Source organism: Microchirus variegatus (genome assembly GCF_963457635.1).
Source record: "Microchirus variegatus genome assembly, chromosome: 1".
Classification (NCBI taxonomy): domain Eukaryota; kingdom Metazoa; phylum Chordata; class Actinopteri; order Pleuronectiformes; family Soleidae; genus Microchirus; species Microchirus variegatus.
Window position 1 is genome coordinate 2172287 of NC_139802.1, and position 71821 is coordinate 2244107.

The window sequence follows — 71821 nt, forward strand, 5'->3', positions numbered from 1 at the left end:
ACGCACACATGCACACATACTGTGTAAGGCAGTTTGAGTCATCAAATTGACATCAGTTTTCTAACAGAGCACTTAAAGGACGGAGTCTCACTTAACAATCAGCAGACTGTCACACTTATATAAACTACGCATGAGCAGGCACCAATCTCAGGATCAGTATCAGCCAAATACTGCAAAAAAAAAATAAAAAAAAATGTATATATATATATATATGGGTGTATAAATTGATATCAGAAAAAATTAGAAAAATTTCCATGTAATCCATACATTTTATAGGGGCAATGTGTAGTATTTATGGGTTTATATAACCCAAAATCCACTTTTTTATACATATTATGTGCTCCTGCATTGTCTAGTCGCTGTATAATAGTTTTTGTTTCATTTTCGTAGCGTTTCAAAAAGTCATGTAAAATAACACGGTCGCGGGCCGCGGTTGCATAGCCACTGTTAGCAGAGAGACGCCATGTTTCTACCGGAGCTTGTAAGGACAAACGCGAGAGAACAAATCAAGCGTCACTTTACTTGTAGCTGAAGTCCCGCCTCCTCTCTCTCAGCTTCGTCTGCTACGGCCGCGGTAGCTCCGCCCTCTCCCTCGCCTCACGAACCTCATCTGCTGACACGGAGAAAGACGACGAGGACGACATTTGACCGGCTGAGGACACCGTAGCGCTCAGGGAAGGGAGGGGGTGAGCAGAGGAGCAGTTCTTTGTTGTAAATTTCAGCCTCTCCTCTAGATGGCACTAGTAACTACTTACTTCACCTTTAACAATCAGCATCTCCTCACAGACTGTCACACTTATATAAACTATGCATGAGCAGGCACCAATCTCAGGATCAGTATCAGCCAAATACTGCAAAAAATATATATATATATATATATGTGTATATATATATATGTATATATATATACATATATATATATACATATATATATATATATATATATATATATATATGGGTGTATATATTAATATCAGAAAAAATTAGAAAAATTTCCATGTAATCCATACATTTTAAAGGGACACTGTAGTATTTATGGGTTTAAATTACCCAAAATCCACTTTTTTATACATATCATGTGCTCCTGCATTGTCTAGTCGCTGTATAATAGTTTTTGTTTCATTTTCGTAGCGTTTCAAAAAGTCATGTAAAATAACATGGTCGCGGGCCGCGGTTGCATAGCCACTGTTAGCAGAGAGACGCCATGTTTCTACCGGAGCCTGTAAGGACAAACGCGAGAGAACAAATCAAGCGTCACTTTACTTGTAGTGGAAGTCCCGCCTCCTCTCTCTCCGCTTCGTCTGCTACGGCCGCGGTAGCTCCGCCCTCTCCCTCGCCTCACGAACCTCATCTGCTGACACGGAGAAAAACGACGAGGACGACATTTGACCGGCTGAGGACACCGTAGCGCTCAGGGAAGGGAGGGGGTGAGCAGAGGAGCAGGTCTTTGTTGTAAATTTCAGCCTCTCCTCTAGATGGCACTATAAACTACTTACTTCACCTTTAAAGCTCCACTGCGGAACTTCTATTGCCCCCTGTGGGCGTATAAGTAACTACCAAAACAAAGCATGACGCTGCAGTGATGACACACACACACACGCACACACGTTTGTATAGCATTCACAGTGAGGACATTATTAGGAGTGTCGGAATGTGAGGACCAGCCAAGTTTGTCGGTCCTCACAAAGATACCCACACAAGAACACACAAACACGTGCACACACACACGTATTATGTATTGCCGATCGATCTAATCACAATTGTCAATAGTTCAGACTGCATTCAAGCAGCTTGGAGCTGAGTGATTCAGGAACAGAAGCAGATGCAGTTGAAAATGCTGCCAGTTGTTCAGGCAGTTGTTAAGGGAGCGCTTCATTTGCTTAGCATTCCTTTGGTGGAGAATGCATTTTCACATTCGCGAGAAGCCAAATTGTGATCATGATTAAATTATGACAGTGAAGTCCAGGTTTATTTTTAGCAGTGGAATTCTCTCGTGAAAGTTTTTTCCGCCCGTAGTCCACCTGTACGCAGCTGTCGCGCTGTCGCGGGAGACACGGCGATAAAAACGAAGCTACACGGAGAGACAGTAGAGACTTGTGTGTTACACACTTACATCTTTAAATATATTTGCAAATGCTACACTAAATATAGGCAACAAACAAAGATAGAAGTGCGCCAAACACTGTCAAGAGACAAGGACGTGAGTGAGAGCTGCAAAATGGAGTAAATGTTATAATGATTATATACCTGGTACATGTTGAATGTCTGGTTATAGCTTGTGGTAATTGCATCTTCGGTTGTTTAAAAGAGGTATTTGACTGGTGTCTGTGTCAGTATAAATTCAAGGTTGTGGTATCAGTATAATATCAGACCAAACAAAAGGTGGTGTCTTTATCAGCACCATCACCTATAGAGTTACTAGAAGAGAAGATGAGATGCATCCATAGAAACAAATGGCCACTAATAACTCCACAGAAAGGGGGCAGTAGGGGTCTGTTAGCGGCTAAATCCATGAGATCATGAGTGACAGGAGGGCTCAGGGGGGAGGTGTCAGACCCCACAGTCAAAGAGGAAAATTATTATTCATTTGTCTCCCACCTTATTTCCATATTCTTTTATTTCAGGAGCTTGATAGGCCCCCGGCCCGGCACACGCACACCTGGCACTTCCATGCCAACAAAGTCCTGCCTAATGTGCTGCCACCGTGGCTCACAGCAGCATTTGCATGCATATTCACTCACTCACTCACTCACTCACTCATGAGTCACATGCACAGGGCTGTGTGTGAGCAGGGGAGAAAGGTGATAATAAGATTGTGACCACAGTGCCACACTTTCTCACATTGTCAAAGTAACCAGAATTCCCAGAGAAGAGACACAAGTGTCCGTCTCTCGCTGTCGAGACTCGTGATGAGAGGGATGAGCAAACTCTGATTCACAGATTTAATGTGAATACGTTCAAATAATAATAATAATAATGATAATAATAAAATAAACAAAGTTTCGTCCCTACCTTCCTCTGCTGAATCAGGCTGGAAAAACAGACACAGAGAGAGGAAGATCTTCCACATTTCCACTACAGAATAACACTGACAGAGAGAGAGAGGGAGGGAGGGAGAGGGAGAGAAAGAGAGAGATAGAGTAAGTGAGTGTGTGACAGACAGAGGCAGTGAGTGGGAGAGGGGGAGAGAGGGGGCGGAGTCTGTTTGCTCTTTATCTGGAGGAGAGAGAGAGAGAGAGAGGGGGGAAAAGGGAGGGGGTGATGAGGGGATGGATGATGTATAAACGGACGAGGGAAGGAGGCAAATATTTACAGAGCAACACACACGATAAATAGAGCGTCAGGTACAAGGAAACACAGGTGACAGAGGGTCAGAGAGACAGAACAGAGGGGAGAGAGGAGAAGAAGAAGAAGAAGAAGAACAGATTCCACCCTTTTTTTTTAATCTCTTAGGAACAATCTCAGACAAAGAGAGAGTACGAGAGAGAGAGAGGACGTGGAAAATGTGAATAGACAAGTTAGGCTGTTTCTGCAACAACTGTCTAGACACGTCGAGCGACATCCGCTCCAGCTCTTCTCTCTCTCAACAGATTTGTACAAGGCTTCCTGGCAGACTGTGGCATCCCCTCACATGTCTGGACACTGTGCTCACTTGCATTTTTATTTATTTTTTTTCTTCAAGCTGTGGCATTTGAGAAAGCATCCAAATTCTCCCTTTCACCCAACCCCACCCCCTTTCTCACTTTTACTTTTGGTGGAAAATGTACATTTTCATTTCTTGGATATCCATCCTTCATTCTTGATGCTGATGCATCCCCCCCCCCCCCCACCCCCCCCCCCCCCCAGACCCACCGACCCACCCCCACCTCCGCCCCTGTCTCTCAGACACACTCATAGCTCATCCATGTTGTGATCTAGACACTGACTCATGCACACACACTTACATGCTGGCACGCAGAGAGAGGAAGAGGAACAACCCCTTCTGGTGCGTGCACGCCACTTGCTGGTCAGACCGCAGCACTGCAGCTTGTTGATGACGGGGATTTTACGCCCCAGTTCACTGCAACGAATTTAAACGTGTAGTCCTTTGCAGGGAGATGTTGCCTTGTTGGCTCGACACAGTTCGATGGCCCCATTCCCAGGCAGCCGGGGGCCCCGTCCACCCTGTGCTCTTTTACTCCGAGTGACTGAGAGACAGAGGACAGAGGACGGAACATGAATAATGGTTCTCAAGTCATTAAGCAGAATTATCTGTGGATTGATTTTTTGTTTTTTGGAACTGAAACCATCAAAAAACATGATCCATACATTAGTCACTAAATATGATTTTTATATTAAAGAGTATCGTAATTATTATTTTTTATAAACTACTCACGTGAATACAGCACACACACATTTTAAATCCATATTGCTGCTATATTGTACATTCTGTATTTGAGCCGTATTTTATTGCATCTTATTGCTTTTTATTATATTTCTTGTGTATTTTGTAAATATTTTATATTTTATCCGGAAATTATTTTACATTTTTTGCTTCACAGATGCACAGAGGGGTTTGTTTTGCAAAGTCATTTCACTGGGGTGTACTTGTACGTCCACATGTGACAAATAAAAATCTTGAATCTTGAATCTTGAATCTATTACAAACCATTATAAAGTAAACCAGAAAATGAAGAATCATTGATGCTCTATAAAACATCTTAACAACAACCTTTGGATTTGCATTTTAACATTATTTACTGTGAGAACAGCTACACATTTGATGACAAATTGATAATCATTGTGACTTCTCGGAGGTAAATGTTTCCTTGCATCTTCACATGAACGTGCTCTGGTTTGGCCTTTGCAGCTGTGCAACATCTAACCTCAAGACTCTTCACACACTCCCTTAACTTTTCAACACAGCTGTGCATTAATCATTTCAATAACAACAGCCATGGGGTAAAAAAAAACAAGCGCTGGTTTTTAACTCATGGCTTTACTTTCAGTGATTCAGTGTGGGTTTGCTTCACAGAATCTGACCGAGCAGCAATCTGAGGCTCTGTTGTGGTGCAGTGAAGGAAATGGGAGTTGTTACAGACACGTTGCAGCAAAGGCTCCCACACTAAACACCAAATACACTCCTCACTCTTTCACTTTTAGTCATATTAAAGATTCATATCAACAGACACCGATTATGCGCACAATGCAATTCACTCGTCTCCATACGAGATAGACCATTTTATTTTTTGCTTTTAGTTACAGCAGAACAGACATTATTAAAGAAAAACAGTAAAGGGTCATCTTTTATCGGACTTACACAAATTGTCATCTGTTGTCATCACCTACTTCTGTTATCCCACAACAAAAAAAAGCAAGAAAAGAGCAAACGTATACATAATAAAGCTTGTGATGCTGTGTCGCCTCCTCTATAGAGACCTGCGAAGCAACATCATGGTAACAGTCATTCCAAACAATGCTTGTTTATGAGCGCATGCACATCCAGGAGTGCAAACACAACAGTTGTCATCAAGTATACTGTCAGAGGTGGAAAATAAAATATTGTACTCGAGTAAAAGTACCAACACTTTGAGGAATTATTACTCAAGGAGAAGTAAAAGTAGTCATCTGAAAATGTACTCAAGTAGAAGTAAAAAGTAGTTAATTTGAAATGTACTTTAAGTAAAAGTTACTTAGTTACTTTGCGTGGGGTGTGAGGGTAGTAGAAATATGACAAGGGCTCAGAAATCCAAAACTATTTTGGAGCTCACGCGCCCGACGCGACACAGGATATTACGTCACTTTTGGTGCTAATCACATCATCATTCGTCTGGTTCTGGTGTATAGTTATTATTTTAACTCAGTAACGGATAGGATTTATAAAGTAACTAAGTACAATATTTGAGTCAATACGTACTCGAGTAAAATACAAAATCCTGATTTTAAATTGTACTTAAAAAAATACAAAATACACAAAAAAAAGGTATTCAATACAGTAATTTGAGTAAATGTATTTCGTTACTTTCCGCCTCTGTATACTGCGGCATAAGGTAACAGAAAATATACACACAGTGGACACAAATCCATATGACAGGAGCATAAACTACTGAAATAAATACAATTCATTTAGTGTTTTTATTCAGTATCTTATTTAAAATGAGATATGTGTTGATATTTAATCATCAGTAGATTTGAATGTGTTCTCATACATCCCCAGAGTAACGCTATGCAATTATCAGATTATTTAATACTGCTCTATAGCTTTCAAGTAAAGTTAGATTTTTTTTTTTATGATCAACATCAGCCAATTATTATTTAATGAATCGCTGAAAAATTTTGAAAAATGTTTGCTCTAAAAGGAAAAAAAAACTCGACAAATGCTGCACTAGGTGCACGTGGAAACATATATCAGTCCATCGGCGGCCCTGATTTCTAAAGATCTGCATTAGTGCGTAAAGAAATCCAGAGTACCATAAGTACAGTGATGTTTGAACGCATCACTGTTTTTGCCTCCTGAGTGTTTGTACGCTGTGAGATGTAAAAAAAAGCTGCACTTGCAACAACGCTTCTGTCAAACTGCTTGTAAACCTGCAGTGAAACCAGAACACAGCGGCCTGTGTTACAGTTCGGCAGGTGCTGGCGACTCCGCCTCGTATTCTCGTGCGCACAGTGCGAGCGATGCAGACGCCGCTGCTTTCTCGGCGCAATGAAGCCCGAGTGCAAACGTCCCGTTCTCTCTGATGACATCGGCGTACAGTACATATCTCGGTTGAACGCGTTTAAATATATTATTAAAATCTACATTAAATCTACATGTGCAGACGGCGTTTTGTGTCCAAACAGAGAGGACGGGGACGACTGCTGGCTGCATCTCCTCCAACTGTCCCCTCAAGACAACATGGCGAGTGAGTCAGGACACAAAGTCAGTCCTTTTCGTGTACGCGTATCAAACTGCTGCTCTTCAAATCCTGCTTTTCAGGCTTGACCTTAATACATAAACCCCCCCCCCCCCCATAAACCCTGTAACCTTTTAATACTGAGGGTAGCAGAGGACCTGCACGTTGACCATGTGCTGATCCTCTTATATAGATCAATATGTATGGAGCTGGCACTGGGAATGTCAACAAAAATGTAAGTACTATTAATTCGGTTAAGTTTGACCCACGTTTCAAACGGGATTACAGGGGATTCTGTCATTTGTTTTAGCTTTTGAAACTATGAGAACTTTAAAAACGCTGCATTTAATTTTTCTTTTTTTTTTTTTTAAAAGGCCACACTTAAAACATATATTTAAAAAAGTAAATTCTCACGTCTGCATTAGTACACTCTCTTTCTGAACACACCCTCGCTGCTCTTTTATCATCAGTTATTAAATATAACTCGTTACAATATCTATGTGGAGCCTGCGTTGCATGAGCTGTGCTCTAAGGCTTCCTCGTTTTCGTCTAAAGACGCTCATGGTATCTTTGTGGCAAGATCCACCATGGGAACCTTTTCTGTGGGGGATGTGGGCAGGGCGTCCGTGTTGACCGGCACGCCGCCGGTCACCGCAGGCACAGGGGAGTGGGCAGGTTTTCCCGCACTGGCAGCGAAACCCTGAGCGATGTCATCGAAGGTTCTTCCTTTGGTTTCAGGCACTCGCAGGTAGGTGAAGATGAAGAAAAAGATGAGCAAGACCGTGAAGATGATAAAGACGTACGCGCCGCAAAGCTCCTGAGAGAAGAGAGGCGAGAAGATTTGTTACGAGGTGAGCTCACACCACCTGTTCATGAACCTTACTTTAGGTGCGGCGAATGCATCCATACCTCCAGCTTGCGGAACGTTAGTCCCACTAGGAAGTTGGCGGTCCAGTTTGAGAAACCAGAGATAGCCATGGCAGCAGGTCGCGGCCCCTGGGAGAAAAGCTCGGCCACAATGAACCAGGGAATGGGACCTGGACCCATCTCGAAACTGGCGACAAAGCCGAACACGGCCACGATAGCCATGTAGCTTAGAGATGGGTAAGTCGTCTGTTCAGAGAGATAAATATGAATATGTTTAAAAACATGTCAATTAATTAAACATTAAAGCTCACATAGAGTGGTCCTGTTGCACATATATGTTAGTTATGGAGGTCTACTTTCATACATTAACTTGTTTTTATGGTCAAAAACCTCCTAGTTGCTGTAAACGAGCCGATAGAAATCTTTCTTTTCTGACGCTGTTCCTCAGCCGCGATATTTCAGACTCAAGTCTCACACCCAGAAGACAGACTGTGTTGTGATTGGCCAGCCAGCGTAGAGCCTTCCCAACTGTCTTGTGATTGGCCAATACCCGGAAGTGACATAATTAGCACACCAGCTCTCAGAAGCTCAGCTCCCCCCTCTGGAACGGTGGATGCACTGCTACTCATTATCAAAACATTGTTTTAACAGTGTTTAAAAAATAGCTTCTTCACGACTCCCCACCTCAGTCCCTTTGACGACCTTTGACCCAGAGTCAGAAGACACCGTCGCTCGTGAAACACCTCCACAACGGACGTTATTCTTCTTCTGCGGGTTCAATGTACGCAACCGGATGTGCCCGGACTAGTGCCCGGAGCAGGAGGATCTGCTGTTCAGGAGAAATGCTGTTTACGTAACCGGACCGGGTTTTTTCAGAGATCTCGCTGAGCCCGAGATTATAATAAAACACAGCGTTCTCAGCAGTGGCTGAACTGTTTGTTTTGAACCTTCAGGGCTTCATAAATGAGGTAATGACGCAGATACACACTAAAAAACAGCGTTAATTGGAACTTCCGGTCTAGGTCCACTTTAAGGACAACTTAGATCACAGGACATCGGGAGGAATCCAGCAGCAGACACTTACCCCTAATGCCAGTGAGATCGTCATGAGCAGAGCAGAAACGGCCATTCCAGCCAATCCAACCAGGTGTAATGTCCTTCGCCCCGCCCTTTCAACCAGGAAGAGCTGGTCCATTAAAAAAAAAAGGGATTGGTTTAAAATTCACAAATATATTGATGAAAAAAAAGCCATATTTTTGAAGCACAAACCAGGAGTCAGATACGTACAGAGACGACTGTAAACACAGTATTGACGACTCCAGCTCCAATAGTAGCGTAGATGGGTTGACTCACGCCAGCACTTTCAAATATGCCTGTGGAATAGTAGAAGACCTGCGAGAAGAGGAACAGTTCTGATGTCAGAAAACAAAAGAGCAGGAAAACAAGAGTTGAAAATGCTCACAATATCCAACTGATTATTGCAACAGCCCTTAATATTGACATAAATGTGGAGGATAATGTTGTAGAAGAGGAGTGAGTGAGTCAGCAGTGTTGCAATATAATTAAGTACAAATACTACTCGTTACTACTACTAAGAGTTGGTATTATGGTCTGTATTTATATAGAGCTTTTCTAGTCTCGATGAGCTGCTTTATCCTATAGTTTTAAGTGTCTTGCTCAAGAACACGTATAGACTAACAGAACGAGGAAATGAACCCACAACCCTCCAGTCGAAAGACGACTGGCCCTACCACTAATCCACCATGGCTCAATCCTAACTCATCACAATACTTTTACTTCTCAAACTTAGTACATTTTATATCAGAAATAACTATTACTTAAAGGTGCATTATGTAATAAATCTAAAGCAACTGGCCATAAAATCCTCCTAATATGTCACAGAGACTCAGGAATAATGTTCATATAACAAACTGAACTCACCAACAACAACAGTACAGAAAAAATATTTGCATTAAAAAAAAATATTTTGCAGACTGCAAATCATGTTTTGGCATGTGGCGCCACCTACCGCCGTCTACCAATCATTGCAGTCAGTAGAGTCTCAGCTACAGAGCAACCACGGGTTGCCAGCTACGTCAGCAAAACAAAACCTAAAAGACCTCGGTATTTTGAATTTGAATGCAGTAACCGTTTTTGGCCACATTCTTACATATGGCACCTTTAAGTAAAGTAAATGTGATATACTTTTAAGACTTTTACTTAAGTGATATTATAATAAAAAAAGCGACTTCCACTTCTACCAAAGTCGTTTCTTGGTAACATACTAAGTGAGTGAGTGAGTGTCAGGGTGTGATGGATGTTGCAGCCTCTTCCGCAGGAGCTTTAGTGCGATCGTCAGGTCAGACATAACAATTGTCCACACATTTAGTCGCCCTAATTACAACAAAACACCTTTTAAAGGTGAAGTAAGTAGTTTATAGTGCCATCTAGAGGAGAGGCTGAAATTTACAACAAAGAACTGCTCCTCTGCTCACCCCCTCCCTTCCCTGAGCGCTACGGTGTCCTCAGCTGGTCAAATGTCGTCCTCGTCGTCTTTCTCAGACGTCAGCAGATGAGGTTCATGAGGTGAGGGAGAGGGCGGAGCTACCGCGGCCGTAGCAGACGAAGCGGAGAGAGTGGAGGCGGGACTTCCGCTACAAGTAAAGAGACGCTTGATTTGTTCTCTCGCGTTTGTCCTTACAGGCTCCGGTAGAAACATGGCGTCTCTCTGCTAACAGTGTCTATGCAACCGCGGCCCGCGACCATGTTATTTTACATGACTTTTTGAAACACTACGAAAATGAAACGAAAACTATTATACAGCGACTAGACAATGCAGGAGCACATAATATGTATAAAAAAGTGGATTTTGGGTTATATAAACCCATAAATACTACATATTGTCCTTTTAAATGCCACCGTCTTCCACTGACTCTCAGAGGCTCAAATTATTCTACTTCATCTAACACGATCACGATCACGACTGCTCATTAGTTGCTGTTTTTGCGGCGCGTTCTGCTGACAAAGCTCTGCCTGTAAAGCACAAACACACAGGGGAACTAAACAAGACAAGCTTCTTAATGCCACGCTGCTTCAGTAATTTCATCTCGCTCTTTCGTTATTATTTTGACTGAGAGACCCCTATTGGCAGGAATGACACGCTGTGCATTTAAACCTAATCCTCCCCTTGTTTCATGTTGATAGATCTAATAATCGCATCGTTTATCTTAACTCCAGAGTAATATTTGACGTCTACTCACAGCGTTGATTCCAGACAACTGCTGAGACAACTGGAGGACAATGGCGATAATGATGGGCTGACGGTACAATGGGGAGCGGAAGAGTTCGAGGATGGTCACTTTCTTTTCCATGGACATCTTCATCCCTTCCTCCCTCATCTCTTGCATGTCATCGTCCACGTCTTCAGTGCCACGCAGGCGCACCAGTGCTACGAGAAGAAGAAAAGTCAGTCCATCGCTATGAAAATACAAAGTGTATGTAATGAGTTGGCTTTAAAGGTCTTAAGACAACATGCTTCTTAATATTTAATAGAGCTACGGGACATGTTTCGATCCAGAGATCATTAAAAATCCATGTAACGTCATTAAATCCTGATGTTGTCACGTTGTGACTGACCTTTTCTTGCCTCCTCTTCCTGTTTGAGGACGATGAGCAGGTAGCGTGGGCTTTCAGGGCAGAAGGGCAACATGATGGTCTGCAGCACAGCAGGCAGCGTGGTCAGGGCCAACAGCAGAGGCCACAACTCAGCAGAGCCCAGCAGAGACTCCAGACCGAAGATCTGAGATAAACAGACAGCAGCGGAAATGGATGGGTATATGAAAGTGTTTTATTTTATTGCTATGGCTTAAAGTGAGCACAAACAGTGAGTCATACAATCATCATAGAGTCATAAACAAAGTTAAAAAGCTGTGTTTAAGTATGGAACATTTAAAGTTCACTTGCATTTGAGGAATGTCTATGACAGGGGTGTCAAAGTCATTTTCACTGAGGGTCACATCAGCATCATGGTTACCCTTCAAAGGGCCAGATGTAACTGTCATACAGAATAAATGTAACTAAATATAATGTAAAATAAAGGTAACTACTCTGTAACATGTTGCTAAATAACTTTCTGTATTTATTACTTATTCAAGTTACAAATATGATGCATTATAGATGTAACCTGGTCCGCGATGGTGTTTCTTGACAAACTAACAGTTTTAAAAGTCAGCATGTACTGCTTCAAAAACACACCCTCAGAAAAAGACTTTGAAGCACGGGTGATTTCTTCAGCGATCACGGTCTCAATCTCAATCTCACTCGTCGCATGATGCATATACAACGATACACTGCCATCTAGTGGAATAATACGTCACTTTGCGGGTAACGCAATCGCCATGCATTGTGGGAAAAGTAGTTTATAGTCAATGCATGCAGCATAGACCTATTTCAAGACAATTAATCACTCGCGGGCCACATAAAATGACGTGGCGGGCCACATCTGGCCCCCGGGCCTTGAGTTTGACACATGTGGTCTATGATAAAGACATGGAATATCTTTTTTGTATGTGTGGCTATGAGCAGCCTATGGACAAGTGGATGGGAATTGGGTTTGTAAATGGAGGGTCACTGGTTTAATTCCCTGTACTTACTCCTGCGTTCAGTTTGTGTGTGTTGTTCACTACTGGTGTGTAAAAAAAGGTTAAATTCACTAATTTGACTATTTATTATCTTAAATGTCCAGTGTGTATAGTTTAGGAATGTTTATTGGCAGAAATTGAATATACTACCCAATTGTATAATCGCAAATAAAATAAAAACCGTTGGTTTCCATAGTAATATAATAAGTCTTTCACATTAGGTCACTTTAGGCCATGCTTTGTGGACACAGCCATTTGCATAGCAATGTTTTTACTACAGTCCAAATGGACAAACCAGACGAGCATGTATTTTGCTTTTTAAAGTTTACTACGCAAACTGAGAAGATTGTATGTGTGGGCCACCGTAGTTCCCCGATGCACCCGGGAAATGGAGGTGTTGAATGTGTAATGTTTGTTACAATCTGCAGTCTCACCATTAAATATCACTAAGTCTTACACAGTGGGCCTTTAATTTCTCTTTCCCCCTGACCGGAGTATATCGTCATATTTAAAAAAAAAAATATATATATATATAAATCTACGGAAGCGTATTGCATTCACTTGAAAAAAAAAAAAAAAATCCTGTTTTTCTCACTAATTAATTTTCGGTTTGATTTTTTGAATATTTTTTTCCCCTGTTTTTCTGTCTAATTTTTTTCTCTTTTTCAGAGTCATTTTTTTTCTGAATTATCGAGAACTCTCGCGAGAACCTCCAACCTGCAAGTGACTCCCATACACCCATGGATATACATCCATGCATACACATATGGTGACTCCTTCCCGCACATACATGCCTCATAAATGATCTACCGTAGCGGGTCAATTAAGGTAAGGCGTGTAATTAGTTACACACAGGCTATGATACTCTAGTTAGTTATGTTTTGGACTGTATCCTTCTATCGTAAGCCTATCGCTCAATGTAGCAGGTAAGGTGTTTATGACGAACGTGTTTATGGGCATGATTTCAGTTGTCAGGTAAGCTAGAAAAAAATTTGCACGAAAAACAGAAAAAAAATTAGACAGAAAAACAGAAAAATAATTAGACAGAAAAACAGAAAAAAATTACTCCGAAAAACAGGAAAATAATTAGACAGAAAAACAGGGGAAAAAAATATTACTCAGAAAAACAGAAAAAAGATTATTCAAAAAATCAAACCTAAAATTAATTACTGAGAAAAACTGGATTTTTTATTTTTTTTTCAAGTGAATGCAATACGCTTCCGTAATAAATCACTGGATGATAATAATATTGCAAAAGTCTCTGAAAGTATCCTGATAATGTACAATTATTGGAGATCAAGATACTAAAAAATGGTCAAATTCAGCAACATTTCACGGTTCATACCTGTGCCACCAGGATGCCAATAACCACACCCAGCTGGTGCAGAGTGCCAAAAGCCCCTCGCACAGTGGTAGGAGTGATCTCGCCCACGTACATGGGCGTCAGTCCTGTGCACAAACCGCAAAACACGCCGATGACAAAGCGGCCGATAATGACCATCTCGAAAGAACGAGCCAAGCCCGACAGTCCCATGAGAACGCCGCCAATAATAGCCAGGATGTTGGACAGCAGCATGGATTTACGCCTGATGAAGAGAGAAAGACATCGTTACGGAGAATAAAAGGGAGGAAAAAAATGTGCAGATTGTGCAGATTATGTTCAAATATCGGTCTGAAACCAAATATATTACATAATAATAATAAAAGACAAACTCTTCATATTTGATGTTTGACATATTTGCCATGGTTTTCCACTTCCATTCATATATCAATATACTCCATGTGTCTTGTAAAACCCATTTGCTGCGTTTGAAACGTTTGTTCTGACCTGCCAAACCTGTCGACCATGGCTCCAACACAGAAGGACCCGATCATGCCTCCCACACTGAAGATGGCCACAGACAAACTAAACACCATGGTGTTGGTTCCCGGGCTGAACGGCTCGTCGTAACGCTCCATTGACACATTATGGAAAAAGCCGCGCAGTTTCTGTAAAACCATAGGAAAAGAATGGCAAAGTTAGAAAGACATACCATTTATCTTTCATTGTTCATGCACATAACCGTTCAGATTATTTGACATATCCACTTGGGGGAGCACAGCAATTCATTTGAATGTTTGACCAGATTCTGTGTCCCGTCAGGCGGAGGATGCTCCATAGGGATGGATCTCTTGCTGCAAACCTCTTTAGTTTGAAGATGCAGGGAAATGGTGAGTATAGTTCATATGAAGGAGTCCTAAACTATAGGATGGTGCGAGACCAGATTGCTTTGTATGTTAAGAGTAATATTCTTAAAGCGGACCTAGACCGGAAGTTCCAATTAACACTGTTTTTTTGTTGTGTATCTGCGTCATTACCTGGTTTACGAAGCCCTGAAGGTTTGAAAAACAAACAGTTCAGCCACTGCTGAGAACGCTGTGTTTTATTGTAATCTCGGGCTCAGCGAGATCTCTGAAAAAAACCCTTCTGGTTACGTAAACAGCATTTCTCCTGAACAGCAGATAGTCCTGCTCCGGGCACTAGTCCGGGCACATCCGGTTGCGTACATTGCGGCGGGGAGTCGTGAAGAAGCTATTTTTAAACATTGTTAAAGCAATGTTTTGATAATGAGTAGCAGTGCATCCACCGTTCCAGAGGGGGGAGCTGCGCTTCTGAGAGCTGGTGTGCTAATTATGTCACTTCCGGGTATTGGCCAATCACAAGAATGTTGGGAAAGCTCTACGCTGGCTGGCCAATCACAACGCACTCTGTCTTCTGGGTGTGAGATTTATGTCTGAAACAGCGTGGCTGAGGACAGCGTCAGTCAGGAGAGATTTCTATCGGCTCGTTTACAGCAACTAGGAGGTTTTTGACCATAAAAACAAGTGAATGTATGTAAGTAGACCTTCATAACTAACATATATGTGCAACAGGACCACTCTATGTGAATTCCTCTTTAAGTTTATTCTGAATTTGACAGGGAGCCAGAGGAGAGATGCAAGGATGGGAGTAATAACGTGATGTTCTTATTTCTTAAAATGTGTCTTTCACTGTAACGTTACACGATAACAACAATCTGAATAACAGAAGGTTGGGAGAAGATGTGGTGTTGCTTTTGCTGGTCAACTGGTCAAGACATCACCCCTAAGAATCAGAACTCCTGCACTGAAGCCTCCAGACATGCTATATCGCAGCATGCTTAAATTTTGGCTCGTGTATTGTCCAATACGATACAATAATAGGAGGATGTAGGATACAATGCAATAATCTAGATCTAATCTAAACTAATCTAAAACAGAAGTAGGTCAAATGTCCATCAGGAGAACTCATCCCAACCAGTTGCGTGACGAGCAGACACTCAGACTACAGTACTGTACCTGCTCTGGTGCATTGATGACTCCGGTGTTGTAGCCAAACTGCAGCGAGCCAATGACTGCCGTTGCAACACAGTAGATAAGGTACAAGGTCACCTTCTTTGGCTGCTGAGGGAGAAAAAAAAGAAAAAAGGACAAATTAACAATTGACAAGTCAAGACCGACTAAAACAATGAGTAGGTGCTGCTCGTGCACAACGCTCCCCTCAGTCACCAGTGTGTGGTGAACATGGCCTGTTCCTGGCTCTACAAAGCTCTTGTTGTTTTAATCGTAACAATCATGATACACACAATGAGCCTTTCTGCATCTTCTCTCCTACCCTATTTTCTGCACGCTGCATTGCAAACGACAGCCTCACAGCAGCAGCGCTGTGGAAGTCGAGGTGTTAGAGCAGCAGTGCACCGCTGCATTTGTCAGCTACAAAACACACACCGAGAGAATAAGACCGAATCCTATTGTGAGTGTTGTTTTCCTGCTGCTTTCAGAATTAAAGTGGGGTTTAGCTCACGAGCTAATACACCTGACATTAATCCCTTACGCGGCAGGGGTGAGAAATCTGCACTTTGGAAAAGTATCAGACCAAGCAGAAATGAAAGGAGTAAAAAAATGGACGTCCCCAATGTAAGTTTCAGACTGAGTAGGAACTAACTGAAGAGCTACATCGCACTTATTATAATGTCTTAACTTTACAGGGTCGACCACAAAGGTTATTTCATTCCAGAGTCTCACGGCATCAGGCTAGTGTGTCCAAACAGGCTCCTTAATGAGAGGAAATCCATTTTTAATCCACCTCCTCCTCACAAAATCTGCTTCAGTTTCAACATTCACAGATTCCACCAGCAAAATTACCACATAGTTTCATATCACTATAGCGCCAACGAACGCTACACAGCGAGCTCTGTGCCGAGAATTTACCGTATGTGACGTCACCATCTGCAGAGATAAAATAAATGAATGAATACAAACTGTTTTAAAAACAATTTAACAAGAATGAAACTGTCTGTTCCAAATCTGAACAACCTCCCTTTTTTTTTTTTTTTTTTTTTTTTTAATGAGGTTCAACAGAGAACGTCAGGTTCCTCGGATCGACTGTGTCAGACTAACTTACTGTGAGTTACCATAAGCCACGATCTGAGGGAAAACAATGACACAGCTCACAATAGGAAGTGATGAATTAGTAAGAACAGACTGGATTTCGCCTCAGACGGTGATGGTGTAGTTCTGAGGCAGCTACATCGTGGTGTTTCACAGAGGGATCATACTGTTGCTTAGAAAAAAAGACTAACATCTAGCATCTTGGACCGAGGAGGAAACGCTGCATACGTGATAAAGCGCTCGAGACGAGAGGAAGAAGGAAATGCAACATGTAAGATTAAGATTAAGAACCCTTTAAGTCCCGCAAGGGGAAATTTAATTCTGCAGTGAGTTAGTGAACACACACAGCACACAGTGAGGTGAAGAACATGCTAACCCAGCGCAGTGAGCTGGCATGCCAGTGAGCGGCGCTCGGGGAGCAGTGAGGGGGTTAGGTGCCTTGCTCAACAGCACTTCAGCTGCGGACTGGTCGGGGATTGGACCGGCTACCTTCCGGTCTCGAGCTCGATGCCCTAACCACTAGACCACAGCTGCCCAGACAGAAGAAACGATAGTAACGACACACAAAAGGGTGATTTTACATCCCTTCATTTTAAATACAAACTATTCTGTCCTCAGATCACCTCATAACACCTAATAAGGAAATAAAGGAAGTAGCAGTCAGAGACGGGTGTGTGTGTGTGTGTGTGTGTGTGTGTGTGTGCGTAATACTCATATCAGACGCATCTGCAGAGACATGCTGGTGTTGAGTAACATTAAAATATCTGCACAGTAAATTCATCCTTTAGTTACAACAGTGTTGTTATTAATCAGGGAGTGAAGCATTATGGATATTTAGGCATCACGCTGAGATGCACGGAGCTACATTAGCACACATTCCTCTTAGCGTTTGTCGCGTTTGTGAACGAAGCAGTCGAGCTCATGAAGTTGCAGTTCAATATTTTTTCCAAAGAAACAACGACTCTTGTTCACAAAGATAAGGTGAATTCCAATTCCTCGCTTAACCCTCAATCTCAAAAATGCTCCCTCTAGTGCAAGTGCTGTCCCGATTCTCAGAAAAATTAAGTTGAGGGCCAAGTTTAAGGGCTGTATCGCCCTCAATATTGAGATTTTCCGAGACCCTTCCTTGGGAGCAAGGGCTACCCAGAATGCATTGCGTGTTTTCACATAACAAAGATGGCGTCGAAAGCAGCGCAACGAGTACGCTACAAATGAAGTATTTTCTTTGTTAATAGAGATATAAAAATGATGAAAACCATTGTATTATCTTAGTTTAGGCCCATATATTGAATTATTTATTTTATTTTTTTTATTTTACGATCTTTTGTCAATAGTCGGCCGGTGCGGACAAGCGATGGTTTGCTATGGTTTACTTTTCAATAAGTCGTGGTGTGTGGTAACTGTCAGCTGAATATTTGTATGAGTATCATCTTATAACTAACTGACAACCTAATAACTTGACTGACAAACGGATCGTAATAAATAATCGTGACGTAAATGTGTTCTTCTTCTTCTTCTTTTTTGGAGTTGACAGACTGGACGCAGCTTTCGCGTTATTCTGCCCCCTACAGTCTGAAGATGTATCTGCATTTAAGGGGTGTCCCATTTCTAAGTGACAAAATAACCCTCAACACTTGGTTTTGAGGGCCAGTTAAGATTAAGGGTTGAGCTTGAGGGTTAAGATAGGAATTGGAATTGGCCCTATATAATGTCTTATGTTTGAAATCTCCACCACCGTGACTAAAGAGAGGGCGTGAGGTAACTTTGAAGGTCAGTTACTGCAGCATTACTCTCCTGATTTGGAAACTTCCCGTGTTATGAATGGTTTTTTTTACGAGTAGTTCACACAAGTAGACGTTGTATTTCAACAGTGTCAAGATTTCACGATTACATCATCACTCCCACTCTTTAGAAGAAGGATGCCTGACTGACGCCTGCCGCCTCTTTAACATCCGACCTCCACACTCACCGTCATATCGCGGCCTCCAGTCACTTTGTGTGCGTCTGTTGTCATAATCCCCTTTACACACGTTTCTCTTCAGTGCATATGAAACATAAGTATTAAGCTTAATATTTGGAAAAAAGCTTATTATTTAGCTTCGTCTTTCTTCATGTTTGCAGTGCATGCTCATACTAACGTGACGGTGGTGGTTTGTTACATGAACACAGTTAAATGTTAAGTAAGGAAGTCTTTTGTAAAAGCGATATGTTAACACAAAACACAAACCACATGGAAAGTTAGCAAAGACCCCACAAGGTTAAGGGGTTATTTCTTTTTTTGTTTGCTTTGTTTTTTTTTTTTTACTTAATTAGTGTAGATGCTCCCAGAGGTGGAAATACATTTACTCAAGTTACTGTATTGAACACTTTTTTTTGTGCATTTTGTATTTTTTAAGTAGAATTTAAAATCGGGTTTTGTATTTTACTTGAGTACGTATTGTACTTAGTTACTTTATAAATCCTATCCACTACTGAGTAAAAATACAAATTCAGCACAATGAAGACCTACAGCGGGAAAATATACACTGAACATAGAGGGCGTGGCCAAAAGTGACGTAATATTCTGTGTCGTGCCGGGCGCGTGAGCTCCAGAATAGTTTTGGATTTCTGAGCCCTTGTCATATTTCTACTACCCTCACACCCCACGCAAAGTAACTAAGTAACTTTTACTTAAGGTGCATTTCAAATGAACAACTCTTACTTCTACTCTTTACTTCTACTTGAGTAATATTTCATCAAAGTATTGGTACAATATTTTAGAACTTTTTCCACCTCTGGATGCTCCACAACTTTTTACACACCACATTTTTACTCAATCATGCATCAAAAGGTTTGACATCTTTGTTGGTATACAGCGTTTTTCATGCAGTTTTTCCTCTTTAAAATAAATAAAGATGTGCTGCGTTTTTTTTTTATCTGTACACAGATCGTCTCGTGGTTGGTTTGCCTTCGATCTGTGCAAGCAAGGGGGGGATTCAGGAATTGTATTTAACCCTTTGGGCTTATCCATTCTCTATCTTCTGAATCCAAACTGTCCTTCAGACTGTACCTTTTTCAGTCACTAACTCCTGTAGCTGTACAGCCACCAAATTCAGCCATTCAAGGACATCTGTGCTGGTTTACAATGTTTTGATTTTCCTCACACTTTACAAAATATTAAATTTTTGTGCAATTTTTTTTTTTTTCAAGTGCCACCATTGTATGTGGGTTTTTCGTTGCAAGGGAATTTCATCTGCGTCTGATCTGTGCAGGGTGGATCACGTGCGAGTCAAACGCGGTGGAACATTGTCTGCAGAAAATATGCACATTTTTAGACAAATTTAACAATTCTTTGTATTCAATTTGTCAACCATCACTTCTCTCTCTCTCTCTCTCCAGCTTGTGTATTACTCTTCCGCTTTATCTCCACCCAAACACAGTAAACAGGGGGGAAAAAACGAAAACACTCAAGTTCTAACTTGTCACACCACAGCCTTCACCCTTTAGTCATACCCTGACATGTTCATATCACATCATGCCCAGGTAGTGGCTCTTGCCAGAAAGGAAAAATCCATTAACCCTCAGAGAGAAAACAACACATTTCATCACTGGTATAACAGTATATATATAAGAGAAATTAAATACACAAACAGGGAGCGATGACATAAATCTACAAAAAAACAAGCTGAGGAAACAAACACCAGCACACAAAAGTCACAAAAGTAAAGTTATAGTCACCTTCTCGTCTTCTATCCGCTGCATCTTCGATGTCGGTTTGATTTTCGGAGGAAAAACTGAGAACTTTCTCCTCTTCCAGTGTAAACACACTCGTCAGTGCAGCACACAACCTGAAAACAAATCTTTATAATCAATTTTACTTCAACATTTGTGTAAAAAAAAAAAAAAATACATATACACAAATGACACTTTCCCCTGTAAGGTCTACACACCTAATGGACTTTTGTGTACTCCAGTGTCCAGAATGAGCATAAAAACCTCCCTCTGTCTCCACTCTCTCCCTCCTCCTCCTCCTCCTCCTCCTCCTCTGCTCTTTCTAATCTCTAATTGTGAAATCAATGATGAAACTCCCTCTCTTGAAATCAAATGACTGCCTACTGTCACTTGTGTCGCTTCAGAGACTACAATCATCATCATCACCAGAGTGAATGAACTGTGCATACTACTACTAATCCACATGGAGGCACAGGTGATGCTGCTGCTGCTGCTGCTGCTGCAGAGAATTAACATTAAGTATGTAAATTTAAAAAACAAATATTTATTTACCGGAATGTGACGACAGTCCAGTCCAAACGCAATGTTCACTCCTCTTCTTGCAAATGTGGTTTGTTTGTTTGTTTCTTAATGTTTTTGGGCCATTTGGCTGCGTCAGTGACAGTCTCCGTGTTCTCCGGAGGAAGAGTTGAGTCTCTGAAGAAGGAGCGACAGGTTTTTTTTACTCACTTCTACCGAATGCGTCACTCGCGTGCGTAAATGCGTGGATTTCTCATCATCATAATAGTAAAGTTAGTCACGTCGGCGTTTCTGACTCGCCCGGTGTCGTAATGACGGTAAAAGCGGCGCAGATGCGTTCCCGGGAAAAAAGAGAGGGACGGCGGGCGCGCGGAGGGGAAGGAGGCGGAGAACAAGTGAAAGGGGTCTCTGTATTCGCCGCTACTGCGTTTTGCCGCTAGAGCGTTTTGCCGCTAGAGCGTTTTGCCGCTACTGCGTTGCTGCGTTTTGCCGCTGCTGCGTTTTGCCGCTGCTGGCCCCGTCAGCTGCCCCCCGGGGGCGCGAGAACAAAAGGCTGTGTCCGTGGAGCTCAGATACAAAGCCCGGTCACGCAGAAATCATGAGACCAGCTCAGTGGGTGGCAAACAAACGGGGAGCACTCCCTCCCTCGCGCGCTCTCTCTCTCTCTCTATAATTCCTCATCAGCAGTGCCTATAATCTACAGAGTTCACATAAGTCCAAGTCTGGAATTTGACACGTTTTCCAGATAAATCCAAAGTCCAAGAACATGTTTAAATCCACTTGTTGAGCAGGGTGCGTTCCTCTAGTTCAGGGGTCTGCAACCTGTGGCTCTAGAGCCTCATGTGGCTCTAGAGCCTCATGTGGCTCTAGAGCCCCTCTGTAGTGGCTCCTTCTCGCTTTGAAGGAAAAAACGTTTCATGTTTTTTCACACTTTTTCGTCAAATTAAACGCATAAAAAGTGTTTTTGATATATTGTCCGTCAGATCCAATTGTAAAAACCTCCCCTTAAAGCAGGGGTCTGCAACCTTTATAATGTAAAGAGCCATTTTTTTTTTGTCCCCTCTCCACCCAAATAAAATTATTCTGGAGCCGCAAAAAACCTATTTGATCCTTAAAATGAAGATAAAATCACATGTAAAGTTGTCGTTTTTACACATATATACTATATTTAAAGAACTACAGTTCGTCGCATGTTGATACCAAACCTCTAAAGTGAAGAAAAATGCCTTTGAGATGAACATTTATGTACAATTATATGTAGTTTATGTCTGTGAAAATCTGCCTGGCCTAAGTATATGGATCCAAGGATGGACAGGACTCCAAATGTGAACTTCTTCATGTACGCATTACTTTAATGGCTTTAAGGCAGGGGTCTGCAACCTGTGGCTCCAGAGCCTCATGTGGCTCTTCGGCCCCTCTGTAGTGGCTCCTTCTCGCTTTGAAGGAAAAAAAATGTTTCATGTTTTTCCACACTTTTTTTGTCAAGTTAAACGCATAAAAAGTGTTTTTGCTATATTGTCCGTCAGATCCAATTGTAAAAAACTCCCCTTAAAGCCATTAAAGTAATGCGTACATGAAGAAGTTCACATTTGGAGTCCTGTCCATCCCTTGGATCCATATACTTAGGCCAGGCAGATTTTCACAGACATAAACTACATATAATTGTACATACATTTTCATCTCAAAGGCATTTTTCTACACTTTAGAGGTTTGGTATCCACATGCGACGAACTATAGTTCTTTAAATATAGTATATATGTGTAAAAACGACAACTTTACATGTGATTTTATCTTCATTTTAAGGATCAAATTATATAGGAATAATTTTATTTGGGTGGAGAGGCGACAAAAATGGCTCTTTACATTATAAAGGTTGCAGACCCCTGCTCTAGTTGTTGCATCGACAGGTTTAAATGGAAGGATACGAGTTAAAGAATTCCATATTAAATTATACATACATTTGAGTATTGTAACACGAGTGCAGAGGCGATTCTAGAGTCTGTAGGGGCCCTAAGCAGCAAAAATACCCAGGGCAGGGGGCCCTTCCTTCCATCCAGTGTTCATCACCATTATGTTACAAATAATCTGACACCAACGTAAAATGAATGAGTTAAAAAAAGTAGGTTTTTTTTTTTCAAAATGAATGAAATAACATGGAAAAAACTTGTAATTAAAAAGTATGTGAAAATATAAATGTAAAGAACAATAAAATACTGTAAATAGCTTTTAAAAAATTATATAAACTTTTTAAAAAATACCTTACACTGTAAAGAACTCACATTTTGAAACAATATAAATATATAGAACAATAAAATACTGTAAATAACTGAGAAAAAAAAAACATAAACTGAGTAAAAAAGTTATGCATTACACTGTAAATAATCCTCTTCATTTTCCAACTTGCAGAACGATAACTTCACACAGTTTAAAGTGAGGTGGGGCCCCTTTAGGGAGGTTTACTACTGACATGTCATTGTTGTTTAAGGGGGACGGGGAGGCGGCTGGTCACTGCACATTTCAGTAAAAACAGCCCTCAGGCTCAGAGTGTCGGGGGGCCCCCTATCGGCTCGGGGCCCCAAGCAGTTGCCTGCCCTGCCTGCACCTCTGTGTCTCCACCACCACAAACAAAACACCTGCTTAATTTGAACGTTTCACACTTCATCAAGGAGTTTTTTCCTCTTTTCTCTTATTGATGCTTGCTCATTATTGGGTTCCTTCCTCTCTGCATGATGTCGTCTACGTTCAGTGTCTTGAGATAACGTATATGCTACGATTAGAAACTATACAAATAAAAATGAATTGAATTGAATTAAAATGATTAACAAGCAAAGAAGAAGAAGAACCATCATACTTTCATACACAACGATTCTGTAGAAAGCATTTCTAAATGCTGGAGGTTTCCAAAAGCAAGGATTTGACATCTATGTCCCAAAGGTCCCTGGTCAGAATTAGATAACCTCAAGGGCCCCCGAGCATGTTCTCTGTTGGACATTTGATAGCGTTAACAGCAGAAAATAACCACTTTGTAAGAGATAGGTTCAGTTAATATTTACTAACAAAAAAAAGCAAATATATGAGCACAATTGACGGATTTATTGCATCTAAATCAAAACTCGCTATTAGCATTAGCATTAGCATATTCCACAAGATGCTTTCTCAAGTGTCTGGCAGTTTGAACTGAATTATTATTATAAAGCATTTGTCACGTCATTACTCCGGAATTCAGATAACACATTCACAGAACAGGAAAATGAGTAATGTTGCAAACAGGAAGAAATAAACGTGCATTTCCTAGTTAAACGTCACAGAACCACGAAAACAGAAACCTTCTTGTAGACGGGGGCCGCTCACATTATGGGACGGCACTAATGAATGCTTTCGCGGTGCATATTTGAGTAAAACCAAACTCATTTCCTGAGGCCTGACAGCAGAGCTAAGACATCGACCACAACTCGTCTTTCACTCGTTGTGACAGACATCGACATCGTGGTCCCTGTGTGAGGCTCCTCCCCTTCTTTGTGCAAGAGACTCAGCCGGAATTACAAATATTTAATTCAATCTTGAAATAACCAACCGCACAAGAAAAAAACAGGAAGTGACAAAGAAACAGGATGTGCAGATGTGCAGGTGCCTTGCGACAACATACTTTAGAAACGACACTTCTTTGTCCCCTAGTTCCATCTGCAATCCATGGGCCGTCGCCAAGGTAACTCATCCTGCAGCATCTCCACCAGTGACCTGTGCTGTGTGAGCAAATGCAATTATAAGACATCTGCAGAGGACAAATGAGGCTAAAGGGTGGAGGGTGGTGGAAGGAGAGAGACGGAGAACTTAACCTGAGCCCATCAGTGTGAAAAGTGTATGTTTTCGCTATACACTAAACGTATAACTAATTACCTTGATTTAAATTTTTTTTTAAATATATTAAAATCAATTAAATCAAGAAAAAAGGGCTAGACATCACAGGCAAAGGTAAAAAGTTCACACAGACAGCAAATATTTCCCATTTGGTTACTTAAAGGTGTGAAGTCATAAAATGACCATGGTGTATGATCAGAGGTTGAGGAAACATTAAAGGGGAATTCCAGTATGTTTATAAATGTGTGTGTGTGTGTGTGTGTGTGTGTGTGTGTGTGTGTGTGTGTGTGTGTGTGTGTGTGTGTGTGTGTATAGTACTTACAAAAAGTCTCTTATTTGGTCCGGCAGCCGCAACAGGCAGCAGTGAACTCTCGGGTCTCACAAGACTACACGAGATCACAGGAGATCTGAGAGTCGTTGCAGGAAGAAGAAGAACCTGGAAACGCGAGTGAGAGCTGAATTATTAGCAACAACAAAAAAAAAAACAAGCACGTTTTATAGATACAACTCAGAATGCCGCAAATTGCCCTGTAAGATTACACTGCAGCCAATGCCACCCGCCGCAATCTACTGGACCACCTATGTACACACATACACACATTTATTAACATAGGTTCCAGGTCAAAAAATTACCGGAATTCCCCTTTAAATTAAAACACTGCCTTCACTGATAACAATGATGCAACCACCCACTGTCAGTCACCCACTAACACTTGGGATGTCCATAAAGAGCGTCTAGCAGCTGAAGTTGCAGATGCTGAATGGTGCCCGACTTAAAAACCCTGTGTAACCCTCTCAAAAATGTCTCGACATGAGGAGAAGCAAAACACCGGTCTGCAGCGGAGATACGTTTAAATATAAACAATTGTAAAAGGAGAAGAAGTTGAAGACGGACTAGTTGCCTACCGTTCCGTATCTGAAACATTAAGTATCCAGTAATTGTTTAATCGTCTACTTCTGCCAAATGAAAATAATTTCACCTAAATGTCACACGCTGCACCTTCAACATTATGCAAAAGTCTTGTTTAATGTTTTCTTTAAAGGATCGCTGAATGTTCTTCTCGTTTATTCCATAAAACAACAGCCAGCATGTATTTAAGGCATAAACATGATGAAGTGCAAATGAAAGATGAGCAGAGTGCAGTTCAAACTACGTCAGGGTATAAACACAAAAGCTTATAAAGAAGCATAATACGGTAGTTACGGTAAAGCAGTCCCGAAAGTCTGCTTGGAAAGAACTATGTTTGCAAAAGGTATAATTGGAAACACCTTTGGCAAAGTGAACAAGCAGAGCCAGTTCTGACTATCTTTGTTTGCTCTCAGAGATTAACGAGAGGTGAACATCCTCCAAAATGAATCATGTCCCACAGAAAATTTGATCTTTTCTACAAATCAATTAAATGCAGTCCGATAAATTAACACAAGTTGAGAAAGTTTTGCATCTTGTATGGAAATTTTTTTACATATGAAGAAATGAAGAGCTTTGCAGAATTAAATGCTGTGCAACAGTGCCACCCTGTGTTTATGTATGGCACCGACTCATGTCAGCGCACACCAACTGGCCACATCTTTGCAACCCCACACTAGCCATCCAAGGTTCTCCCAAAGTCTCCCTCACTTCTGGTTTGTGAGTGTTTCTGTGTCAGCAATAAATAAAAAATGGTGATACGTTAATTTGGCCTAAAACTCAACACTGAGGAAGGACACGTACCCATTCTGGCATGTCAGGACACATCGGGCATAGCTGCGGTGAAGTGCTGCCAATGGAGGAAGAAAGATTACAGCCACACGACAAAACACCCAGTTTTAAACTGTGACACAATATATGTATATATGTATATGTATATATATATATATATATATATAGAGAGAGAGTTTACATTTTCAATATATTAACATGCACAAAGTAAATGGGGGTGCATGTATGCTGAGTTCAGAGGGCTACGTCAACACAGCCTCTTATCTTCATGTAACTCAGTCCCTGTCAAATGGTGCCACAGTGTGGTTAAATAGCTAAATAAATTGGTAAGTACAAAAACACTGCCACCTACTGGACAATCGTATAGTTGCCTTTAGATTCCACGGCTGACAAACCTGAGGAATTATTTCAAATTAGAATAACATTTTTTTTAATAAATGTATTCATTAACCATGTATAGAAATTGATTTAAAATTGCTCAGCCACAGACTGGACTGTCCGTCACTCACACACAGTATGACCACATTGTCTACAGAAAACCGGCTCAGGTCACATTGCTGTGAAGTTAAATATCCATTTCTGTGTTAAATGCAAATTATGATTTTACGATTTGTTTTATAGATTTTAAAAAGGTCCAGTATGTCGAGTTGTGAACGAAATACTTACTACACAGAGAACATCTTTTCTGGTGTCTAAAGGCCATCAAAATTCAGAGGAGAGGTGACTGCAGGAGTCTTCCATTTGTTGTAATCTGCAGTCCAACCGTTAAATGTTGGCCTTTTAACATGACACAAGTAGTAGATTACTTACTATCAGCTGCGTAGCTTTGCCACTCCTCCACACATCTGTCACAAATATGACAACTGTTCTCCGGTCCTCGTAGCAGATGGTCCAGAACCCTTGGACACGAATGCTGTCATTTCTTTCAAGAACTTCATGGTGTGACTTGGTTCACCTTTAAAACAGCTGAGATAAACAACAACTGAAGACATTTATCATTTCATCTTCCCCTCACAATTACCAGGACTGCAATAAGAAATTCAAATTCAAAGTCAGGCTAAGAAAAATGCAAGAAAGAAATGAACACAACTGTTTTAATTGTTTCTGTACTACATTTATTATACAGTGTTGAAGAGTAAAGACTGAAAACAAACTTCAGGTTTCAACAGGTAGGGTAGAAATGTGTGCGTTTTTGCAGTTTAAGTGTCATCAATAAAGATGATGTGATAATGGGATAGCTGTGTGAATTTGACATTAGCTACAGAGGTAAGGTAAGTAACAAGAGTGTCCTGCAGTCAAATCTCCACGTCCATAGCAGTTGGGAGTGTTTAGATCCTCCCGGGGAAATTTCCATTTTCTATCTCCTCATCCCATTTAGCAATCTGCAAAAGACCAGAGGAAAATATCAGAAACATGACGGTACGATAATTCCGTGTTTTCATGTGAAATATTATAACCTTAAAATCGTGTCACAGCTGTTATATAAGCTGCATGCAAATAACCTTGACAACAAATTCCAGCTCAAAGGTTTTGGGCCCAGTCCCAATGTTCACTCTGATTCTGAGGTTTGTTCAAAGTCAGTCAGTGAGGACTTAATGTTTTGTCAAGTAAGTGAAGGCCATCTCTGAGCTGTTTTGAGCGTTTTACGGCAACTTTCTGTAAGCTGACATTTCTGCAGACCTTGCCTATGGGAATTATGCACAGTTCATAGCAAATGAGAAACAAACCAACTGATGACCTCTGACTGCAAGACTAACAAGAAGCATAGAAGGAGCAACCAACCCAGATTGTGACATTACAAGAAATTGAAGATAATCAGAGGAACTGGCAATACTTTATAATAAGTACACACTATTAGCATTAGTTAAGCATTAACAAATACTGAATTCCTCTTTTATAACACATGAATAGTCATTAGTATGTAGTTTATGTATGCAGTTCTAAATTCTACTCGTGTGCTGAAGTGTTGGCAATGTACTGAGCGACTGCTGGACACAGATAGAGGTGAGGTGGATGCTGATTGGCTGCTTGAGTACAGCAGCTATTTGGACACTGTTCCTCACCTGATGGGATGAGTAAAAATGTATAAACTACATACTAATGAGTACTAATACTATTCATGTGTTAGAAATGATTAATTCAATATGTATTAATGCTTAACTAATGCTACTATTGTGTACTTATTATAAAGTGGTACAGAGGAATCTAAGAATGTCATAGAGTTTACTGATCAACTGAATTATTTATCTAACAAAAACAAAAATTGGGATAGCTGTGTTTAGTGTGTGGAGTCTAATCACAAGAAGAGAAGCACATGCAATGCATCCAGTGTGACCCTACACATAGTCAGAGTCAGAAAAACCTCGATCGTCATATTCGATGTGGCTCAATACAGAGCATCGCTCAAAAATAAACCCATTAGTAAAACTACACTGCATAAAAATAAGCTACGTAAGTGTAAAGTGGCACAGCTCATGATCATGCAACTGATTATTGTTAATGAAAATGTTTATGACAGTGGGAATAAAACAGATAAATGTTTTCTTTGCTAGGGGGAATTTATAGTGGCAGCCTGATGATGCTACATCTTACCCAGCCATTGGGACAGAGGGTCTTGTAAACCTTCTGGTACCACTGACAGGGGGTCATATCCTGGCCTTTGGCTTCTAGGGCCTTGTTGCACCTGTGGAAGTCTGGAGAAATTGATAAAAATAAATATGTGAATCACACAACATCAATAACATTGATAAAAAGATGTAAAGACACCCCCCCCCCCCCCCCAAAAAATAAATAAATAAATAAAGATAAATTACTCTGACAGACATTTAAGGAGTGAGATATTAAAGCTTAATATAAAGTAGTACAGTATGCATTATTCCAGATTCTGCATTTTTATATAAAGCTACCATCACCGTAATAGCAATTATAAAGGCCTTTGCACACAGGATGCGTTTAGAAAAATACTTAAGATACTTCAAACATGTGTCCAATGCAGCATTCACATTGGCCATGCAATTTCGCTGTGCAAAACTGTGGCTTGTAGTCAATTTTCCCCCGAGTTTCCGTGGTGTTTTGAGGTCGTGGTGTGATTAATTTCTCCTCGTCTTCATTATTTATTTGTTTTTTTTCACATCGCGCTTGATGTGCGTGTGTTATAATTTGCATCCATATTATTAGCACTTTCATCCCCTATATCTTCACAATGCGCAGAGACATTAAGGCTGCAAGATAAAAAAAATGCCTGCCATTTGTCATTATCTGGGTAAATACGGGTCATTATTACACTGCAACTTACATAAGTGTTAACATATTGCCAATCGTGTCATGAATGAAGCATAAGCCTGCAGTTGCTGTCATGCATCTTTGTTATACTATGTTTGAGTAAACAAATCACAATCTTGCTGACGTGACAATTTAATCTATGGATGCAACTGTGGATGGACGTATTTTAAATGTTTAGGTGATACATTCAAAATATTTCCTGATGTCAGATGTTACAGTTTGTAGGTCAATGGAATAAGCACAATATGTGAATAACTGTGCATTTACACTAATTTCACTCACCCAAGTAATTCTGGTAACAGTTGCGGGTCTGGTTGGTGTTCGGGAATCGTGCGTCAAAGGGAGCCGTCCTGTAGTTTTTCAGCTTCTCTTCAATAGTTTCAGACATTTTCGATTCGGGGTCAAGCACAAGTCTTACACGAGTCTGGAAAATGGGCACACATTTAATTAATAATAACGCTGCAAATGTAAACGACAATCGTGTCAAAAACCAGCCTAACAAGGCCCGGCAGTAGCTGGCTAAGCTAATAACAGTTAAGTTTAGTCAAGTTTGACCTTAGCTTCGAAAGTAATGCGTCACAGCTGTAATTCTATAGCCGATATAACTGCAAACAAGTGCTGACACAAACACATTAGAACGCGTTACACATACACATTATTAGCTTCAAACACAGGTTAGCTGCTGCTTGCTAACAGTGTTGACAGTTGGTTGTTGGCGAAAACGTTTTGAAAATACATTATTTTCCCACGGGTTTTGGTCGATTTAAGCACCAGAAATGCTGGGACATAAGGAAAAGTGTGATAAAAAACAACATTTAGCAGCAAATATCTAAGTGACGGAGAGCTAACCTTGGAAGGATTGCGGCCGTGTCCTCTTCGGAGATGTCCTTACTTGAGGCGACGCGCAAAGGATGCCGGGATGCCGTCTTTCTTTGCCTTGCTTTAGTGTGGTGCTGTGCAGTCCAGACGCTCAGTGGGCGCCCTACTGCCCCCTGCAGGGGAGGCTGCAAATGACACGTGAATCATTTTCATTTTGACCCAGGAAATATTCAGGCTCATAGGAAAAAAAACATTATTAAATCTAAATGTGACAGTCTGTGGTAAAAAAAAAAAGTGCTTGGAATCAGTGTTTTTTTTTTTTTTTTAATATAAAATATGTATATATGTATGTATGTATGTATATATAATATATTTAAACACATTTTACACATTTTATCTAATTCTTTCTTGTGTGTTTTTATTCTTATAAGTGTGTTTTTGAATTGAAATGCCATACAATACATGTGATTTGATTTACTTATAGTATTGTATATTCTACTGTGAGTAGTATTTATATTCTATCAAAGTTTACATTGCAACATATCATATGCTTACTGCGGGCTCTGGCTTGCCTCTGGGATTTCATTCCTCGTGTAGTCAAAAATCAGTTCTGTTTTTTGATCTTCTGCTCTCTCTTTTCAGTGTGAATACAAACTCGGAAATAATGGAGAAGCCTTTGAAGTGGATTTTGACATAATATGTACTTTAGAGCATGGGTGTCAAACTCTGGCCCGCGGGCCAAATTTGGCCCGCCGTGTAATTTCATTTGGCCCTTGAGGCAATATCAAATTAACATTACAGCTGGCCCGCCGGTATTATTATACACTTAACTATGTGAGCAACTTTTCTCCTCAATGAAGATGACGAAAACGTCTCACAGGATACGTCTGACTGATGAACACCTTCGTTCGATAATGAAGGTTGCCTCAGCTCAAAGCCTGAACCCCGACATTTATGAACTAGCATCCAAGAAAAGATGCCAGGTATCTGTCTTGGGCACATCAGATGAGATCAGTGTGTCGCAAACTGAGCAGTAAAAAGGCCTGAATGGTTGATTTATTCATTGTTATTTTATTTTCAAATTTATTAGCTTGTGGAAAAAGTTAATGTTGATATTTACCTCAGAAGGCTGCAAATAGAAAAGAGGCATTAAATGTTTTATTTAAATTTTATTTAATATGCCATTGATGTTTTTTCGTTTGTTTTTTGAAAGTTGATTTTGCACTATTAGGTTATATAAGCGTTGCTTGTTCCATATTCAGTGTTAAAGCAAATCAGTGTAGCAAACTGAGCAATAATTAACATTTTATTCATGCACTTTCTCTTGCTACTTCAAGGCTTGAATCTTTGATTCATTCATTATTTTTATTTTATTTTCAAATTTATTATTAGCCTGTGGAAAAAGTTTTTCTATTTGCAGAAGGCTGCAAATAGAAAAGAGGCATTACATTTTTATCCATCCATTATCTACCGCTTATCCTGTATTTAAGGTGCATTCAATTTTTATTTAAATTTTATTTGATATGCCATTGATATTTATTTTATTATTATTATTATTATTTGAAACTCGATTTTGCATGTCACTATAAAGTTATATAAGCCTTGCTTGTTCAATATTCAATGCAAAACTTGTTTGGGTCCCTATTAAAAGGTTAATTTGTTCAACCTTGGCCCGCGGCTTTGTTCAGTTTTAAATTTTGGCCCACTCTGTATTTGAGTTTGACACCCCTGCTTTAGAGGATCAAGCGCCACCAAAGTGGGACACAGGGACTCTTTCCCTTCTCCTTCCATCATTTTCCTGTTGAATACCAGGTCAAAGATCACAGGTGTCTGTGTCTCTCCCTCTAGTTTCCTGTCTCACTGTGTGCATTTCCTCTATCCTCTTTCCAGCAAAATATCACATTAGGCCACTTTCTGTGCATGAAGTCACGCATTGAGATTTTTTTTAAAACCATACCAGACACACTGAATGATTTAAACGACCATGTTGCTCATGCATAGGCTGAAATAATTTGACGTGATTATGCAAAAAGTAACAACACATTTCCAATCAGGCCAGAAAATGATATATGGATTTCTTTGTGGTGTTCAGTAATGTGATGAACGTTTCCTATATATGTCTAAATTCACCTTTATCTTGCTTTCTACCAATCTTATCCCTCTCTACTTCTCTCTCTCTCTCTTACTCTCTCAGTCAGGATATAGGTGTTGTCCAGTGCAAAGGAAGGAAATTCTGTCACTTAGAACAATGGGCCTGTTTCTCTATCTATAGACCCAGAGCTGCTGAGAACACAGGGAGAGAAGGGCAGCACAATTCGTCCACTTTAAACGAGGAGAACGAGAAGAAAAAAGGGCACTTTATTTCAGGGAAAAATGGACAAGTAGAAACAGAGACCGAGTGCATGTAGATGTGTGTGACGAGTTCAGGTCCTCGGAAAATGGGATTTCAAGGAGAAGGAAACATATAACGGTGTTGGATTACTTTGAGTTGCGTATTAGGATTAAACTGGTGAAGGACAATCATAACACACGGTAGAAGGATCAGAAGCATCTGTGGGTAAGTTTGTTTTGTTTTCGCCGATCTGACACCTAAAAGCACTTTTGTTTCTATTTTATACTGTTTATACGAGGACAGGGTGCTTATTAAAAATGTGGCCTTCTCTGTCTTGAATGACAACAGTACATTTTTAAGGTGTGGACACACGTACCAGCATATGACCTGATTTTTATAAATCTTACCAAAGTAGTTTACCAAAGAACTGCAATCCACTACCATTCGATCTCTAAATTCCACATCTTAAAGGGGGAAAAAGCAAGTGTGATGCTCAAAGTTTGGTGATACTTTCCATAGAAGTCAGACTGAGAAAGGGACAGGCAGTGACCTTTGGAGTGGGTTTTTCCCTGTCACTGCGACAGCTGGACTCGAGTCCGACTAAACACGCTTCCTGTTTGAGAATGGGGAATACACACCAGGGTTTTCAGGGGCTGGTGGGAGGTGGGGGAGATTATTATTATTCTTCTTGTTTGCTTTCACCATGTTGACAACCTGCTGCAGGTATCCTGTTATTATTTTTTTGGACGGTGACATCACCCTATTGTTATATTGTTCAATCCTGGCATTGCTGCAACACATTCATAACTAGTGTGTGTGTGGGGGGGGAGGGGGGGGATTGAAGGCGAAATGTCACTCACAGTGTGTTGATATAGAGCAAATAAATGTATTGAAAAATCCACATTTCTCCTTAATGTCTTTGTGTGTCAGATGGAGGGGTCTGGCAGTCCTCGTTTCAGAAAGCTCCATTTCCCAGTGGGCCTGTGGATCAACTCACCCAGGAAACACTTTGCCAAGCTCGGCGGTCGCTGGCCGAGCGCTCTGTCTGTCAAGTCAGTTTTGTTAAGTTGTCAAAATATTCATCCCCGTTTTGCTTCCATGTCGTGCATATTCAGTCCCAGGTTAAACGCCAGCTATTGTCTGGTTGCCTGATAAGTATTGTTGAGTGAAGAGTTTATGTTCTGATGTCATCTTATCAGAGGTGGAAAAAGTACAAAAATACTGCACTCAAGTAAAAGTACGCAATACTTTGATGAAATATTACTCAAGTAGAAGTAAAAAGTAGTTCATTTGAAATGTACTTTAAGTAAAAGTTACTTAGTTACTTAGTTGCGTGACACAGGATATTACGTCACTTTTGTCACGCATATTTTCCCCCTGTAGGTCTTCATTGTGCTGAATTTTTATTTTTACTCTGTAACGGATAGGATTTATAAAGTAACTAAGTACAATACTTGAGTCAATACATACTCAAGTAAAATAGAAAATCCTGATTTAAAAAAAAATACAAAATACACAAAAAAAGTATTCAATAATTTCCACCTCTGCATCTTATCTCACTTCCACTGTCATTTGTATCCTTTCGACGTCGTAATCTTTCCGCGTTTTATTTCAGTCCTTGTTTGTCAACCATAATTCACAGCTGACTGCTCGCTTCCTCTCTCCTTCCTCTCCTCCTCCTCCTCCATCTGTCTTCCCCCTCCTCCGTCGTTACCAGGTCGACCACCAGCTCTGACGCAGCCTCTCTCCACGAGGCCCCCTCTGCTCCTTCCTCTTCCCTTTCGAACTCCACCCACTCGCTGGCTTCCCCTGCCCCATCCCCGTCTCCCTCCCCAGCCTTCCTCAGGCCCCGGCCCGCCGCCCCCCAGTCCCGCACAAAGCGCCTTTCCCACCTCTTTCTGCGGGGGCGCTCCAACAGCGACCGAGACAGGGCAGTGGGTGAGAGGGAGAGGGAAGTTTGGGCACACTCGGCTGCTCCCTCCTCCCACCATTACGTGCCCCCTGCCTCCTCCTCGGCCCCAGGCCTGATCAAGATCTATGGGGATGCCTTGTCCAGTGGAGCCAACTATCGCTCTCTGTTGGCCAACATCCACTCCACAGCCAGGCAGCTCATCGTCCAGGTCATCACTCGCTACACAGAGAGAGAGAGGGAGGAAACAGATGACGCAGGTATGACAGGGGGAAAACCTCTTTTTCATCTGGACCTCTGATGTAATCCATTACTCGGAATTGTTTGCTGATCATTTTTTTTGTTGGCAACAGAAAATGACTTAACGTAATCATAAACAGCAGTGTTACAGAAAAATAATTACCCCATCGCCTCTTCCTCACTTCCTCCATTACCTTCTAGTCGTCCAAAAACACAGCCCCGAGGACTTCCTATTGTGTGATGTCATCGGAAAGCCCATCCAGCAGCCAGATGGAGCGTTCAAATGGGAGACAGAGTGCCGGAGAAGCGTTGCCCCGTGGGAATGTCCCTTGCTGTTAGTGGACATGTGGCGGCCTAAGGATGGATTCGAGCGGCGCTTTGAAATCCAACGGAGAGAAGACTATGAGAGAGAGGAAAAAGAGAGAGAGAGGGAGGGAGAGAATTACCAAGGTATGTGTTAAACTCAGCACACAGGTATGCGACCGCGGGTCAAACCGACCCGTGACCCGAACTGATTTTTTTCTGGCCTGGGCAACAGGTGTGCGCTGGCGGCGGACCAGGATGTCATCAGGAAGCGGGGCAGAGGACAGCGAGCGCGGTCACCGCGGAAGGAACACGGAGCTCAGGAGGAGCATCAGCGACATGAACCTGAGTCTGCGGCGTCGCCAGGGCAACCACGTCGGCGGCGAAGCGCGTGGCCCTGGCGGCCAGGCCAGCAACAATGGCGGCGTGCAGGACCGGAAGAGCATCGTGAGCATGATCAGCCCGCAGCCAGGAGAGGTAACGATGAAGACGCGGTGAGGAAGAACGGAAAGAACGGTGGTTTTTCTTTCCTTCCGATCGTCATGTCTCAACCTGCTATTTTCAGAACAGGGCGTCGAAGGTTCAGGCAAAGGTCGGGTGGACGAACCAGTCGGCGGAGGATGAGAGAGATTACTCCACCTGCGACCTGGAAGTGATGTCACAGAGTTTGATTCTGCCGCCCACAGACCGGCCATACTTCCTGTTGCTGCAGGGCTATGACCAGAGCAAGGTACGACATGCTGACAGATGATATCACACACACACACACACACACAAATGCACCAAAACAACGCCCACACACACACACACACACACACACACACACACACACACATTCTTGTACTTGCTGCATACTGAGGACCAGCATTTCCACTTTATAAATCAACACAATTACAAATATCTACTTCATGAATGACATTTATATAGAACTACTGGTTGCAGTACCATAAAATGTCTGCAGGTAGAGCCCCAGAGCAAAAAGGGCTGGAAAACTGTTTCGATTTTTTTTTTTTTTTTTGGTCAAATTTTTTACAAAAACATCATACTGAAACTATGTCGACCAAAATGTAAAAAAAAATTGGACCAAATATTTTTGGTCCAAAATTTGAAAAAAAATAAAAAAATAAGAGGAAATTTGACAAAAAAAAATGTTGTCAAAAATTTGACAAAAAAAAATGTTGTCAGAATTTGACAAAAAAAAATGTTGTCAAAAATTTGACAAAAAAAATTTGGTCCAAAATTTGACAAAAAAAATTTGGTCCAAAATTTGACAAAAAAAATTTGGTCCAAAATTTGACAAAAAAAATTTGGTCCAAAATTTGACAAAAAAAAATTGGTCCAAAATGTTACCCAAAATTTTTGGTCCAAAATGTTACCCAAAATTTTTGGTCCAAAATATTACCCAAAATTGTTGGTCCAAAATGTTATTAAGTGATTTCAATGAAAACAAAGTGAGGACCGTCCAAAATGTCCTCACTCTGTAAAAATGACCTCACTTTGTTGGTTAAAAAACCCTCACTGGTCCTCAGTATGCCGCAAGTACAAGAGCACACACACACACACACACACACACACACACACGTACGCTAACACATCAAAACAGTGACGTATACATGGATGTGCATATATGGACCACATACAGAGGCGCAGCTTGTGAACAGGCAGGGCAGGCAACTGCTTGGGGCCCCCGAGCCGATAGGGGGGCCCCCGACACTCGGAGCCTGAGGGCTGTTTTTACTGAAATGTGCAGTGACCAGCCGCCTCCCCGTCCCCCTTAAACAACAATGACATCTCAGTAGTAAACCTCCCTAAAGGGGCCCCACCTCACTTTAACCTGTGTGAAGTTATCGTTCTGCAAGTTGGAAAATGAAGAGGATTATTTACAGTGTAATGCATATCTTTTTTACTCAGTTTATATATGTTTTTTTTCAGTTATTTACAGTATTTTATTGTTCTATATATTTATATTGTTTTATAATGTGGGTTCTTTACAGTGTAGTGTATTTTTTTTACTAAGTTTATATAGTTTTTTACAGTATTTTATTGTTCTTTACATTTATATTTTCACATACTTTTTAATTACAAGGTTTTTCCATGTTATTTCATTCATTTTGAAAAAAAAAATATTTTGAAGTCATACATTTTTCATTGGTGTCAGATTATTTGTAACATAATGGTGATGAACACTGGTTGGAAGGAAGGGCCCCCTGGGAATTTTTCCCTAGGGCCCCTAAAGACTCTAGAATCGCCTCTGACCACATATGCAATCCGACAGGCAAGCTGTAGAGCAATAATTCCCAAAGAGTGTTCTCGCAGCCCCCTTGTGGATAATGAAGGTACTGGAGGTAGGTCGAGAAAGGTCATTATTTCAGTGGGAATTGCTCAACAGCGCTTTTTCACGTCCAATACCGATACTGATATTGCAGCACGGAATGTCTATCAATACCAATATCATTATGATACAGTATTTTAACTAAATTACACTATTTCTTTCGCTTTTTTTTCCCCTTTATTTCAAAATATGTCTACATGATCACTGCAACTTGGCAAACATATACTCACATCCTGGTCACATGACATTGGCGGTGCACATCTCTTTACAGCCCATGCTCGGTGTTTGGGGATGGTTCGCGGATTTTATACCTTTCTTGTCACAACATCCAGTGATTTTGAGTAATAGTGGACGGATATCAATACTGAATATCATATACGGCTCATCCCTAATTTCCAGATGTGTTATACATATACATATTTCTTGTAATTGGTGGGGGATCAAAGGTGATTAAAGGTTTTGCTGGTCCACGAATTCAGATTCTAAATTGGGTGGCTTCATCTGTAACTTTGGGAATTCGCCGCTTGTGGGGATTTGTGAAGAGGTCCATGCGTGCACACGCTGTACACATCATGACATCATACCTGCATGTCTGTAATCGCCACATACCATCGGGGTTTCCGTCGCTCTCCGAGCCTCTCCCATTCAGCATCCAGCACAAAAACAGCGTCGGAGCAGCACAATGCCTCAACCTTTTCTCCGTCCGAGGCACAAACCCCTCTGTGTGCAGACACTCCATCCCGCACAATGACCTCACACAGGTTCCCATTGTAGCAAACTGTGACACACTTCATACCTTATCAGCTTCTGTTGAGCCCAGCATCTGTTAGAAGATGAATATAAACCATAACACGGCAAAGATAACAGACCTCCCTGACGTTCTGCTGCTCTCCACTGTGTGTTTTGTTCAGGACTTTGTTTTGTACATCATGGCGGGACACACTCATGTGTTTGGACGAAAGCCCACGATGAGAGAGAGGGAAAAGGACAGAGAGAGGGAGAGGAAAGGGAAGAGGCCGCTGAAGGTGGACACATTCCTCTCTGCTCCTGATCTTTTGGCCCGACATTTACTAGTGAGGAGAGACGCAGCCGTTCCCGAGACGCCCACCGGACAAGGTAACGGCACCGTCTCGGAGGTCCACGGCACATCCAGTAGGATGTCCGACAAGTTTGAAAAATGGCAGGCAGTTAACTCACGTTTCCACGCACTGTGTACAAGCAAAACTGAGGAGAATTCTCGCAGCGTTTGATTCATTTCATGAACTGAACTAATCTCGTTTTTTCTCTCAGCTCTAATGCGGCCCTTCAGGGGAGGTGCGGTGACACACAACGGAGTGGCCCTTTATCGAGAGACGGTCCTAAAGCCCGGGGATGTGATTGGTCTTGGGAACCATTTCCTTTTCCTGTACCGTGACCCCCGCGTCACCCCGGCGCCACCGCTGGCGCTGACTCTGCCATGGCAGGCTGACGCCTCCACCACCTGCTGCCCCTCAGGACTGGTGGACAGACAGGAGGCTCTGAGACAATACCTGGGATCAACTGAGGCAGTTTTAAAATTCCATCCCCGCCACGCGGACGCCTTGTTACAGGTAGGACGAGCAGGAAACCATATAAACTTTTGTAGTATTTGGTATACTGACCATTTCTATCCGTCTCTCTTCTCACGTAGGAGATCATCTCCAAAAATCCATCTCCAGACTCTGGTGGTGGACCTTTGGCCCCCGCTTATCTCCTGTCAATCATGATAGATCACGCCTCCAAACACCTGGACCCTGATCTCACACCACAGATATTACTCAAGTCGGCCAATCTAATTAAAGAAATTGTCTGGGTAAGTTAGACGCGTAAATTAAAAATTGATATGTGGGGTTCCCTCGTGGACAACCGAGCATGACAAATCCAGCAAATGAGCCTTTGTTGTATGTCATTTCCACTCTCTATCTCTCATTTCCTGTCATTTCTTCAAACAATAGCAAGCGACGACAGCCTTGTGGATTTCTGAGAGTGTAATTTACAATTTGGACACAGCAGTGCTGTGAGTAAAGTAATGATTCCATCATGTTTTAATAAAGACGTTGTTGCGTTAAAGGCTCTCCCTAGAGCCAGTGTTGGATTCGTCCATTCTGGGCAACTGCACAAATATGGCATTACAACATGGTGGGGTGTGGAGTAGGATTCCAATGTAATAAAAATGGCCTCATCTTAGATAATGAAAATACAACTGTTCTTAAAGTTCAGGTCATAATGAATTAATGGAAACACTACTATACAATGGGCCAATTCCAATTCCTATCTTAACCCTCAAGCTCAACCCTTAATCTTAACTGGCCCTCAAAACCAAGTGTTGAGGGTTATTTCGTCACTTAGAAATGGGACACCCCTTAAATGCAGATACGTCTTCAGACTGTAGGGGGCAGAATAACGCGAAAGCTGCGTCCAGTCTGTCAAAAAAGAAGAACACATTTACGTCAGGATTATTTATTACGATCCGTTTGTCAGTCAAGTTATTAGGTTGTCAGTTAGTTATAAGATGATACTCATACAAATATTCAGCTGACAGTTACCACACACCACGACTTATTGAAAAGTAAACCATAGCAAACGATCGCTTGTCCGCACAAAAGATCGTAAACGCAACGTATGTTACGCAACAATGACGTCAGTAATCCATAATATGGGCCTAAACTAAGATAATACAATGGTTTTCATCATTTTTATATCTCTATTAACAAAGAAAATACTTCATTTGTAGCGTAATCGTTTCACTGCTTATGTCAAAACACGCAATGCATTCTGGGTAGCCCTTGCTCCCAAGGGTGGTTTCGGAAATCTCAATATTGAGGGCGATACAGCCCTTAAAATTACCCCTCAACTTAATTTTTCTGAGAATCGGGACAGCATTTTTGAGATTGAGGGTTAAGCAAGGAATTGGAATTGACCCATACTCTATTCAGTTACTTATGATAGATCCCACATAAAATCTGCACACTGGACCTTTAAAGGCGCAATCTTATCGCGCTAACATTTGCTCAAAACAAGATAAAACAGTGTGTAGTCCTTATGCCAATACATTTTGTAAGTATGAGGTCATGAACCAAAGATAGGGCAGATTCCGACTCGATAGCGATGCCACATTGAATGATATCGGATTACGGCTGTAGTTGTTGTGTGAAACGTTTGCTACTTGGTAAACCTGAGGGTGATAGAGTGTACATATCCATTTCACTAAATACTTAAGTTAAAAGCTAAAAATGTCAATCCGATGATGGTAATAGAGCAAAAGTCAGGTGATCACCACAATCATCACGATTCATTCTTGTGGGAACACTGAATATCACTCTGCGCCAAATTGGACTACATTTCTTAAAAATAGATTTTGAGATATGTCAGTCTGGACCGCAGTCTTGGACCAACAGGACAGATGTCAGACATCCAGAAATGCGATGCTATGGCTAGAAGACAAAAGCACAGAATCTAAATATTTGATATACTCTGTGTTATGATATGATAAAATATCCCAGAGGTGCAAGACTAGACAAGAGCAAGTGAAGTGTGAGTCGCGTTGGGATGGTGTTGCACAGCCGCGACCACACTTAAACAAGCTTGGCAGGAAAACATCAGGTAGACAGATTGAGATTGCCACATTCGCTCAGACAGAGAAACCAGCAGACAGACAGACAGACAGACAGACAGACAGACGTGTGCCCTTCACTGTGGCCTGCTAGGTTGTGGACACGAGCGAGGATGAGCTGATGTCACTTCCCTGCTGCTGGAAAATGTGCCGTAATTGTCCTGGCTGCAGGGTGAGACACTGCTCCCTCTCCTCCACCCCCACACTGAGCTGAAATGTCTCTCCTCTCTTCTGTCTCCAACTCTCTTTACAGGATAACATTAAGGAATTTGGGGATAAGCATCCCACGCAAAAGTAAGAGCATTTTTGTTCTACGTCATGTTTTCCTCTGTTTAGAGATCTCCCGCTGAGTGATTCACGATACATTTGTACTTCGGCTGTTATGTCTTTGGTGGATTTTTGCGGTGTGATGAAAGTACTATATGAAAGAAATGTCGGAAAAAATGGCCCAAACTCTGTTGGGTAATACTGACTTGGTCTATTTTTGACTCGTAGAATAGTGTGTTTCTCTTTTTACAGCCCTGACAAATCAATGACAGGGGAATGTTCACAATGGTTTTACAGCTAATAAAACACTGTAATAATGTTATGTCAAGTTCGACAGAGCAAGAGGCGGAGGTCAGCACACCCAACGTCCAGAAACTGTCGTCCGACCTCCGGCCCCTGATGTTCTGGATGTCAAACGCGACGGAGCTTCTTAACTTCTTCCAGGTCAGAGTGGAAACCATGGAGCGAGAGTGGGAGTTTGAAGGTGAGAGTGCTTTAAAAGCAACGGAAAAAACATCCACGGGGAAATAATTAAAGGTGCATTATGTAATAAAGCATAAAATCCTCCTAATATGTCACAGAGACTCAGGAATAATGTTCATATAACAAACTGTGTGATTAAAAAAAAACATTTTGCAGACTGCAAATCATTAATGTTTTGAAATCATGTTTTGGCATGTGGCGCCACCTACCGCCGTCTACCAATCATTGCAGTCAGTAGAGTCTCGGCTGCCGAGCAACCACGGGTTGCTAGTTACGTCTGAAAACCAAACCTAAAAGACCTCTGTGTTTTGAATTTGAGTGTAGTAACTGTTTTTGGCCACATTCTTACATATGGCGCCTTTAATTGTGACACAAAGTCTTTCATTTGTTTGATTATTGTCATGTTTGTTTTTAAAAAAGCCCCCGGGGACCCAGTTTTGACAGCTGACATGGACACCTGCTCAGAAGCTCTGGCACAGCTGGATGATGTCATTATGCACACCTTCCAGCAGTGTGTGTATCACCTCACCAAGGTACCGACAAAACAAGACCAAAACACAAATACATGCTAGCGGTTTTTTTTTTTTTTTTACAGTACATTACATTCTAATTTCCACTATATATTGTTTTTACAATTAGCCTCCAAATATCATCACACTGGAATGATACTGTGACGGTGACTAAACATCGGAAAACCACTAACCATTAAATTTCGCAGAGACACAGCCAAATGTCTTTCTTAAGACTAAATACTTATTTTTGTTGTTTACCAAGCTCTTTCTGGAGCTGTCTAACCACCACCCACAATTTATTTAAATTTTTTCCAGCTGTGAGCATCTCCTTCCTATCCTTTTTTCTTGTGGGAGAATAATGTGCTTCGACAGCACACTCAAAAACCAACTGTTTTCAGAATGCACACTGTCTCATCTCGGTATGCAGCCGTACTTCACTTAGTCACTTTTCCAGAGTAAACATACTGCACACTGAAAACCTGATGGATAGACTGGTGATTTATATTAAATTTCAGGTATTTCATATTGGCATACTAACATGTGGACTTGTATAAAACAATGGTGGAAATCAATAAAACTAATTGTCTTTTGTATGTAACACTTATTTGGCAATGCATGTGACAGCAGTTGAGACATTTTTAAGTGTTGACCTCCGAGAGGAAGTCACTCATGAATGTCTGAACAAAATTCCAGGGCTGCTTGTTCAGTATTTGTTGATATATTTTTTTCTGCTGTGACCAAAATAGTTTATCAAACTCACGTTGAGCAACACTACTATGATTAGACTTCCGTCCGTCCAGCCAATCCCAGCTTAAAGTATTAGGCTTTCTGAAGTGTGGTTGTACTGACCAAGTCTCAGTAAATCACGCTAGGGGGGAAAGCAGATTGGGACACAGATTGTTTGAAATACAATACAGTAAGTGCTTTTCAAACTTCAGTTTCCAGTCAGCAAATGTATTCTTAAGATGAGCTGGCGATGAGACAAACACAACCACACGGAAATCCAAGCTCTCTCCCTTTAATCTGTGTTTTTGTAATTTAATATGCAAATATAATAAATAAATAAATAAATAAATAACTCATGCTTCCGTCCCGTCTGCCCGCAAAGACCCTGTACTCACTACTTCCAGCTCTCCTGGACACCAATCCGTTCTCCGGCGAGGAGAAAGAGAAGGAGAAAGATGGAGCTGGGGGTACAGACGGAGAAGAAAAACGAGGAGAGGAAGGAGAGGTGGACGACGTGTCCGCCCTGCCGCCGACAGTCGCCGGGCTGGTGGATGTGTATCGCTGCTCCCTCATGCTTTCGCGGGAAGCGTGTCTATCCCCGCCTCTCACCTCCCAAACCTTTGGCTATCTCTTCTTTTTCACCAACACCTCCCTGCTCAATACTTTGTTGGAGAGAGGTGAGAGGGCACCCTAACCCTAAAGTGTCAAATCTTTAATAGCATTCATAGGGTGATAATAAATATAGTTGAGGTCTTATCAAACAAATGAAGGTACAGTGTCAAAAAAAACCTTATTGTTTATTTAAAGGTGCATTATGTAATAAATCATAAAATCCTCCTAATATGTCACAAAGACTCAGGAATAATGTTCATATAACAAACTGAACTCACCAACAACAACAGTACAGACAAAATATTTGCATTAAAAAAAATATTTTGCAGCCTGCAAATCATGTTTATGTTTTGAAATCATGTTTTGGCACGTGGCGCCACCTACCGCCGTCTACCAGTCATTGCAGTCAGTGGAGTCTCAGCTGCCAAGCAACCACGGGTTGCCAGTTACATCAGAAAACGAAACCTAAAAGACCTCGGTATTTTGAATTTGAATGTAGTAACTGTTTTTTGGCCACATTCTTACATATGGCACCTTTAGTCTCTGTTTTTTCGACGTCTGTTCTGAAGCCTTGAAATTGCAACTAGAAATTCACATCACACTGTTAATTGCACTGGTGTCACATGTGTGCCATGCTTTATTGTCTATTTTCCATTCTCTAAATGGGAACATCATTTCCAAATTTGACATCATATTCATTGACGAAGAGCTAAAACTAGTGACATTATGAATAAGTGAGAAGTATAAACTAATTTTCCCAAACTTCTTTTTGTAACCAGTGGAGTCGCCCCCTGGTGTGTAGTCTATGTTTAAAAATCCTCAGATCTTAATGTGGACTGAGGCTGAAGCTACATGATCCTCTTAGATAACAGAATAATCGAAAAATAACCCATAAAAACAAGTTTTAAGATATGTATTTCTTTGTTCACTCCCACACTGAATGAACTACTTTTTTTTTTTTTTTTTTTTAGATGGATTGTTCTCCTGGTCCAGAGCTGTCCAGATTAGAACAAACTTGGACCTGGTTCTGGATTGGCTACAAGGGGCGGGATTAGGAGACATTGCCTCAGAGTTTATGAAGAAACTGTCCATCACAGTCAACTTCCTGTGCATTCCCAAGACGCGACTGATCCAGGTGACACAGATGACGCTCTGCCTCATTCCCTCCCTCTGCTTAAAAGAACATCAGCTAACATGCTAACATTAACCTCTTGCCTTGCAGTCATCTTGGTCTAGTCTACAGGACGACCATGTCTTGTTAAGCCCCTCCCAGCTGCACCATCTGCTCACCCATTACAAGCTGGGACCAACCAGAGCTCCACCTGGATCCTGGGCCCCCCCATCAGGCACAGAGCTAAGCGGAGGTAAAAACGACGTGACTAGTAACAGATATATTTAAAGCTGCAGTTCGTAACCTCTGGGGAGTTTTGTTGTTGATGTGATTACTCTGCCCCCGTTTGGTCTTCGTAAACACAGAAATGACGTAACGTTGTTTGTATTAGATTAAGATTAAGATTCCCTTATCTCTGCATTTTAACCCATCTGTGAGTTAGTGAACACACACAGCACACGGTGAGGTACATGCTAACCCAGAGCAGTGAGCTGCCTGCGCTTCAGCGAGGGCAGTGAGGGGGTCAGGTGCCTTGCTCAAGGGCACTTCAGGGTTCGAACTGGCTATCCTCCAGTCCCAAGCTTGAAGCCCTAACCACTAGGCCACAGCTACCCCAAATGCTACGCTACTGACAGTCACTCTCAAGCAATAATATCAGACCTGACCTGAGGGAGTGTTTGTTTGTATACAGCAGCAGCACAGGGGCAGGTGGTTTTGAGCAGTAGAATTCACTTTGTGTAGGCACTCCTTTGTGTTTTCACTCATACTCCAACCACTTTGATGCTATCTCACTTTACTAGCTCAATGTTGTCGTTGCCTCCATCTGTCTTGACATAAGCAGCGTGAGAATAATAGAGCAGGAGCGACACAAGATCTTAACATACTGAGAAACACAGAGGGTCATATGGAGCTGACAGACATTCTGTGAACTCATTGGACATTTGTTTGTATATTAAAAGTTACACATTGTAGTTTTAATATGATAAGACATAACATAATGATCAAACTGTCCTGCTGGATCAGCTGTTAGTAACCCATCTCTTGTGTCCTCATCTCACCAAGACATCTTTGAGAGTTTCCTGGACCATCCTCCGCTAATCCTGCCAAACGAGACTCCACGCCTCGACCTCTCTCAGCCAATCCCGAGCCCCGAGCTCCAAAAGGAAGTGACGCGTCTCCGCACCTTCTTGTGGGGACTCGACCAGGACGAGCTCCCTGCCAATCAGAGGACTCGGCTTTGAGGCAGCCTGTATTTGTCTCGTTATGGGTGTCTCACGGAAGTCAAAATGATATCACCAGATAAGACAAACTGCATAAAATCCAAACTGGACACGTGTTCTTCATTTTGTTGCATTGGCTTTTCCTTTGGTTTTTGGATGACAGTTCAATATCAGTACATATATTCACATGGGTATTTTCAATTAAAACACATGTATTGGCTTTGGTCTTTATAGAATTAATTTTAAAGCAGGGAATAAAACTCTATATCTGTTGGGCAATGTGTTAAGATTTACTCTTTAACTTTGCTTCCATGTATGTTTTAAAAGTACTTTTAATTAAACCCTGAATTCTAAATCTAGCTTCTACATAATCTCTGACAAGCTTGTTGCCTACAGCAGGGGCTTCTAAAGGCTTGGCAATCAACTTTAGCATCAACACCAAATAAACAGTCCACCAGGTGGCGTTGCAGGACTCATTCCTCTCTGACATTAAATGATGAGTGTGCAGGTAGAATTTGCTCGAGTTAGGAGCCGATCACACAACATCACATTGTCATGTGTTCCAAAGACACATTCTCATTTCCTGTAATAATAGGAGCATTTGATGCAGGGCCGTGACTCAAGCAGACAAACGGGGACCATGGCGACCGCACACAAAAGTTACCTTTACCTAGGTAGGCTGTCGTAAAAAAAAAAGGTCAAAGCTGGTGACTTCAGAGCAGGGGAGACTTTAATTTCCCTTTGGTCGGTATGACACATTAAAGTGGTTTGTGGGGGGGGGGGGGGGGGTGGGGTATCCCGTTTCACGGATGCGGTTTAATGCCCCGACTCTTTCAAAACAAATACAGCTCATTAAGAATAAATGTTCAACTGGTTGTCATGAGCCGACAGCAGTCGACCCAGTGATATCACTACTAGAAGTGAGTCACGGCTTAACTCGAACTGTCACAGCTTTGTTTTAGCCGCTCAATTTCGCCGTCTAGTCGGGGCGGGGGGGGGGGGGGGGGGTGGGGGGGGGCAGACATCTTTGGAAAACAATTCGCCGCTTTCTTTTGTTTTTGAGAGTGAAGCTCTAGCTGCGGCGTCGACTCAGCAAACGCACGCGAGTTATCATGCTCCTCCTCGGGCGTCCGGCCAAATGGCTTCCTTTCTTCCGGTCAGCTTCACAGATGAATATCCTTTACGGTAAAAAGGCTAAAAGAAAAACAAATCTATCCCGTGAGAGACCACCCCCCCGCCGCCTCCCCTCGAGTGACATCATCACTGTCGCCTTCAGTTCTGTCTCCCCAATTTCTTGCTGTGCTGACATCAAAAAACACGCTGTTGAAAAAAAAGAACCAGTTATAGATTATGAATCACGAGACGCGGCTCCCTGTGGTTACATTTATCAATTAAGTGATTGTAATCACTCTCATTTGAAATTCAGTGCGGTGTATGAGTGAGAGTGAGACTTGTGTTTGTGCGCTAATTTCAACTTTCCCGTAACGCCACACAGATGTAGTAGCTGTATAATTAAACACAGACGGGGCCTCAGTCTGGTTATAGGTCCGCGCTGATCGTTACAGTAGCCTGTGATACAATGACGGTGACCAACGTCTGAGCACTTGTTAAGTAACATGGAAGCTTTAGCGAGCGCGAGTGACACACACATGGTTTTCTGTGATCTCGATCACTGACACAGACACAATTTCACACACACACACACACACACACACTTTCACCCAGTGTTGTGTAGTCACACACACACGCACGCACACGCGCTAACCCTTTGCTAGTCCTAAAACAGGCTCCTGTACCCAGGTGCAGAGTCCCACACCTGTTGTAGCGGCTCTCTGTAATTAGCTCGGCACAATTATCACTGGTGAACACTGGGTGGAGGAGAGGGGTGAGGACAATGGGGGCAGTTATTCTCTCTCCCTATCATCTCCGTCTCCCTCTCTCTCCCTGCCGTCGAGTAATGAAAGATTCTTCCCGTCTTCAAAGGGGACGGAGTTTCCTACAAAACAGCTGAGTCAGAGGAGAGAAGAAAAAAAAGGGGGGATGAAAAGAAACGGAGGAGAACAGTAGGGAGGCGAGCGTGGGTAATGTAATGCTGCTGGTGTGAGGCCCAGTGGACCACAGTGATTGTGTTCATTGTTGCTACACACAGGAGTCATTTTCTAGAAACCCAGAAAAAAGGGCCCAGGCTCTCACACTTAACACTAACAGCTACAAAACTGGCACGGCCCCAGAATCTATTTGTGATCTGGTAACACTTTTACCTGAGCCCTGCGTCATCGCAAAGCCTGCAGTATAAAAGGAGGGTTTTTCAAGACATACGTGAGGGAATAGGAGAGAATACAATGACTGTAGGGCCACGGATTGGAGGCTATGAGACATGTTTTATCGGGAAATCCAAGGGGAAAGTGTGAGGGTTTAAGACCAAAGTAGTCATCCCAGAGATATTGCAGAACCTGGCTTGTCATACCAGTGGGGACCAATAGCAGTTTTATGACTGGGCCTCAAAAGACACAATAGCTCATTTTGGTTTTTCTCACACTGAAAATATATTATTACCGGGGGCCGTACGAGACGTCAGAGTCATCGGAGAGACGGCGAATCAGCGTGGCTGGGCCGTGTGTAAAGGCCAGGAAGGAAACAAGGGAGCAAGGTAGTCGCCGTTAGGTCACAGACAGGCAAAAATGACAGACTGGGGGAGTAGGAATCTTGCGTGAGGTTTGACACAAGGGGAGAGAAGGTCAGAGGTGCTGAGACTGAAATCAGTCATACGCAGACAGACGACAGACTGTGGCTGAGGTCGGAGATGGGGAGACTCATGGATGGAACGGACAGCAGAGCCTCAGTGAGGTGACTAAAAGGCCAAGAGAAAAACTTTGGTCTTCCTCAAGGGACAGATCTGTTTTCCCCCGGATACGTCATCCAAATGTGAAATGCATACATAAACACACAAACTTTTCTCCCTCTCTCTTTTTTTTTTTTTTCGGTGAACACACGCATGCTCCCACACACAAACGCACACAGGGCAAACGCAGGGATATAAAGAACCCCTGTGAGGTCAGATCCTCTGGTCTAAGGGTGTCCACTGTTAGTGGACTTGCCAGCTAAGCCTCACAGTCTCACTGGCAGCTACAACCACCACCACCAACCGCTGTACCCTGCCTTACCCTGCCCTGCCCCGACTGCCTGTCCACTGGCGGCTGTCTGTCCCGGCCTGCTGCTGCTGCCATTGCTGCTGCTTATCCAGAGCAACTGTGCATTTATGTGTGTACCTCTCAAATTGGGACTAGGGGTCCTCTCTTTTTTTAACATGTCCTCATCCACCCTTTCTGTCCTTTCCTTTTCTGTCCTCCCGTCCCTTCCCACCTTCCTGCACTCGCTCAGTATGTTTCTCTCGGGCCAGGGGGCCTGTGGGCCTGTGGGCAGGGGCCTTATTCCATCAGCCTGGGGCTTCTGTTAGAACCTTGTTCCATTTTGCGTCATGGTGTTGACCGAGTAGACCCCACACTTAACTCCCATAGAGCTATGGGGTTGGGCGGCAGGGCGGCCAGTTCAGGCTAACGCGGCCCCGTGTTCAGCGCGGTAATCTGATGGCCGTGTTTATTTTATGTAGCTCGCCTTTGATGGAGCAGAAAAAGTCTTTGGGCTTTTTGTTTCAGCACTTTCTCTGCCAGGTCAGAGGTGCTCGCCGTGGTTACGCTCAGGAAGAATAATATTTGCCCTTATATTCGCTCCAAACAGGCTTTTTTCCATATTAGTGTCAGGGATACTCTCTGAGTTTCTGCCTTCCTCTGATTCGGCACATTGGAGGTGAAGGGTGGCGGGGGGGGGACTGCACCTCAAAGGCAAACGCTCCCTGAAGGATAACGGGGGTGTTCCACAGGTTGTCCCACAAACCTGTTCCTTAAACCCGAGTGACCCCCCCCCCCCACCCCACCTCTCTTAATGACAGTCTGAGAGACAACCCGGCAGCTATATACAGTATATAACTCCTATTAGTGAAGGGAAACACACACATAAACACATGAAAAACATTTCCCTCCTGCTCGGCTGCCCCCAGGCTCCACCTCAGCTGTCAGTTGTCCAAACGTCCCAGGGATTCTTTTTAATGGAGTTACCAAGAAGAAAGTTACCTCTCCTTCTTGTCTGCATGTGCCTTTTTCACTGCCCGACTTCAAAATGTACACACCCACCTTTTTCTGCCTTGTGTCAGCTGTTCCAGATGGGTCGAAAAGCCAGAAAAACCGCACAGAGGGTGTTTGCACATCTAAAAGTTCAGATCAAAGTTTGAAACAGGGTTCATGTTTTCGTTATTGCATCGTTTGATCCAGTTACTTCTGGCAATTTTGGGAGTGCACTGAAGAACTTTGCCCATACATACCTATGGTCTGTCATCATCACCCACGTGTGCTTCTATTTCTCATTGATTGGTTAATAGACGGGTGCAGACACACTCTCTTTAATCCTGCCTCAGCTTTCTTTGAGTTCCGTTTAGTTTATTAGGTTTATTTGCATCGGGGACAGTGAGCAAAATACACAAGTCTGAGTAGGAGAAGAGAGATGCTTTGTACCAGATCTAGCTACATGCTAATTTCCATCTGTATTCCCCGAGTGGGTGTGAAAGTTGCAATCCTCCAAAACGGTGTTTTCGTACTGCAAACAGATTGAACAATTGCACAGTATAATCCCGACAAAGAATACATTCACCTTTTCAGGGCTGTGTGGACATATACATCTGAATTCAGCTATTATTTTCATATATATATACTTTATGCAACATGAGTGAGAATGGACATATTGAAGTGTATGCCACGTTTCTATATCATATAGCTCAAAGCTAAACAGCAACGGAGGAGAGCGTACACATGCATGTTTTAGGGGAGAGTCACGTTCATGCGACAGTCAGATGTGAACTATCGAATCTAATCTGTGTTGAATCAGAAGTGAATTGGAATTGGACACAATGGCTGGTCATTTCAAAGTAGTTCAAGACCACTGTAGTGGTAAATGTGAACTTAAAGTGGACCTAGACCGGAAGTTCCAATTAACGCTATTTTTTAGTGTGTATCTGCGTCATTACCTCGTTTACGAAGCCCTGAAGTTTTGAAACAAATAGTTAATTGCCGAGATTATTGTAATCTCGGGCTCAGCGAGATCTCTGAAAAAACCCGGTCCGGTTACGTAAACAGCATTTCTCCTGAACAGCAGATCCTCCTGCTCCGGGCACTAGTCCGGGCACATCCGGTTGCGTACATTGAACCGCAGAAGAAGAATAACGACCATTGTGGAGGTGTTTCACGAGCGACAGTGTCTTCTGACTCTGGGTCAAAGTCATAAAAGGGACTGTGGCGGGGAGTCGTGAAGAAACTATATTTAAACACTGTTAAGACAATGTTTTGATAATGAGGAGCAGTGCATCCACTGTTCCAGAGGGGGGAGCTGCGCTTCTGAGAGCTGGTGTGCTAATTATGTCACTTCCGGGTATTGGCCAATCACAAGACAGTTGGGAAGGCTCTACTCTGGCTGGCTGGCCAATCACAACACAGTCTGTCTTCTGGTTGTGATATTTTAATCTGAAACACCACGGCTGAGGAGAGTGTCAGTAAGGAGAGATTTATATCGGCTCATTTAAACTAGGAGGTTTTTGACCATAAAGACAAGTAAATCTATGTAAGTAGACCTCCATATCTAACATACATGTGCAACAGGACCACTCTATGTGAGCTTTAATTCCAAAGCCACCCAAAGTCATTAAGTGTTGGCAGGTTCCAATGGGCTGGACTCGTCGGTACTGGTTCAGTTCCTCAATCACCAAGGCAAGGAAGAGTCATGTCGGATCAAAAACACATAGAAATATTCCCTTAACTTTCCAGGTTGTGAATGACGATTTATAGATTTAACAGTAACAAAGTAGAAAAAACTTTTTACTCCAGCTAGCTAGCGGACAACATCCATCAAAGCAACTTGCTAGATAGTTCCTAGTACAATATCTACCTATCCCATAGTTATCAAGGGTACCAAGGGTCCACAGTGCCCTTTATATCTAATAAAATAACATCAAAGGTCCACAACATTCCTTTCCTTCAAAGGATATTTACTGTTGAAGGCAAACTGTTAACTATTTTAACTGTTCACATATCACACTCTAACAAGTAATCTTGCATTAATCATTTAAACGAAACTAAATTAACTCAATACTGGCTCCTACATCTAATTTACTTAGGCCACGTCTTGATCCTTTGGGCCACATCATGATGTCAGGTAACTTTCACACCTGATATCTGAGTTCATCCAATCCAGGTCCAGACCGTGCGATTTATGTGCGAAGGCACCACGAGTAATAATGTGAGGCTTTGACCAAGGATACAAGTGGGAGGTCATTTAGTTCAAATTCCACGGATCAGATTCGGGTTCCACTTTGTTCTGTAGAACCACGCCACGAAGTACAAACACAGTTTCATGCGATGCCCTTCATCACAGTGTTCTCCGCTTACTGTGTCACTACGAAGCTTCGCAGTGTTGATCTGACCCCAGTAAAGTACTCCGATTCGATCCGAGCGGGCGACTTACACGACTCGCTTTGCCGTGTGAGAGCGCTTTCTGCTTTGAAGATTAATTAGTACATGGCTTTCGAGAGCGGAAGCCTAGATTGTGGCAGGGAATATTGTTTATCTATCTCCATTTTGTTATTGTATTGGCCAGAGTCTGTGCTGTCATATTACAGGAATGAATCATTGTCATAGAAGATAAGACACCCCGGGGAGTTTTATGGATAATGTTACGTTTCCTTTCAGGTCGTTCATTATTTATGATCTGAATATAGAAATGACTGTTTCTTGGCAAGATGGGAACAAAAAGCACTCATGCAAACATTCACACTCTAGCAGGCATAAGCAGAAACTAGATCACTCTGCTCAACCGGCCTCTGTATCTCTTATCTTTCCGTTGCAGATGAATACAAAACCGTGCTCAGAAAGGATTGTTTATACTTCCTGCCCTCCTCCATAATATCCCATTATCCCATTTCTGTTCTAACACATTAGACATGTTTTTGACCTCCTCTGTGACTGTGAGGTATGTGCTTACTCACAGAAGACGGAGCTTTAACTCTGATGTAATCCAAGAGAAATGGGGAAACAAGACGTGGGGAGGGGGGGGGGGGGACGGGACTACTCTGGTGGCAGGTAATCCTAGCCCTCCTGGTGCAATTAAGCAGCTCACAACACTTCTGGTCGCCCAGAAAAATCAGCATCAGCTGCCAGACATCGGCAATGAGGGATCATTAGCAGACACTGATGTGTCTAAATGATCTAAGTGTTTAGTAGGTCACTACCAAGGCCGAGCTAATCTGGATCAGGGTTTGGCAATGTTGTGTTCACTGCTCGGGCTTGAAAGCAATCTGCGGATGGCACAGTGTGGGAGACTGAAAAAGCCAGGTCGGTGATTCATAAATAGTTGCTGTCAGTCCAACTGAAGGATTCACAGGCCAGAAATCTGCCAGCAAGGTGTGTTTGGCGAGGCTCCTCCTCCTTCCCACTCACTGGCCCCCATTCAGACCTGGTGTTATCATCCGTCCTCAGTGATCCGATCACAAACACAGTCAACCCTAACTAGGACTGTTCCCTCCTGGCATCGAAATGCATCCTAGATGCTTGTCCTGTGACTCTAGTCGGAGCTCGCATCACCGCCCTTGTATTCAAAAAACACACTGACATTATGGTGTTTTTAATGAGTAACAGATTGTATGGATGTGTCTGCTGTCAATGTGTTTGTGTGTGTGTTTGTGCCCGTGAGTGACAGAGAGAGAGAAAAGAGTCAAGAGGAGCTGGAGTGAATTAAAGCTTTATACTTTACTCCACTGTTGTAACGTGAAGTCAGAAGAGTTAACCTTTAGAAAAAAAAAAAGGAATCGTATGGCAATCAGCAGGCCACACGGTGGAACACGGTGGAACACGAGGCTGAAGAAATGGGAACTGGCAACAGTTTTCTCCCTGTGTGTGTGTGTGTGATTTTCTCTAGACCATTAGGTTAATTGAACGCTCTAAATTGACTGTAGGTGTGAATGTGAGTGTGAATGGTTGAGTGGCTGTTCGTTGGGATTGGCTCCAGCTCCCCGTGGCCCCTCATGTGGAGGATAAAGCAGTAGGCAATGAATGAATGAATGTTAATATTGTGGCTGCAAATAAATTAACATATGAGTGCTAATTAGTGTGGAAAAAAAACCCTGAACTTGCAGCACGTCATGGCTGCCCATGATCCGATCACTCAGGACAGATGTTAAAGCTCACATAGAGTGGTTCTGTTGCACATATATGTAAGTTATGGAGGTCTACTTACATACATTCACTTGTTTTTATGGTCAAAAACCTCCTGGTTGCTGTAAACGAGCCGATAGAAATCTCTCTTTTCTGACTGTGTTTTCCAGCCGCGAGATTTGAGACTCAACTCTCACACCCAGAAGACAGAGTCTTGTGATTGGCCAGTACCTGGAAGTGACACATTCAGCACACCCGCTCTCAGAAGCGCAGCTCCCCCCTCTGGAACGGTGGATGCACTGCTACTCATTATCAAAACATTGTTTTAACAGTGTTTAAAAATAGCTTCTTCACGACTCCCCGCCTCAGTCCCTTTGATGACTTTGAACCGGAGTCAGAAGACACTGTCGCTCGTGAAACACCTCCACAACGGACGTTATTCTTCTTCTGCGGTTCAATGTACGCAACCGGATGTGCCCGGACTAGTGCCCGGAGCAGGACGATCTGCTGTTCAGGAGAACCGCTGTTTACGTAACCGGACCGGGTTTTTTCAAAGATCTCGCTGAGCCCCCGAGATTACAATAAAACACAGCGTTCTCAGCAGTGGCTGAACTGTTTGTTTTGAACCTTCAGGGCTTCTTAAACAAGGTAAGGACGCAGATACACACTCAAAAACAGCGTTAATTGGAACTTCCGGTCTAGGTCCGCTTCAATCCCAGTTCTGAATGCAGTCACTGTCACGAAACCAGAGACTGATTAAAAGGGGTTAACCTTTCCCATGCCTCTATCTCACCCTTTGTACGGGTGTTTCACGTCTTTGCAGTTGCTATCTTTGTTCAGTCATTCTCTTCCATGGAATTTCTTAGTTTTTTTCCTCATCCAAACCTTTATCACAGGACATTAGCTCTTTTCTGCCTCTCACTGACCGTATCTCTATTCAGTCATCCCACTCCAACCCTTCCCATACCTTCTTTTTTCATGTGTCACCTCTTCATCCTCGTCATCACTCTCAGGATCCTGGGGTAGCTATTGTCAGTGTTTGTTGTCTTTGTGTTAAACCTAGACCTACGTCTGTCCAGGCATCCTGTTCCATCCCCTCCCATCCCACTTGTTGTCGTCATCCCTTTCATTTCTCCCCGGTGACTGACCGTGTGCCTGTTGTTTCTGGCTTTTGGTCCAGTCTGCTTTAGGGAATTTCCTTCTTATCGTTCACTGGGCCATTCCTTGCATTCCTGGCATGCTTCCTGGCACTACCGGGGGTCCAGCCAGATGTGAGGGCGTCTGTAATGCAAGGCAGACACTGAGGCCGGTGACACCATACCATACATTCATACACTGGTGACCCCTCTGATGATGATGATGATGGACAATGTGATTGATGAAAGAGGAGCCAAGGAGAAAAGGGAGGAGAAGACATAAAAAGCAAATGGGTGGTGGGGGCGTAATGACAATTTATGTGAACTCAGTGCCAAAAATAGAACATTCTGGATAGCTTTCATTTCTAAGGCCTTGACTCACAGACTGTTATTGATAGAAGTTGAAATGTAAGACATTTTAAATATCTCCCGAAAGAGCAGTTTGCGGTTAATTGGGAACAGCAGGGGGTCAAAGAGCACATAAACATGGGGAACAGGAACAGAGAGATTAGACTAACTTCCATGTCATTCCTCTAAGTCAAAGTCTTCAATGATAAAGGTGGCAGAGTAACATTTAACAAAGCCTTACTGAGTTCCCACAAAGTACAAAGGTCAAGAAAATGAAACTGAGGAGACATTGAGGTTTTGTCAGGTTTGCGCAGATGCACAAGTAAACGATGGCCATCACATCCAGACCTGGAGATAATGATAATGGTGGTTAGGAAGAATGAAAACACATTACGCCCATATCTTCCACTCACTATTCCAGAGATAAGATGTCCAAGAAGTATGAAGGATATAGATAAATCTGTTTATGTAAACATTTACAGTAACTGTTTTCTTTCTGCAACAGAGCGAAAAACGAACAAACTGCATTGCCACAACAACAACTTTGTGAAAAAAAAAGAGAGAAAAGAAGCAAAGCAAAAAAAATATTTTTTGCCATGTTTGCACTGATTTAAGTCAAAGTCACATCAAACCAGAGCTGACATTTCAGTGAACTTGAGGTCCACCTCCCCTCCCTCTGTGGTCAGCCTACTGAATGTGGAGAGAAGTCTTTTTGTAATGCACTCTTGCCTCCAGACAGTCGCACTCGACTCCCCGATCCATGTCTGTACACTAGTTCAAAACATAAACAGTGACAACATGCGGATATGAAATTTCCTTTCCTGTGTTTGCTCTGAGTTATGATGAAATTTACACACACGCGTTTGGCTGACGCAAAGGAAACGGTTGATAGATCAGCAGTAGAATCAATACAGCTGGCCGTGCGTCGTGTTATAGGTCGCGTTATCTGCTATCATTGTTGCGGGAGGTTGATTTATGATTGTCGCTGTGAAATGAGCGTTTAATTTAATGAATGGCCAGGAATGAAGGGGCCTGAAGTGCGTCAGCATTCAAAGAAACAGCCGGGCCTGAAGGGGGATAGTAGGTTATAAATTGTTTTAAATGCTGGGGGTAAACTGTCTTTCAGACGTAAGCACACGTGTGTTTGTGCAAGCCAGTTGGTGTGTGTGTGTGTGTGTCTGTCCGTCTGCAAAAGGGCATCCTCCCACCGCTGCATGTGACTGAGGTCACATCACGTTGACAAAGTCACTCTGTAGGGCAAACTGCGACGTCACAGAAGTCCTCTTCCTTTTGTCTTCCCGCTCCCTTCACTCTTTCCCGTCCTTTCTCCACTCCCCACTGCTGCCCCCCCCCCCCCCCCCCCCCCCCAAACACACACACACACACACACACACACATACGCTCCATCCCACACCCCCTCCCTGTTTCCCCTGGGTGTTTGTCGGCAGCTCCCAGCTTCCGTAGAATAACATGACAACGGACTCAGTGTGTGGCTGACGCAGATGCACGGCAAGAAGCGGTCAGTCCTGATACAGTGCGCATCACAGACGCACAGATGTAGTAACTCACCGCTAAGATATGCTTGCAACACAGACAAAGAGACAGACAATACACAAGTAATGTTTCCAGGGTGACTATACTGCAAGCTGAAGAATGCACCAAAAATAGGAACTACACCTTTCACCCTCCTCTTCTTTTTTTTATTCTCTTTTTTTTTTGTCAGCAAAGCAGCCAGGTGATAAAAGTGGTTCACACTTCATGCACGACACGCTCGATTACACGTGCTTTGATCGTTTAAAGCTGTTTATATATTTCATTGATCCTTCTGCACACAAAACAGCAACTGGAGAAAACAGAGGAAGGGGGAAGCATAATGGGAGAAAGCGAGAGAGAGAGATCGAGAGCTGAGAGGAAGCACGTTCAAAGGAGATGTGAAGTAAAGAGAGGGATGCAGACAGGACACACAATGACAGAGGAGGAAAGAATGTTTAGGGCGACTGAGAATGGCAGAGAGAGGAGCAGGAGGGAGCTGTGAGACGAGCTCTCCACTGTATTAACACCAGTCTGAGATGGAGGGAGCGAGCAAGCAGGGCAGATGGAAAGAGTGTTTGCACAGTAAAAAGTTCCTTTCGCTTGTGCAGCTTATACTTCCCGCTGTACTCCCCCATGCAACGCCTCCCCCCCCCTTTCTTCCTCTTCTCCTTCTCACACTCTGTCTGTGACCTATTGCTTCAACAAGTTCATTCAGAGATTTCCTCACCGGCGGACGCAAAAAACCTGCCCGGGACGCAGCGAGAGTGCGAGGGGGAAACGTGAGCAGGTGAGGGAGAGTCAAGAAGAGAGGGAGAAGGTTTCGGGCTGACTCTCACTGTTACACATGTACACACACACACACACACACACACACACACTGTGTTTTGTCACACATCATAGACCTCGGTTTCCAAACAAAATAACCCCTCGTAAATGTGTGTTTAATAAGGAGCTGATTCAAACATTTTGCTCCCCTAGTTTGAGCTGGGGGAGACTCGTGTGCTCTCCCTTTCATCCCTGCATCCTGCCCTTTTGCACGGCTCCGTGAGCCGAGCAAAGAGTTGAGGAAACCTGCTATAATGATGCTGGTTAATATCCTCCTTTTAATGGTCTAATAAAAAAAAAAAAAAGGCACAGCAACAGATGCACAACAGCCATATCTGTCTGAAGTGGGCCGCTTGCATGGAAAAGGAAGAAGGCAATTGACACGCACAATTTGTCATTCGTGTCCGTGGGGAGTTTTCTCAACTGGTGGAGGGGGAAAGGGGGGGGGGGGGGGGGGGGGGGGGAATGAGGGGGAGGGCTCGCATGTCATATATCAGTTTAAAGAAGGACAAAAGCACAATTAGCGGTGATCTCTGACAGCGAGAAAGGAAAAGTCAAAAACGTCACTTTATTGTCCAATGACTGCTGCCCCCCCTCCTGTGTCACTGTCCCCTCCTCAAAACTATTAACACACTTGTCCTCTGACGTAGGTTGACGTATAGGGGTGGCGGGGGTATAACTGAGGGAGGGGGAGAGGGATTAAACGATAATTGTGGTGAGTAGAGAGTTAGGGTACGGTTACCACGGCAACCCCACGGCAACCCCCCCCCCCCCCCCCCCCCCCAGATAGCATACCCAAACGTTGTCACGCACTTGGAAACGATGGGAAGAGAATGACTGAGGAACAGAACGACGCAGAGAGGATGCTGTGAAGGAGGTCATGGGGAAACTTGCAAGTGCCATGTTATGGGAGAGTAAATATTAACAGTAATAGGTCGGACCTTTGGTTTTCCCTTCAAGCGTAATCTCCACGTTTTTGTTTACTCGGGGCCCTGCTGGAATTCCCTGGAGGAAATGAGGGTGCAACATAAAAATGATGGATTTATTGCTTCCCCTTCTCCCATAATCCCTTTTTTACCGTCGTGACGGTGTTGCGTCACGAGCAACATTCGCACTGTTTACATATTACACTCTGAGGTAAGCACAACATGAGACTTAACCCTAAAATCCACAAGACTGTGTTATCATCCACCTGGACATGGAAATTAAGCCACAGCAATAAACATTTATGGGAAAACCAACATTATCAGAATACGCCGATCTGGTATTTGCTCTTTTAATATGACAGACCGCAAAACCCAATCACGGTTGAGTAAACGGTGAACAAAAAATCCCCAACTTTAAAAAAAAAATCCGTTCTTGCTCAAGCTCTCCTTTGTCAGTTAAATAAACTATGAAGAATAGTACACTAATATTTTTTCAAATGACTTTGGCAAATGCGTGAATGAATTGAGCAATTGTGAGAATTAACGACCCGACACAAGGTGAGCAAGGAGTGTGAGGCATTCGAATGATTCGAAGCCTACGTAATAATGTGTGAATACATGCCGCGGCGCACAGGAAAGCTAGTGTAAAGCATGAGTGACTTGAGTGAAGCTTGTGTGAGTAAAGTTTGTCTGGCAGTGAGGCTGGCTGGCAGACCCTGTCACAGGTTCCCCTTCCTCTCTGGTGTCTTTGAGGTTGTAGTCTGAGTGTCTCACTCTGTTTCTCCTCCTATGGTGGTTTACACAGATTGGTGATGTAATGGGAAGCATATGAAGGCCACACACAAACACACACACACAGACAGACGCACACACAAACACCGATGCTCATGCACGTTATACAGACACCGCACTTATGCCACCGCACAGCCATAATTACACACATATACTGTACGCACACCCATTTACACAAACCCTGGATTCCCCCTTTTCCAACAGGCATGCGCCAATGTGTGTTCTCTCTCTCGCGCGCGCGCGCGCACACACACACACAAAAACATACGTCTAAACAAAGATACGTAACCACTGTTACTAGATGTTGCTGCACAACTAGCGTCCGTGCAAACGCTGCAGTGTGTAACGCTGGAAACGTTGTAACATAACGCCCACTTTACATTACGCTTTTCGCGACAGCGGGATTCCCGATGTCTTCAAATTTTCGCCCGACAACTTCAAAGTGCGTATAAAGAGAGCGCGTAGGGCTCGCGACAGCGGGAGGTCAGGGTTTTTAAGCGATTAGCATATAGCGTGCGCTAATTAGCATATACCGCAGGACTTTTGTTCCCCAAAAAAAAATGGCAGGGGGTGAAGGATGGCGATGGACGCTGTACGCGGAGCCCCTCTCCGAAAACCAAGTGCCTGATCAGTATCTGGTCGGAGGACGAGATCCAGAAGAAGCTGGAGTCATCCAGGAACAAGATGGCCGACGTAAAAATGCAACAGCGGATGCGGGAGAGGCCACCTACGATCGTACAGTCGAGCAAGTAAAGAGGAAAGTGGTAAGCGTCGCAGGAGTCCTGCCAGATTTTCAGGCGGTGTGTCTAAAGACGTCGAAAAGCGTAAGGTAAAGTGTGCCTTAGTTTTTATGCCGTGTCCTTCATCTGAAACCTCTGTCAAGCAATACTATCAGATCCGAATGAGGGTGCGTTGGTTTGCTTTTGCCGTGCAGAGGTGGTTTGGGGCGAGAGGCATTTATCCTGTCAAACTGCTGAACGACCAGGTCATGTTGAGCTGTAGAATTCATTCGTGAACATCTTTGTTGTTTTAGTGAAAACCTGTATGAATCACTTCCTGTGCGCGGCATGCGGATGTCACCGGGGCGACGCGAGCTCGGAGCACCACTTTACTGAGACACACATTGAGCCGGGATGAAGCTGAGCTGATCAAGGCTTAATTAACGTGTTCGACAACGGTCCGATGATATCAAACATTTGTTTTCACTTTAAAAGTTTATGCACGAGGCAGCTTTAAAGTGCACCTACCCGGTGTCACAGTGTGTGAGTTATCAGCTCCTCAGAACCACCCAGGAGACCCCCATCATGAGAGGCAGCCCAGAGAGGGAATGAGGGAGAGTGACTAACTTCACTCTTTCTTTTCTTCTCTCCCCAGCTGTGTCTTCAAACGACCCTTTGATGTGGGAAATTAAAAAAGAGCGAGTGTGTCAATATCTCCCTATGTCCAACCGCAATCATTTATTTCTTCTCCTTCTTCTCGTCGTCTCCCAGCTTTTCTTCTCTACTGTTGACCCAAGAAAACAGAGCATGACCCTTTTTTTTTTTTTTTTTTCTTAACCACAACAACTCTGCCACCCACTTGCTGCCACCAGGCCCTCATCGTTCGGAGGGTGTTTGTTTGTCTGTGTAGGCCCACCACCGGACTGGCAACTCTGTGTGTATATGTGTATGAGTGTGCGAGTGTGCGCACACAAGGCCCACCACTAATTATTTTCTAACCACACCATGAGTGTACGTCTGTGAATGAGGGTCTCCTAATCTCACACCCAAACTCAAAAAGGCTTTTCTTCCATTTCTCGGGTGTGCGCGCATGTACAAGTGTGTGTGTGTGTGTGTGTGTGGGTTTGTGTGTGACCCTTACGATAATGTCTGTGTGTACAATATGATGCACTAACTGTCCTCGTGTGATGACTGGAAAGTCATTTTTGCCCTTTGCAACAGGAGTCCATGCTTCAGTGCACCTGACTGAGTGCTTCCAGTGCTCTACGTGTGTGTGCGGGTGTGTGTGTGCGTGTGTGTACATTCATCGTTGTTGCCTCTTTGGAACACTTTCTGTCATAAACAATGACCTTGTCAGGACCAGTAGTTCTCATGGAAACCAAAAAAAACCTGGTCCTAATGAGGCAGAACCTTATTTTTCTGAGGCTCTGGTTATTGAAGTTATGATTAAGATTTGAACTGCGGTCAGGTTAGGATTAAGGTTAGGCATTAACTCGTTATGGTTAAGGGTTAGAGGGATAAGGCTTTAGATTATAGGGTGCCCATTATGAATGGAAGTCAACACGGTGTCTATCGTCTGTTGTAATATCAGCATGTGTGTGTGTCTTTGTCGTATAAATGAATGTGTGTGTGGGTTTTTGTTTGTCTTTATAATAATATGTATTTGTATTTGATCCAAGTCGTTCTTATGTTGAAAATGACATGCAACCTTAATACATAAGTTGGAGGTAATAATACGAAATCAAGCATAATCTTCATGCAGTAACTTTTTTATAAAGTAACTGACTGTGTGTGTGTGTGTGTGTGTGTGTGTGTGTGTGTGTGTGTGTGTGTGTGTGTGTGTGTGTCCTATGTCCATGTATTTCAACTGTGTTGACCCCATCACCTCCCTCACACCCCGATACTCCCTAAATGTGAGTCTATATTAATATGTTTTGGTGTGTACAGTGTTGTGTTATATATGTGTGTGTGTGTGTGTGTGTGTGTGTGTGTGTGTGTGTGTGTGTGTCGGCACACTGTTTCTATGCAACACTCTCTGAGGCCCCTTCTGGGCCCTGGACAACACCTCTCTCCTGCTCCTATCCGTCTCTCACTCCTCACTCTTTCCTTCACCCTGTAGAGGGAGAGAAGGAGTGAAAAAAAAGGAGAGAGAGAGAGAGGGAGGTGGGTGGGAGGGAGTGTGTGTGTGTGTGTGTGTGTGTGGGGGGGGGGGGGGGGTTGCAGTGGAAATAACATGCTGCTGTCTCAGGAGGGGCTCTGAAAAAAAAAAAAATATATATATATATATGAGAGACAGAAAAGGTGTTTGCTACGTATTAATTTTAATATAGTCCATACATGGAAGAGACAGTCCTGACTTAAATTAAATAACAGGAGCACACACACACACACACACACACACACACACAAAACAGGACAGGTAAAGCAAGAGCACTAAAACACACACATGGTTACAGGAGATCTGCTGATACACATGAAAACAATGGGCTTTTTTTAAAAAAAAAAACGTCTGCAGTGACACAGAGAGATAGAGGGAAGAGGGGAAGAGAGATTTGGAGATGAAGAGATAAAAAAAAGAGGTAGATTGGCGCAGGTAGCGGGATGCGACGGAGGAAGTGCTGGAGATATGGACAGGACAGGACGGGAGAGAAAGTGATAGAAGGAAGGAAAGAAAAAAAAAAAAACAACGGAACGAGACAGGCAGTAAGGGAGGGGAGGAGGAAAGAGAGAGAGAGAGGGAGAGAGAGGGAGGGAGAGAGAGAGAGAGCGTGTCTGTGTTTTTATGAATGAAGTCATGAGTCACTGCCGATGTGTCATAGGCCCGACGTCTTTATAAAGGAAGTTTTTAAACAAGCCTAAACACTTCACTGCGCGCAAAAATTGGACTTACAACACTCGCATCCCTCTCTCTCTCTCTGCACTCCTGTTGCCTCTCTCTACCTCCCTCTCTCTCTCTCTGACTCTGTCTGTTCAAACTCAATGTGTCTCTGCCTCATTCAGCCCTCCAAAAATACTCACAGATCTCAAACTTTGCTCCTTTGACTGAAAAAAGTTTGTTTCTTTTACCTGTCTCTTCCTGACTCCCCAGTCATCACTGTGCTCTCTCTCTCTCTCTCACTCTCTCTCTCTCTCTCATTCATTCTGTCCTGACAACTTTCCTCCTTCGCTCTGACTGAAGAGTGTGAAGACGACACCGGGGCACGTGACAGTTTCCGGAGTTCAATTTATTTATTAATTTTCTATTTATTTATTTATCCTCGCTCCTCTCGGGACCCGAACCAATATGAAATGTAAGTGACTTGCTGTGTGTGTGTGTTGTGTTGTGATGTTTTTATTTGGTCTGTGTGTGTGTGATTGATGCGCTAATTATCTCTTGTCTTTTTCAGATTAATTGTATAATTGATTATTAATATCACATATTTTGTTGTTGTTTAGGTGACTAAGAAAGAAAGCTATTTAATTGTCTCTAAACAGACACTAAATCACTGATTTATGTATAGAATAAATACATAGACAATGGTGTCTCTATTGATTATGCTCTTAATGCTTTATCTCCTCTATATCTGCTCTTAAAGTAACACTAGGTCAGGCAGCTGAGATGCTCCTGCATGTTATTTTGGCTGCGATTCTTGTGGTTCACCTGTAATTACCAAGCATTCATCATTTCAACACCACTGTGGTTCCCTTTTAATACTTCACCTTGCATTTGAACTTGAAAGGAAGAGAATGAATGAGCTTACTGTTTGAGATGACTTGGCATGGTCTGTTAAATCATACCACCGACTCAGGTACCTATCCAGTTGCAGGTGTGACAATCAGCAGCATTCATTGCATCGCTGATGGTAGAAGGAGTGATGGTGAGATTCAGTGTCAAAGCCTCGGCTTTTTAATGATTTAATTATTTGCATTCAGCCTGTAAAAACATGACCGTGACACTGAAGCTCCTCACGACTCCTCTGCCAAGTCTGGAGCTATTGTTTGTATTATGGTGCAATAAGTTCCCCTGGAACTGACAGCCGTGGCCTGAGGTCATTATCATTATGGCGAGATGACAGCGCCTCTCCACTAATTGCTTCCGTTTTTTCTTCTACTCCTACAGTGCTGCTCGACTCCTCCTCGTCGCTCCTCTTCTCGCTGCTATTGGCCCAGCTGCCAGTGTTCACCTCGGCCTCTCCGGTGCCACAGCGGCGGACCAATGAGATGGATAAACTGTCCAATCAGACCAAACATCTGATGAAGCTCACCCAAGAACTGCTGGTAAGTGACAACGACGCCGTCGCGACGATGACCAATCTCAGCCACCGATTGGAGCAGAGGATAATTGAGCCTTGGCTGTCGTGTGCTAATTGAATTGTTAGTGTGAGGGTGGAAGAGGATGCTGGTCATTGCACACACAGCCTGTGATAGATCCTTCCCTAATTGGATTTGGTGCTAATGTTAATGTGCAGTTTAGGTAAACCCACGCTTGTAACTTTGCATCATGCAGTGCGGTGGAAACGCTGCAAATGGCACGGTGACTTCAGTGTGACTTAAGCGGCTTTCATTAATGAGAGACTGACTGAATCCATCTGCATGCTTAGATCAGGGTTAGCTACAAGCCCTGGGGGAGATTTGACTGAGTGATCTCACTTTTAATCCTCACTGGACTCCAAAGAGAGGGCAGGGCTGACTCAGCACCTTCCTGCTCTGCTCTGATCACCTGACATGACAGACTGGCGACCAGTCAACACGCGATGCAGTTTAACTCAAAATCCAGTCACAGCGATGGTCAATTATGGGGTTGAAGTGACAGGATCAGTTTAATATGAGCAAAGAATACACATTTCGAAAATGACATGTTAACACCATACATCCAACCCGAGGCTGCACTGCCAAGAATATCATCTGCAACACGACAGCAGAGTGTACGACATGCCTGTTTACACAGAAACATGTTTATGCTCTGCGGCCAGACTGTGGAAGTGTCCTTTTTTTTCTCTCTCTCTATAAAATATGAATCACTTGCACGTTCTCCGCCGACAATTCTGGACCAAAATATTATTTTGTTGACAGGCAAGTGGGTAGGAAAATTAGATGTGAGAACTCAGCCAAGATTTGGCTCCAGCTGGTGATTGTAGCCCAACACTGTGTTTAAACAGGTGATAGAAAAAAAAAAAAAAAAAAAGGAGCCGGATCTTATCTCTGGATCTCTGGTTGCACATGACTGATCTAGATTCTATTTTTGCATTATGCAAAAACTTTAACGCTCTTTTGTGCAAAGGATATAATTAAAAATAGCCCTGTACTCTCTCTAGTTTTAGCCAGCAGATACTGATCAGAAAGTGTGTGTGTGTGTGTGTGTGTGTGTTTATGTACAGTATGTGTGTTAAAACAATGTCACAGGACATTGCCTGGTAGCAGTGCAACCTGGCGTGCACCTATGATGAAACAGTGTTATCAAACAGTGTAAGGGACAATATTAGACATAGTTTAGTTCCATGGAAGGTTTATTTTTGATTTTTTTACCCCCCCCCCCCCCTTATTGTGTGGAATTCCACTAAAGCGAGGACAAATTTAGGAAAAATAAATAAAACGGCAATCCATGGAAAGTCCCTGCAAAAGAGCAATGAAACCGAAAAGAAGACAAGTGCGTGTGTGTACACACATAGGTCTATATAAGCTCTCTGGCACGCCTGTGTATCTGTGTGAGTAAGTATTTGTGTGTTTGCATGCATACTGTATGGGCGCAAAATGTGTCTGCATACATTTGTGTGTATGCATTTTTGTGGCCGAGTGTGTGTGCACACAGGGTTCTGTAAATAGCCATGGTTGTGTAGGTGCAGTGTTTAGTGTTTTGCCTTTGGTCGCCACAGCAAAGTGACTTGATAAAAATCAGAAAAAAAAAAAAAAAGATTTATCGCATTCCAGTATTTGCATTCAGGAAGAAAAAAGGCTGGATGCTAGGTTCTGTCAGGTGAGGTCATAATCTGCGATGGAGAGACAGAGAAAGAGAGAGCGAGAGAAAAAGGAGGATAAGAGAGAGAATTAAAGGCTGAGAAAGATGGAGCAAAAAAACCACAAGAGATGAAGAGATCAGAGGACCAGCTAGATGACAAGCCAGTGGTGTGTGTGTGTGTGTGTGTGTGCACACATGCACATGTGCACATGACGTTGCATGTGCTTGTGCACCTGGTATGACACAGAGGGAGAGACAGAGGTGAGCGGGGTTGAGAGAGGGAAGCAAGAGGATGGAAGAGGACAAAAGAAAACAGAGACAAAACATTTGACCACAAACATAAGTGAGCTATTACGAAAAGGTTGATGGAGAGACATGAGAGACAAAGCAGCACATTCATCGCTTAAAAAAACACATCAGCACAAACATCTGGCGGCAAAGACGAGAGCAAGTAAAAACAGCATAACAGGTCAAGGAAGCATTAAGCAAACACAACCTGTTTACACAAATTATTTCTCAGCACTCAGCATAACAACATTGTCCTGGTGTTGTTGTGTTACTATGCCGATTGGAAATGACGCACGTCTATCAGTCATCTCTGTTTATCTCCACTCATTAGTGGAGTGGGCAACATCTTTAATAATAAATAGTACGACCAATGAGCCCAGCTGCCTCTGCGTAACAGCAGAATTCCATAGACCTGGTGGACACAGGTTGTTTATCCCCCCCTACTGGCCAAGGTGGGAGCTACGTCCACTCTTTGGCCATAGTTTACAGCACAACTCAAGCTGGGCAGCAGCACTGCGTCATTCAATCTTTTTATAGCGGTGACCCTGGAGTTTCCCTACTGTTCTGTGTTGTCTGTCCCACTTGGAGCTTTCTTAGTCACTGCATATGTTGTTATCCTCACTCTCTGTAGAAAACATCCTGTGGGTTTAGGTCATTTGCTCTTATTGTTGACATTTGGGGAGACTGAATGTGGGTGAACTCGCACTGACCCGATCGACCACACTCCACTCAGTGAGAGCTACTGTCTCTAAGCACAGAAAACAGTCATCCAGCGGAGGTGCTGGACTAATACTTTCCTCGTGTTGCCGCGACTTGTCTCAGGATGAGTAAAATTGCACCGTTTGCAAATAACTAACGAGCCGCTCTTGTGTTTCGTTTTCTCTTTCAGAGGGAGCACGCGTTTGACTCAGAAGTGGAGCCCCACAGGTTCAGGTCTCTGCCAGAAATGAGCAACAGATCGGCCAATGACCTCAACAATCTCGAGGTAAATCCTTTGATAGTGTCTGTGTGCGTAGCACGTGGTGTGTATGTGTGACCGCGTGCGAGCGTGAAGGAAGAGTTTGCCGGTCTGTTTCTCTCCCAGCCGTTACATCTTGCCACACCCATGCTAAGTCTCTAAAGTATGTCTGTGTGTCTGTGTTGTTTCCAGCTGAAGCCCACACTGTCTCAGCTGCACGCTGACCTGAAGCTGTATGAACACCACTTTGAGTGGCTGAACAAAGTCTCAAAGAAGCACCATCATCCTGCAGTGCCCAAGCTGGTGGACATGATCAGGGAGATGAAATCCCTCATAAACCTGCTGCACCGTCAGGTAAAGATACCGGTTGCCTTTCTCTGTCCTCTCTTTGCCTTTAGTGTTTGATCTAAGCAGTAGTGACGTCACCCATACAAATCTGAACTCCCTTTTTGAAGCCGACAGATATTCCCAGACATCACCTGCAACCAGAGGTGGAAAGTGACGAAATACATTCACTCAAGTTACTGTATTGAATACTTTTTTTTGTGTATTATGTATTTTTTAGGTACAATTTCAAATCAGGGTTTTGTATTTTACTTGAGTACGTATTGACTCAAGTATTGTACTTAGTTACCTATAAATCCTATCTGTTACTGAGTAAAAATTTAAAAAAATGAAGACCTACAGGGGGGAAAATATATATACTCCAAAATAGTTTTAGATTTCTGACCCCTTGTCATATTTCTACTAGTAGCTGAAAGTACATTTCAAATGAACTACTTTTACTTCTACTTTATTAATATTTCATCAAAGTATTGGTACTTTTACTTGAGTACAATATTTTAGTACTTTTTCCACCTCTGCCTGCAACCAAGCAACTACTGAACGTCTGTCACACTGCTGTCTAATCATATGTGCCGTGTTTTATCTATTTCCCTCTAAATTGGAACACAATTTATAACATGTACATAATGTATTATTAAAGACTCATTTTCCCATACACATAGTTCTTTTTGCAACCAGAATGTCACCTGCTGGTGGTAATTCAACATATTTTTACTTCTCAATTGGCCTCATTTGGAAAACCAGGGGACTAGATCCACTTATGGCTGATGCTGATCTCTACAGCAGCTTGCTACGCCCTGTAAATAACTGTTGTATTTGTCTTTCTGTCCATAGATGCTGAGAGTGGATGCCCCAAAGCTGTCCCCGGCGACCCCTTCCCTCCCCCCTCACCTCCCCTACCAGTTTGATGTCCTGCAGTCCAGCCACGAGCTCCTTCAACACTTCAAGCTCTTCTGTGACTGGGCCTACAGAGCATTCATCAGCCTCAAGCCCAAAGTCACTACAGTACAATGATGACCCGCAGACTATTTTGGCTGCAGAGCCATGAGGATACATGGACTCCCGCCTCAGCCAAAGGACCCCGTCAGAGTGCAATGTAGTTGATAGCATCCCATAAGAGGCCATAACATCGACCAGTGACCATGTGTGTTGAAGAATGTGTCTTTCACTCAGAGCCAATGAGGATGTGAGATACTGCAGCCAGATACGACCATCGAGATTCCCTATTAAAGCAAACAGCCAGTTTAACTATGATGATGATGTAATAATCACCCAAACCTTTCTCCTGCTTGTTCATGACCATGTTATTTATGTATTTATTTATTTATTGACTGCTAGTAATTTATTTAACTTTATTTATTTGACATTCGTCACACTCACCTTTATCTCTGTTTCAACGTGAATTTTACTTGCCCATGTCTTTGTAATCTTTCTTTTATGTCGTGTGTGTCTCATTGAAAAAAAACAAAGACAAAAAAAAAAACAAAAAAAAAAACAGTAGCACTTCCTGAAACTATAGCTCTGATAATTACTGTTGTTCAAACTAACTTAATTTACTTTTGCATTTGTGTACTTCTTCAGCCAATAATTCTTCCAGTAGATGTAGCATATGTTGTGATTAGCCAAGGTTTTCGCTCACTTACAGTGCCCTTAAAATAAAGATTTTAGAAGATGCCATTTTCATCCTCTAAATAAGTTAAACGTGTCACATATCAATAGACGGCCTATGAAATTGTTTTAATTTGTAAATGTCCGGATGGTAGTCAAAGAGAATATTTTCTTTTGTACCACAGGTAGAGTTTCTATTTTTGATGATGCCTGTTTTCATATTTAACATTGTGGTAAAGTTGTATGAATGTGCCCTGTTGCTGAGCACTGATGGACCTGATTAGATTCTTTGCACAAACTTGTTAGGATTAGCCTCTTGGATGAGTGAGATGGCTGATTTTGATCCTGTGCTTTGGGGTAGAAAAGTTTGTTTGTTTGTATTTTTTGTTGTTGTTGTTTTAGTTAGACACCCAAAGCCTTAAAATACTATGTATTGTGTCACTATGTTCTGTACAGGTGTACATACATTTACAAGAATGTAAATTGTTGTATACAGTGCTTTGTGTATTATGTGATTTTATTACCATCATTCTTGTTCATTCCTATTCTAGTATTTGTTACAGTATTGACTATTTATTTAAATAACTTGGTGGAACTATTTATTTTGTGCTGCAGCGGAGCAAGACTCCCATCTTTTTGTACTTTTATACTGTTTTTATTCCTATTTACTATTATTATATTACCATCATGTTTAAATTATTGTTGTAACATCAAGTTGCCTCTTCCACACACTGATTGGCCTCAATGTGAAATATGTGCCTTGGTGAAATAAATGTTAAAGAATGTGCACAATGAATCAGAGCAGTTATTGTCAATTAACTTTGCTATATTTTATCTAGGCTTTTACTTCAGATATAAAAGTGTGACTATTGAATGTAAAAAAGTCCATTGTCAAATGATTTCTCAGTACAGCTCTGTTTATGGATTGTGACGCCCGGCAACATTCTTGTGCTGCACACAGGAAGTGGTTTGGATTTAGGCAACAGCAACATCGTGCAGTGAAATGATTACAAACAGGTTGGAGTACGACTGACAACACTAACAAGCCTCCACGGAAAAGTCTCAGAAGTGAATTCCTGGTCGTTGAGCAGTTTGACAGAGTAATGATGATGCTGCCTCAGTCAAGTCTGAGTCTGAGCCTGACACGAGAGAATAATTGGCCAGATTTTGGTACAAATCTGGCCCTTCCGACAATCATGGGTGATTCCGATTTTGGAATTTTATTAAATTATCTTGTAGTGTGAGGGATTAAGAAAACGTCATCGGACGTATCAGAGTCTTCCTGGTTTCAAATCGTAAGCATTAAACATGTTTGATAAGTACAACTGAACAGCGACTGGTGCGTGAGCAGAATACCCGCAATAACCAATGAGAGCCAGTTGACTGGGCTGCTCCCAGTGCAATAAGGATGAATGTGAAGACTGCCTCTCGAGCCCAGTGGATGATAGAGAAAGAAGACAGACTTGTGGATTAATGGCAAGCTGATCGATCGGACACAGTCCACCGAAATCACGCCATGTTTCTGTGTAATCCCAAATCCCCTCCCTGAAATTGTTTGATTAAACGGCGAGGGTGTGGTCCTGCGTCTTGACTGGATCGTCTAGTCTGTGGTTTCTCAGGATTAGAACTTTGAAAATCGGTGACAAAGTCTGTTGTGTCTGTGGTCTCCCATGTTTTTAGAATCAAGTCAAATTTGAAGATCCTCTAGTGTGGGACAGGCTTAAGTTGAAGACATCTCTAGTTCTAGTCAGTTCAGTAC

At 42.7% G+C, this 71821-nt stretch overlaps 5 protein-coding genes across 6 annotated transcripts in view; 2 read left to right on the top strand and 3 right to left on the bottom strand.

The window, feature by feature from the left end:
- The window catches only part of ephb6 (eph receptor B6), a gene marked incomplete at both ends in the record, with an annotated part of 54915 nt that extends 51845 nt beyond the window's left edge, over positions 1–3070 (bottom strand). The window contains one exon of the mRNA XM_083900290.1: positions 3013–3070. Coding sequence (XP_083756416.1) covers positions 3013–3070 — 58 coding nt within the window. The remainder of the gene's footprint in view (positions 1–3012) is intronic.
- Positions 3071–7185: 4115 nt separating this feature from the next.
- Positions 7186–20635, bottom strand: slc2a3b (solute carrier family 2 member 3b; the record flags this gene model as incomplete). Of its 2 annotated transcripts, none has more annotated exons than XM_083899985.1 (10): positions 7186–7692; positions 7785–7988; positions 8827–8928; positions 9030–9134; positions 11003–11190; positions 11379–11541; positions 13728–13968; positions 14211–14371; positions 15740–15844; positions 20549–20635. In XM_083899985.1, 10 exons carry the CDS (start codon positions 20570–20572, stop codon positions 7435–7437), a joined length of 1551 nt encoding a protein of 516 aa, XP_083756111.1. In that variant the 3' UTR covers positions 7186–7434. The 2 variants fall into 2 exon arrangements, with proteins under 2 accessions (XP_083756111.1, XP_083756112.1); XM_083899986.1 differs by having other exon boundaries at positions 15740–15841; positions 20549–20572.
- Positions 20636–27698: 7063 nt separating this feature from the next.
- Positions 27699–30848, bottom strand: cox6b2 (cytochrome c oxidase subunit 6B2). The gene is made up of 4 exons (XM_083897427.1): positions 30750–30848; positions 30183–30324; positions 29211–29311; positions 27699–28000 (listed from the first exon to the last, which is right to left on the bottom strand). Exons 2-4 carry the CDS (start codon positions 30286–30288, stop codon positions 27947–27949), a joined length of 261 nt encoding a protein of 86 aa, XP_083753553.1. The 5' UTR covers positions 30289–30324; positions 30750–30848; the 3' UTR covers positions 27699–27946.
- A 2287-nt stretch (positions 30849–33135) lies between these two features.
- Positions 33136–46554, top strand: rasip1 (Ras interacting protein 1). The gene is made up of 16 exons (XM_083899210.1): positions 33136–33276; positions 33982–34103; positions 34769–35220; positions 35402–35650; positions 35739–35980; positions 36069–36233; positions 38747–38951; positions 39126–39424; positions 39505–39666; positions 41720–41760; positions 42063–42217; positions 42637–42749; positions 43837–44131; positions 45038–45201; positions 45289–45430; positions 46240–46554. The coding sequence occupies exons 2-16, from the start codon at positions 33982–33984 to the stop codon at positions 46416–46418; spliced, it is 2985 nt and encodes a 994-aa protein (XP_083755336.1). The 5' UTR covers positions 33136–33276; the 3' UTR covers positions 46419–46554.
- Positions 46555–64851: 18297 nt separating this feature from the next.
- Positions 64852–69468, top strand: il11a (interleukin 11a; the record flags this gene model as incomplete). Its single annotated transcript, XM_083894821.1, has 5 exons — positions 64852–64891; positions 64977–65185; positions 68041–68136; positions 68302–68463; positions 69289–69468. 5 exons carry the CDS (start codon positions 64852–64854, stop codon positions 69466–69468), a joined length of 687 nt encoding a protein of 228 aa, XP_083750947.1.
- Positions 69469–71821: the final 2353 nt, after the last annotated feature.

Bases quoted from the DNA above. Each gene is read 5' to 3' on its own strand.
- cox6b2 (XM_083897427.1), bottom strand. From the start codon at position 30,288: ATGTCTGAAACTATTGAAGAGAAGCTGAAAAACTACAGGACGGCTCCC. The intron at 29,312-30,182 runs GTGAGTGAAATT...CAATTTCTCCAG, and splicing joins CTGTTACCAGAATTACTTGG to ACTTCCACAGGTGCAACAAG. The intron at 28,001-29,210 runs GTAAGATGTAGC...GGTCTTTTGCAG, and splicing joins CCCTCTGTCCCAATGGCTGG to ATTGCTAAATGGGATGAGGA.
- rasip1 (XM_083899210.1), top strand. From the start codon at position 33,982: ATGGAGGGGTCTGGCAGTCCTCGTTTCAGAAAGCTCCATTTCCCAGTG. The intron at 35,981-36,068 runs GTAACGATGAAG...TGCTATTTTCAG, and splicing joins TCAGCCCGCAGCCAGGAGAG to AACAGGGCGTCGAAGGTTCA. The intron at 44,132-45,037 runs GTGAGAGGGCAC...TTTTTTTTTTAG, and splicing joins CAATACTTTGTTGGAGAGAG to ATGGATTGTTCTCCTGGTCC.